The following is a 72,089-nucleotide window of genomic DNA, read 5'->3' on the forward strand; positions in this document are numbered from 1 at the left end:
TTGGCTTCCATAACACTGCTTTCTCTTGGTTCTCCACCTCACTCTCTAGTTAACCTCTCTTGGGTCTAGAGAAGTAGACTAAAGAACAAGAGATGAGCTGAGAACAATAGTTTGGGTCAAATGATTATAGGACATGATTAGTGAAAATTCTGTTCACTGTGAGTTAGAAAATATGAGGACAGAAAATCAGGGGAGAGTGGAATTTCAAAATTAGAAATCTAGGGGTGATGCAACTCCAAGATGAGATATCATCTACTTTTCTGTGTCTGAGGTAAAATAGAGAAGGAGTCCTTTAAATTGGTAAAACTGAAAAACTGTATGATCAAATAGACAAGTAACATTTAGGAAGGAGTCAAAGGTAAAATGTAGTGGACCATTAAAAGGAAAGTACCTGAGACTTTTCTTATTTCTCTATGATCTGGTTCAGTCCAGTATCATCTTACCTTTGTTCATTTACAACAGAAACCCACCAAAAGAGCTGGTCTTACTATTTTCTCTGTTGAATGTGCTCTATAATACCTGTTTGATTATATTTTCATTAAACCCCAGGGAAAAGTGGTCAAAGATTTGATTTCTTATATCAATGTGGGATCTTCCCTTCTAATATTTCTCTCCTTTTTCTATCCTGGAACTAGAGGACATGTTTGCCTCTATAGGTGGATCAATCTTTTCAAACTGAAGCTCTTTATTAGGGTTGAGTCTGATTTTCCAATGACTGGGTAGAAGTTCATCAAAATTGATTATATTTGGTTGGCCCCAGATCATGCTTCAAATACAGCCAATCTAGTTGTCTTGGTATATTTCTTATTGCCTTACTATTGCACCTGCCTATCACACATCCCTAGAAGAGTATCCTCTTCATAACAGATCATACCTCCATTCCTAGCTAGTTGCAGACTAGACTTTGTATCCATCTGTCCCAGACATCAGAGGACATTTTTTCCATCATCACTGCTGGGCTACATATCCTCATCCCCAGAGTCAAAGTTATCCTCTATCATTACCTTTTCCTCTGAATATAGTAATCAAATTAATATTACCACTACTTCTGGGGTGTATGGCTACACTGACCATTCTTATAACTCCCCAGATGAAAACAAAACAAACATCTCTCTTTCTCATCCATCACTCACCTCCAAATCCATAAGTGCTCTCCCAAGTAGAATGGAAGATCCTGTAGAAGAGAGACCATATCCCTTTTGTCTTAGTGTCCTCAACAGTTACTAGCACCTAATAAGTGCTGCGTCATTTTATTGTTGTGATCATTCAGCCATTCAGCCATGTCTGACTCTATATGACTTTGTTTCTTTTGTGAAGATATTGGAATGGTTAGTCATTTTTTTCTCTAAGACAAATAAATATATTTTCATTTACTCAATCAAAAAAAAACCCATATATTAAATTCGTCTCAACTTAGTAGATGCCACTCACCTAAAGAAGAAAAAGAGATTTCAGTTGCATCAAGTAGTTTTACCAGTTGCAAGCGAACAGAAATCCAGAAGAGGAATTTGCCATTTAAGTGTTCCTTAGGGGATTGAACAGGCTAAGCAAAAGTCACTGAACCATTTAGTATATCCTGTGATCCATACCCCAGGAGACTTGAGTTTCAGTCTAGGGTGTCCTAAGGTGACCTGCACTTGTCTGGAGTTGGTTTGGATTTCTCCAGAACTGAATGGAACCTTTCCAACCATATCCACACCAGGAACTACCTTATTTTCCTAATAGCTGGCTGTCTTCAATTGCCTAAGGAATTATTGATGGGCCTCTCCAAAAACTGAATCTTGAAAAAAATCTTTTTTTAATCTCTCAGCTCCTTTGGAAGGCAGCCTTCTGATTTTATTTTGGCTCTCATAAATCTAATTGAAATCATTAACATTCTTATTAAAAATTAGTTTTGTATATCCATGAATGTGTGCTTTCTGCCCTTTCTCAAAATAACAGAGCATATTTAATGAGCTGAAGCAAAAAACAATATTAATTTTCAAAACAGTTTTCTGCCAATGACCTTCACCCAAAGTTTCCCTGAGGAGGAATTGTTTATAGTTATGACTGGGAAAGCCCCAATGAAACCACACTTCACCTTTGATATTTTACAAGGAGAGAGGAATATTTTTAGACCTAGCCACCTACAGTAGCCCACAGATATAGCAAAAAGATTTTCCCTAGCAACCATTTCTTTAAACAAATTAGTGTTAAATCCCCTCCAAAGATCTCCTGGCAGGACCTCATGAGCCTTGTAGTCATATCAGAAGGTCACTGAGATGTAGTCCTGACTCACCAACTTCTTTTTAAGACTTTTTGAACTGGGTGTGCTAGAGTCTTCTCATACTCATATTATCCAAAGTAGAACTCATCATCTTTTCCCCCAAATCCACCAATGCTGAACTTCCTTATCTCTATAATGGAAGCCACTGTTCCTCTAATCACTCGAATTTACAATGTTTAAGTCATCCTTTTGAGTGAATTCCTCATTATATCCCTACCACATGTCAAATCTGTTGTCAAATCTTGCCAATTCTACCTCCCCAACATCCCTCATTATCTATTCCTCTAGCAATGCTCACTTGACCATTAGCCTAGTTCAGGATGCTTTACTTCTCATTCTGATGATTGTCATAGCTTCCTAATTTGTCTCTCTCTAATTTTTCTCCTCTCTAATCCATCACAGTTCATGAGAATATCATTGATCAATGAGCTCTAGCTTTGATTGTCCCTCTCCCCAACAAGATAAGAAAGAAACATTTCTGTTCAGCCTTCAAAACAAACTGGCTCCAACCTACCTTTCTTGGCTTGCTAATGTATTTATCCTCTTCATGCACTTGGTCCAGAAAAAGAAATAGCTTTTTTGCTGATTCACAGGCATGACTTTCCATCTTCCATTTCCATTTATTAACACAGGTTGCTCTTTGTCCCTGAAAGGTGCTCCTTCCTCACTTCGAATCCCTAGTCCCTAGTTTTCTGAAAATCTCAACCCAATCACTATCACTCTTGTGAAGCCTTTCCCTATACACTCCCCATTTCCCCCAAAACCTACATGGTATGTATTTGTGTGCGTATACTCAATATATTATATATGTGTGTATAACATGTATTGATATATGCCTTTCTCTTCAATCTGAATGTAAATTCCTTGGAGATGTTAATAGGTTCATTGGTTTTCCTTTCTATCCCTTAGCATCTAACACAGTGTGATTATATAGCAGGTTCTTAAAAAGTGCTTGTTGATTGATTGATTAATGAGTGAATAAGAGAATTCCAGAACTGGAAGGGCTTCAGAGATCATTTATTCTATCCAATACCTAATGAAAAGTCCTGTCCACAAGAGTCTCAATGTTTCTTAGAGTCAAACACTATATTAATATATTTTAAAGTCCCTTACACTTTAATTCTGTGACAATATGATCTTTAACATAGGGCCTAGCCTTTTTTTACCCATAATTTATATAATAAAATCTATGCACTTTAGAACTATTGCCATCACAAGGATCTTGAGTTCAGCTCCTGCCATCAAGAATGACCATATTCTGTCTTCTTGATTCATTTTTGGATTGAGATCTGATCTATCTTACATAAGTTTTCAATTAAATACATTCATTTCTTTCTGTACCATTTTCTTACTCTTTTAATCCCTTTCTTCTCTCTTTCCTTTTCTTTTCTTTTATCTTTACACTATATCTTTTTGATTTCCCTCCACTCCTCTTTCTTTTCCTTCCTCTCCCCCAATGCCTCTCCTTTTTCTAATATTTCTCTCCTTCCTTTCTCTCCCAACCTGTTGTTTTCCTTCTAATTCATCATAGTCTGTCCAAAAAATGATGAGGAATCTTTGGGAACTATTTCACCAAGTTATCATGTTGTTATTTTCTTAAAGTACTTGGGGGTGGTAGTTATTGCACAATAAAATTTTAAATTTCTTTGCCTACAAAATGTTATTATTTTTCTTTTCTCGGTGTCTGATTGGGTCAAGGCGAGTACAGCTTGTATTAGTGAGGGGTGTCCCTTGTGTTGTTACAATTTGTCTGAATCACTCTCATGATGCTTGCCAATATCCACTGTGAAAAATTTGCTCCCTACTTTGTTTGACAATGACAAGAAGCAGCAGGGGTGAATTTTTAACTGATTGGATCATAAGCAGTGTTGGGAGGTTCCATGGGATATTATGAGACCTGTGTAGAAATAGAGCATCTCCTTAAGGGCCAGAAAACTTATAGTTTACAAGATGAAGAATACATTTGAAGCAACCTGTAACCAAGCAACAGGCTTATTTAGGTAACAAAAGTTGTCTTTCCTTTTTGACATTTTTACCACTTTCTATCCCCTGAGAAGAAAAGAATCCTTTCAATTTATAAAAAAAAGGTAAAGAGAAAAGATTTTATATAAAACTGTTTTACAATTTATTTTTCATTGTTAATTTTTTAAAGTATAAACATGAGTCTCTAGCTAAATGAAGGACTTCAATGGTAAAATTCTGTCCATGTAAACAAATAAATAATTATTTACAGTCTTTGGCAAAACAAAGCAGTTTCATCAATCTGTACGAGGAGGAATTTTTAAAAGAAAAACATCATAAATAATTTACAAAGGAAAATATGGTACAGTCTAAATATTAACATCATTGTCCCACATTGATGTAGCGTTTCAATCAAACAACTTCCAATAACCAAAATCCTACACAGCCATGATAACTGTGACATTTAATGAAGTCTCCCCCACCCTTACTTGGAATTAAGGATACAGTTCCAAAAACCAGAAGCATGAACTGAGAAAGACTGCAAACATTACAAAACCTAAACCACAATAAAAGTAACCATCAGAAACATTTTTTAACATTTGCTAATATGAAAATGCAATAAAATGTGCAACAATGTCAAAAAGAATGGATTATTTCTTATTGTTAACAGGAATAAAAATCTCCATAAGAAAGAAAAAGATAAGGAGAGAGAGATTTTTGCCCAGGGCCAGGCAAGAGAAATTTTTCTAGTCCATATGTGACGTTTGGTCAGAAAGTATTTCTTGTGCAGAAAGTACATGCAACTTAATGCAAAGGAAAAAAAAAGATATTCAACAATTTTACATTAGTGAATAACTGATTAACTGGTGGATCTAGTTAAACTAAATGCTGGTTTCCCTTCAGTATTCAATCAAGAAAACATCCTATGTACAACAGGCAGATGATAGTATAAAATAGTGAATTAAATTTGGGGATAACTATATATATAAAGGCTCCATTTATAAACTCTTTATTATTATTTATTTTATCCTGTGGTAATCAATAGCAAGGTTTATGACAAAATAATATCAAGTTATATATTTTGAGAGGTACATACACTGATTTAGCAGTATGTACACATTGCTATATGATCATACTTTTATTTCTCAAAAATGTACTACAAAGGCAATGAATGACATGCTTAAAATAAGTTATTAGAGAACATGGCTGCATCTGAATAATCATCTAATAAATATTAACAAACATTTATAATTGGAACCTTAATGTGTTACCAAACAAGGTAACAGTAACATTGCCATCATTTGCAAAGCCCGGATCAGATCAGGATTTACATGTCAAAGTGCATTTGTTTGGTTTTTTTTTCTTTTATTTATTTCTTTTTCTTTTTTCAGCAGCAGAGATTGGGAAAATGTATCAAAGGGGAAAAACAACAACCCACATGAAATCAGAGAATGGAAAACCACAGATAAAAAAGAGGAATTTACAACAATGATTGGAGGCATAAGTTGGGATGCTCTGCTTCAATAACTCCCATAGCCGGGTTTTGTTTTGGCCAGGCTGACTTTTCTTCCAAACTCTAGAGCCTAGCTTTTGACTAAATGAGGACCTATAGCTAGGTACCCTATGGAAAGTATTTCCTGGTCTTGATGTAGAAAGCTTTCTTTGAAAGTGTGGGTTGTCTTGGTTCTTTTCCATGGGATTTTCTCCTCCAGAACCCCCCCAGCCAGTTGGAGGACACATTACTCTGACTTCTGTGACCCTTATACCACCTTATCACTCCTTCCTTACTCTTGTTGAAGCACTACAGCCTTGGTTTAATTCCTCCTATTCATTCTTGGTTGATGTATTCTTGGAAGCCAGTCCTGGATTGAGAAGTGGTTTAGCACTCATTTTCTGCTTAATTTAAGACAAGGCTTATACTCAGCATCCTCTTCAGCTACATATACATAAATTCATTAAGTAATTACACTTTACATGTAAACGTCATCCTTTTAAAATAAACAAAAAACAGTGACACACATAGTCTTGCTCATTTTTTTTCCCTCTGCAGAGAGTTTCTAACATATTCTATTTTGCTTCTATGGCACATTGGCCATTAGCCATTGTGTTAATGTCCTTTTGATCTTACTTCTCAGAAGGCACTTGGGCACAGGACTGGCTGAGCCACTCCTGGGAATGGAAAGATGAAAGGCCACTCAGAGGAAAGGGCCAAGGAGCAGGAGGAGGAGGAGGAGGCACAGAGAGAGAAGCTGGAAGTACCGTGATGAATTGAGGTGTCTAAGTTACACACAGCACATACAGTACTTTGCTGGAAAGGCATCATCCCTTGCTCAGACATCTGGAAGGAGAAAAAGTGATAAAGTAAATTAACAGTGACAATTTACAAGTTAACTGACTTTGCCCCTACGAGCCTCATCACCCTATCTATAAGAGGAAGGAAGACTTGATATATATAGACTTGAACATTAGATCATAGATTCGGCAAGCATCTAGTCCAATTGGTTCATTAGATAAGCTCCATAAAAATTAAGTGACTTGTGGTCTTTAAGTCTAAATCCTAGGACATGTTATTCTGTATGTAAAATGCAATGCCTTGCAAGAGTAGGCAAATATAAGCTTATGGGGAAAATTCATGAAGTTTTAGGAGACAGAATGATGTAAAGAAAGAGAATGAGCTCACCAAGAGAAAGAAGTAAGGATTTTGGTTCTTCCTCCATCAATTACTAGCTCTACAACCTTAACCAAATTCTCTGATCCCCAGGCGTCTCATCTCATCTCTGAAAATATCTGACCTACTTGAAGGCAGGGACTTGGACTCTTGAAGTCCATCTAGATATAACATTTGATGCTATCATTTAAATATGATTGGATGTTAAAGGGACATCACCTGTCCATAAGATTCCTCTCTTCAAAGTTTAAATTCTCAATAAGATATTACAATAGAGAAAAGGCATTTCTTTTTTAACTCCTCACCAGTTGATAGATGGTCTTAAGGTTATGTAGTGACTTAATTATAGCTCAAGTTATATAGGACAGTTTCCCACATAGCCATTAGACAACATGGAGGTCTTTATGAATTTTCAATTATCTTTGTACTTTCTACTGTTATTTCATAGGGAATTTTTGTACTTCACCTATTATTTCATTAGCACAGGAAATTCTCAAAGAGAAAACTCCATTTAAATGGAGAGTGGCACTGCTTATAGTCTTTGCAATTTATAACTGAAAGGTTAAATTGCCCAGAATCACACAGTCACTACCTATGCAAGGCAAGATGTGAAGCAAATTCTTCCTGATTCCAAGGCTGGGTGTCTATCACTGTCACTCCATCTCTAAGAAACTTAGATACTCAAAAAATACATAGTGCAATTCCTTATATTTAAAAAATTCTTAGGGCTTCCAATTAAAAAAAATAAAAACTTTTCCCAAGTGATTTGAATTTTTCCCACAGACTCACTTTCTTTAAAATTTTTATTACAATTCTCATGCAAAATGTTCCCATTTTAAATAAATTCTTTTGCCTTTCCGAGCAAGCAGAAAAGTGAGATTTCAGATGAAATAATATAGTCGACTGAATATCCTCCATGCAAGAAAAGACCCTCTTCTAAGTCATTGTTGACAGGTTTTCACACAGACAGCAGGACCTTGCATGATAAATGTGAAAATTTGCGAGGGGACATCTCTTCATTATTGTCCTTTAGTGAGGGCACAGATGTTCCCTAACTAGATTTACTTTTTTCTTCACCATTTATGAGCCCCTCTCCCCTAAAAGATTTATTTAATATGTTCATTTAATTTCATTATAGCCCAAGCAAAAAAAAGGCACATTTTTATAATACACCTCTGGGACAGTCAACTGTTTCCAAAGAAAGTTCACCAAAACTTACCTCGGCATTCGTATTTGAGGTCTGAGAAAAAGACCATTTCTTGGGAGAAGACAAAAAGACCTAACCGACCCCCAGCATAAGTTTGATCATAAATTGGTCCTGAATCTGCCATGACTTGCTTCCCTTCATGTACTAAAACTCTATTGGAAAAGAAACAATAAAAGTTTAATTAGCTTTCTAGAGAACACACAAAAATACGGTAATAATTGCTGGTGTTCGTACTGTGCGTTTCTAGAGTGCTTCATTTATACTATTTCATTTCATCTCAGGATTCCAATTAACATGATCATAACTGGCATGTATATTACTTTTTACATTCTGCAAAGCACTCCCTAATAACTCAGTCAAGTACTTACTATAAGTGATATTTTATTTATTGACAGTATCTATGATTTCATTGCCATAGGAAATGTTTAGTAAGGAAACTCCCTTTATGGGTTCTGAGCAGCACCAGCAATTGATGCGGTCTTACAGAGTTGTCTGGGGCAATGAGCGATTAAGCAGTCAGGTTCATATGCTCAGAATCGGAAGTTGGACATAAATGCTCATCTTTCTGACTCAAATCAGTTCTTTATTGAGTATAGTATACTGCCTCCCAATAGGTAGTATCATCTCAATTTTACAGATGATGAAACAAAAGCTCAGAGAAGTTATGGGCTTTGCCCATGGGTCACACCCTAGTATTGTCAGGAGGAGACTAGCAACCCAACAACTCTTAATTCTGCATCTAGTAGTGGTCTTTTCACTATACTGTGCTACCTCTATAAAAACTCTTAATACATGATAAGCCTATTTCATCTTTAGTCTGGGACTCAGCAATATTAAGCCACCACCTCTGAGAATTATCAGATCATCTGACCTAGACTTTTCAGCCATCTCCATATCATACTGCCTAACATCTGGCCATCTTCTTCATCCCTGTCTCATTGGAACTTTGGACTCCTCCCTCAGGAGCTGATCTCTGACAGCTCATCTTTTGTCCTACCTTGCCTTAAAGCATACCTTCACATCACTTCCCTGCCATTTTCACATCATCTCTCCTAGATCCTCCACCCAGCCCCTAGTCTTTTAGCTCCTGGATTAGAATATAAGTTCCTTGAATTGTAGGATGCTCTTGCTTGCTGGTGTTTGTATCTGATGTTCTTGGGACAGTGTTTATTATAATAAATGCTTTAGTTCTCTACCTATTTGAACCAATGCTGATTATCACTAAACTATTCCCCACTCTTGCTTGGCCATTAGCCATAAGCCATTTATTAGACACACAAATAAAACTCTGTGAAGCATATGGCTGAGACAAAAACATTACTCGATTCCAATGAGTCACCAGAGGAATTTCCCATCTTTTCTAAAAATTTATTTTTACCATAACTAAATATGCTAGAGTAATATATGTGTTCCAGGCAACCTGACTGCAGTGTTAATCTGTCTGGTATTTCAATGCAGAAAATTTTGGCTAATGAGATGAAAAGTTAACTTCTTGGCCTTCTTTTTAAAAAAACAAACTATATTCAAAAGATGTGCATTCATTTAATGCATGAAAAGTATTATCAAGGTAGTGTTTCTTTTCATTTGTTGAGTTTTTAATTATTTTTTTAATTAAAAAATTTTTTTCTGTTTGTTAGGATTAAACAATCAGGGGGAGAAACATGCATATTTATTGGTTATCATTAGTAATAGTTATTAAAATCAAATGTTTTAAATCCTATTTGAATATATATATATATTAATTCTGAACTCTAAATGTCACTTAGCAAAATAATTTACAATCAATGATTTGCCTCCGCTTAACTGAGTGATCCTGGTAAAGTCACTAAACCTCATTCTGACTTGGTTTCCTCATTATAAAATGAGAATAATATTAGTAGCTGTCAGGTAGAGTTATTATAAGAATCAAATGAAATAATACATGTTTGCAATTCTTGAAATATTATATGATGCTAATTATAGTTATTGTTATTTCTGGATGATTATTGACTGATGACTAACTATGCTATTCATTTCACCGTTTGACTTTCTTTGTCTTATCACCCTAACTTTTAGTGGAAATTGATTTAAAAATCTTTTTTACAGCACAGACATTTTGTCATGCCAGAAAGAAAAGTTTCTGTGAAAGAAGCAAATCTTATTTCATAGATAAGGTTGGTGTTACCTTTAAGTTTCTTTTTCTCTAACATATTAACTACAACTTTATGTTATCCACAAACCAGATCTATTTGAATAATTATATTATGTATTGTTTACCTCACACTTTTACCCATTCCATTTACTGCTAATTCTGTCATTCTCCCTTGTTCCCAATCCTTCCCTGTCCCCCCCCCTGCACCCCCTCACACACATACACTCTCCAGTCTGACTTTATTTTTAGACATTTATTTAAACTAAACTGGGCACCATAGGGAGGCTGGGCATTAAAAGAAAGTATATTTTGAATCTCAGATTCCAAGAAATCAGCATATACTATTAATAAGTGAATTTATCCATTAATCTTTAAATTGCTCATCTTTTTTGAGAAAGAGTGAGAGAAAGCTACAAAAAGATAAATTGCACTTTGTAATGGAAAAGAAACCAGAAGAACTGAAGGCCTCCTTACCTCATATAACCTGTCTTGGGTCTGTGAGTCAGATGCCACCTGTAGGCAGTATAATCTTTCCAGCCAACATTCTTGGGATCATGCCATAAGGTACGAACCTAGAAATATAAAAGAAAAAATGTTATTACTGAACAGAGTTGATAGTGAATACAATAACTATTATTTAGGATTTTCTATGAGAAATAGCATATATAAAAAGAAGCAGTATGTTTCATATGCAAGCTGATTCTTATTATTTAGTCTTTGAGTACTGCACTGTTTCCCAAATACCTATACAACTATAAGATAACTGGGATAAAGAGGTTCCAATCGAAGAGGACAGGAACTTTAAAGATTCCATTTCTCATAGAAAATATAACTCCAAGAAGCTGAAGGAGAAAACAGGTATTTATCTCCCTCTACCAATCAATGACTTCACTTTATAGATCTCAATATTCTTACCTGTCCTTCTGTGTTTCCTGTGTGCCATAGAGCATTCCTGAGATGTTCTCCAGTTCCAGTGGTGGAATTTACCACTTTGAGTGATACACCTGAGTAGCCATAAGCTCTGGTGGGTTGGTTTTCCCAATAAGTCTGGGTGACCTGCTTCCACATTACAACATAAAACCGACTGCTTGATTGGTAGCCAAACACAAACCCAGCATAATCATCATCACGGTCAGTATTGACATAAAATGTGCCACTGAAGTCAACAGAACCAAATTCATCAAAACCTGGATTCAAATCAAACACATGTTGTCAGAGAGTAATAATTTCAAAAGACAAATAATCACTTAATTTTGTTGACTTGTCCAACAATTACTCAACCATTACTGTAGAAGGCACTTAGCAAAACAAATAGTTGTTGCCTGATTGATGATGTGTTGGGTGCTGTGAAAGGATTCAATGGCTAACAAGGTGTGGCCCCTGACCTCAATGAGTTTATAGCCTACTGGGGAGATAAGATAAGAATGCAAATAACCAGACATGTGATGAGTCCTGTAATAGAGATATAAATAATGTACTATGAAATTAGAAAGCTAGAGAAGATTCTTTCAAGTTTAAGAAAATTCAGGAAAGGCTACATATGCCCTTGATTTTAATTCTGGTCTTTGGCTTTCTGCTGTTTTATTTGTTTGTTTTTATTTGAATACCATGAGACTGGGAAGCGAAAAATATATACAAAGTCAATTTTGTCTATAATGATAAGAATTCACATTAAAAATACTCCAAAAATTTTAAAGCATTTTCCCAAAAGAACCCTACCCTATGAGATAACAATGTGTGGTGAAAACTCTTTTACAGAGAGAGAAATTACTACTCTGAGATATTAAGCAATTTGCTGATGATTACATGACAAAATAAATATGAAAGTTGGTATCTAGATCCAAGTCCCGTGACTCTATGAACAGCACTCTTTCCACTATACCACAATGATTCCCATATCCATGTCTAAAGACAAGGTGACATCTAAGCCATCATAAAAGGATTATCCTCTGTCTTTTTTTTAAGTGACATGGTCAGGAATTGAAATTTCACATTATCCTCTCTTGTCCATTTGTTAGTATTATACACTATCTGTAAGTTTGTTTTATATAAAGTCTTTCTTTTTATAGTTATAGCCTGGCTTCCCTGACACTGGTCGCCAGGTTTCATGAGATAACCTAAATTTGGTCCTTTAGAGTTTTAGCTACCCATGAAGGCATTAGAATGAAAATGAAAAACAATATGTTACATCCAAGATATATAAATCATCCTTCACTCCTTTCCTTTCTATAAAAGTTTAAAACTTTACTACATTTAATATTCCAATGATTCTCAAAGAATAGTCATCATTGTCCCTTTTTTCTCCTTCATTTTCTCTTAGAAAGAAGAAAAACAAAATTGCACCAATTCTTATGTTATGAAAGTTAGTAAATATCATGCTTTCTCCTCTTTTGCATAAAATATGCTCAATTACTCCAAATACTGTTTCAAAATATAAAACTATATGCTTAATATTAAAAATTAACAGTTCGTTTCTTATTGTAGTGATGAGACTAGTGAGTAAGATTTTAAACAGCACACAATCTACAAGAATATTCAAAATATCACACTTAACCCACCACATACACATAGTTTAGAAAGCAATATGTGTATCTTCTGTGACTTTCATCCACTCAAAGATAATAACTGTGTGATGTTTTGTTTGGAAACTCACCTACAGCTATACCAGGATCAGAATTGGCTGTCTGTACCAGCTCCTTCCCTTGATGACGAATTACCCAGTTGGGATCTATCTGGGTTGTTCCCTTAGGGTCTAAGTGCACCATTTGGAACTTTCTAAAATCAGTTTCACTGATGGCATTGTTTTCTGGACACACATCATCAATATCTGGAACATTATCATTGTCAAAGTCATCTTTACAAATATCACCCCTTCCATCACCTGTATGAAAGGAAAGAAAAGGAACCCTAATTAATCAAAAGAGAGCAATGTTTAACCACTCTTCGTGTAATTGAAGTTAATTAACATGTTCTAAAAATAGAAGTTAAGCTTCTGGAGAGTCTTAAAGTCCATATTCCTGATCTTGGACTTCCACACCAATCAGTATGAATATTTTATTCATCATAGTGTCCCTACCTCCTCTCTACTTCATTCCATCTTTTCACACATGCCCACACATCAAAGATGACAGTGTGCTAAATAAATCAACAGAGATTAATAGCACATTATGGGGTGGGGGAGCAAAATCTCTAATGAACTTTTATCCTAGAATAAATCAAAATAATGTCAGAGATTTTTGCATTCTACTCCTTATTCTGTTGTTAACCTCCTAGGTGATACTGCTTTTTTTTTCAACTTGTAATTTCCTCCCCCTAATTTTCTGTTCTCCCTTGCTCTAGGTCAAATTATTAAACTAGGGAATTGGTATTACTTAGGATTTACTTCCTGGACAAATTCTGGCAAATTTATCAGGGACAGTTTGTGTGAGAAAATAGTTGGGAGCACTGGGATGAACTACTTGAGCTTCATAGAACTCATACCATAATATTAGCAATATTATAGTCTTGGACACAAGAAGGAAACATGTTATTAGTCAAACTCAAGGACCATGTCTGTAAGGAGATTATGCCAAAAATATTGGAGAATCCCTGAATCCTGGAATTGAATCCTGAACAAATAGTCCATCTATGATATATCCCACATTCAATCTTTGTTTGAAGACCTCAGGTGAGAAGAAACACACTATCTTGCAAAGAAGTCCATTCTACTTTTTCTTAAATCCATATGTTTGGAAATTTTTTTTCCTTTCAATTTTCAAGACATCAGTGCAAGAAATCATATTCTACAAATTAAAAAAATATGGAGAAGACTTTTTTAAATGAATTGTCTTTATTTTCTTTTTGTTTTTTTTTTTAAAGAGTTCTAGATAGGGAGCTAGAGGAACAGAGTTTCAATTCAGGCTTTGACATTTATTACCTATGTGACTTTGAAAAAGTCACATTTTAATCTATCTGTTTCAGTTCCCTAATATATATATATATATATATGTATATATATATATATATATATATATATATATATATATTTAAAAAGTGGTTGGACAAGATGAACTCTAAATTACCTTATAATTCTAAATCTATAATCCTATGGGCCTAGGACCCTTATTAAATGCTTTGCAAAGGAGACAATCCAGCTGCTGGGAAAAGGAGACTAGATTCTTCAGAGTTGCATGCAAGCTTCCAAGACCATCCTACTTGGTAATATCCCAAGACAAACTCCAAATCTTGGACAGCTGTGTGTTCATGAACTTATTTGCCTTAATACTTATGATAATACTAGGGTCTACTACTCCAAACTCCTTTTCAATGCTCACAGGATGAATCCTTGTGTACAAAACTAGGATTTGAACAAATCTATCTTCATATGGGGTGCTTTTTTACCATAAATATTGGCTGACAGTATCAGGGATTCTTTGCTATACGTTCTTGGAAGAATGGGTCCTTTGAGTGGCATAGGATTTAAAGAATGTACCCTTGACTTAACCTGGGTCATATATAAGAACTTTTGTGTTCCTCTTTACCTAGATAGTATATAATGAGAGCCATGGTCAGGAGTTCTCCACATAGCTACCAGTGATATTGAGACAACTTTTCTTATCTCCATGTATCTAAAAGAGCCCATAATTTGTTCATGCAAATTACTTTTCCCTCTAAAACTATTTTCCTCAATGAGCATTGTAGCAGTTAAATTTAGTTTCTCTGCTATAAGTATTATATTTTAGAGGTTTATTGAAGATTAAGAATTAGAGAAAATACAAAATAAGAAAAACACATGCCTAGGCCCAGAGAGCCCATTCACCACCACTCACATCTTGCCTGCTAGGTGGAGTGCCAAGGTAGGCTTCACAACCAGTTTAAATAGAAATTTTTGATCTCATCCAGGTGAGGATCTCAGTGAGATTACAAAGCTTTCTGGGAAGTGGCCAAGGACTTCTGGGGATTGGAGTCCGGGGTTCAAATATCCATTTTTACAGCATTAGAATTGTATTATAACATTTGTACATTGTAACATTTTTCTGATTTATATTCTGCCAATTTAAAAAGAAAAGGAAATCTAGCTACCTAGCAATTCCCATCAACTCTGTCTCAGAAAATAGCATCATTCCCCAGGCAACAGTTCATCTCTTTCTTGACTGGTTCCTCAAAGATCACCAAACCCTTTATAAATTATGAAAACACTGACATTACCTATCCCTACTGCCAAATACATACACATTTGAGGTTTAGCATCTGTTTAAGAATGTGAACACAGCAACATGTCGGCAATGTATCAGACAGGTCATGCAGAAACAAATAGCATTTCATGTGTCCAGTTCCATATGATATCTAAAGCAACTGTCTTTTTTCCATTATAATTTTAAAGATGATTTCATCACATTAATATCTATCTGTCTTTTGCCAGTTTTTATAAGCACACTAATAGACAGACTTCCTGGCTTATAAATGATCACACACACACACACACACACACACACACACACACACCAAAAACCAAGTCTTCCCACCAAAATTTAAAAAAAAAATCAACAATCAGAATTGTACTCCTTTTAAGTGCACTCACCATCTGAGTCCTCCTGGTCAGGATTGAAAACAAGTCGGCAATTGTCCCTGTCATCTGGAATGCCATCATTGTCATCATCAGAGTCACAGGCATCCCCCTTGCCATCATTATCATGGTCAGCTTGATTAGCATTTGATATGTAGGGACAATTGTCTTGGTTATTCTGGTGGCCATCTTCATCTATGTCTTCATTGTTATCACACTGGTCACCAACAAGGTCATTATCCACATCAGTCTAACAAAATCAACAGACAAGATGAGTAAGTTATTAATTTCATTTTAGTGAAAGGGTGGGGGAAGCACAAAAGCCATACAAATTATTGATATTAATATTAAGCTGCCTCTTCGCCCCTCACTATGATATTATAAATACCATGAGTCTAAAGACCCTTATTATTTTCAACTGCCACAGAAATTATTTATATGCTCAATATGCTCAAAGGCATCCTCTGGAAACCAAATCCAGAGTTGGTATTTAAAGAATAAATGAATGTAAGACTAGGAAATCCACTATATTTTGTCCATGACTATCAGAGGTCATGCATACTTTGCAACAAGTATATAAAGTTTTGGCCAAGACTATCTCTGCAAAAAAACCCTACCATTTTTTATATAATGAGCAAGTACATAATCTTTGCCATATGGTGGACATGTAATAAAAATCATTCATTTTAGTCTGCTAATTCATTCAATTGCCAAGTATTTATTAGAGTAAGCTATAGTTCATCTTTCCTCTATTCATTCTTATAATCAAATTATTTACCTGATCGGGATTGTGCATCAAGGGACAGTTATCACAGTGATCTCCAACCCCATCACCATCAGTGTCCCTTTGGTCAGTATTGTAAACATAAGGACAATTGTCTCTCTCATTAAAAACATCTGCAGATGACCAAAGACAGATATAGAAGCACATTGAATTTAGAAGAAAAGCTGTTTTTTTTTGTTTCTTATTCCTTAAATTATTTTCAGTAATTTTTGGCTTTAATAAGAAAATGACTTAAAAATATCATATGTGTGCAAGTATTTGGACTATTTAATTAAATTTCTAACTGGATATTGCTTAGAATTTTCATGTTTTAAAAATATAATTCACTTTGATGGCTTTCTGAGTAATAAATCATAATGAATAGTCTTTGAATGAGTGTGTCTACAATGTACACCTTTGGAGAATCAAACTTGTATGACCAATTGATTATATCCATTAAAACTCCATGAGTTCTGTAGGATATTACATTATTTTAGCATTGCTAATGGGACAATACCAATAGCAAAGTTTTGCCAGAATTTCGTTCTAGTCCTTTGTTTTAGGAAATTTAATAAATGATGTTGGATTCCTGGAAAAGAATGTATTGCATAGAAATAAGTCATATGATTTGGCAACTGCCTGGGATAACCAAAGGATAGCAAAGGCATGCAATATAACACTGAGATTTTTTTTTCAGACAAAAAGGAGCATAATTTTGCCAAAAATAGTGAGAACCATGAGAAAATAATTTAAGGGGGAAGATGAGGAACTCTGTTATAACCAAACTGAATATGAGATGGTGTTGATATAACCAGTTGGAAGTATCCTGGGGAAATGTGGAACTGAGTAGTTGAAGAGATATTAGAGCTAGTTTCAAAACTCAGCCAACATTTGAAATCAAAGAGGTGGAAAAAAATCTTTCTAGGCTACCATAAGCATGCTGTGATGGAAATAGTATTAGGATAGTACCCAGAAGACTAAGTTCAAGTGCTATCTTGAATATTTATTCTATGACTTTTTGCAGATTGCTTTCTTCCTCTGGGCCTGTTTCTTCATCTGCTTAAAGACAATAATAATACATCTTCAACCTCCTGATAGACTGAAGAGACAACGGCTGTTGGTCTGAGTGGAAAAGACCTCAAAGTAGATGGTGATTGATTACCCTGAGCTAGAAAAGATCTGCCAGAATGTTCTCCTGGTGCTTGTGATCAAAAGAGTCAGCATGAAGCTGAACTCTGGATTTTGGGGTGGAGTGCATTGAGAGAAATGACTGTGTAGACGATGGAAAATTAGTATTTAGACTTGATTGATTTAGTTGATGCTCCAGGGAATGGTTAGGTTGAGGGTATGAAATAAAATAGTATAATTAGAAGATATTTAGTACAGATCTCTCAACAAATAGAGGTTGTCTTAGGCCCACACCCTCAAATGTGTATAAGCATACAAATACAAAAATCTCTCAATATCTTTGAGAAATCCAAGAATTTGAAAGACAGCAAGGAATAGCATATAGTGATTGGAGTCAGAAAAACCTCTGTTCGTATCCCACATCTGATACTAGCTCTATGACCCTGGGCAAGTCATTTATCTTCTTTATGCCTTCATTTTTTCACCTGTAAAATGAGAGATCTGAACTCTACAACTTCTAAGATCCCTTATAATTCTCAGTCTATGGGCCTGAGATCCTGTGAGTATATGTAGTGCAAATGTTCTCTTTTCTCTAGTTATACAATAATAATTCTATATTCAATTGTTTCCAAATGGAATCACTTGATTAAGCAGAGGAATATTTATAATATCCACAAGAGGTAAGAGAAACCTATTTTCTGCAATAAGTAGATGCCATCAACTCATATAAAATCTCAGAAACTATCTGTAAAATTCAAATAATAAGAGATAGCACTTCCAAGACCATGGAGCCAATAGTCTTTCCATATCCTGTCTGGTTAGGCTAGAACTTGACCATGCTTTGCAATTCTGACCATCGCATCTTAGGAAGGACACTGATACATAAGAGAATGTTTGAGAACTGTAACCAGGAAAGTGAAGGACCTTGAGTATTATGGATAGACCTCAACTGAAGAAACTGGAGATAGTAAGCCTGCAGAAGAGAAGCCAGTGGGGTATAGAGGAGACACATTGCTAACTTTAAGTATCTGAAGGCTGCCATATGGAAGAAATATTAGATTTGTTTTTCTTGGTCCCCTAGGGAAGAACAAAGAATAAAAGGTGAACATTTTACAAAGGTAAATTCAACTTTGACATCAGGGGGAGGGGGGAGAAAGAGAGAAATGGTCCTAATAGTTAAGATCTCTTCAAAAGCAGAATTGGATGACTTCCAGAGATCCTTAAGTTACAACAACAATGCATGATCCCATGTCGGGTATATTGTAAAGGGGATATAAGATAGGAAACAAAGTGGGGGATAACAAGACTATGAGTTTGTGGAAATATGTTAATGACAAAGACCCCAAACATGTCCATTAATATTATTAATGGTGAAGACTTATAGTTCCTGGTAGGCAGTACAGGCAGCCACTTCTATAACATAATGTATATATTCTTGGACACATCCCAGCTATAAGTCATTGTTATCAAGTTATTTCCTTGTCAAAGCAAGATTTGGTTGGGACAAGAAGGTATTAGTCCCTAGAAGCAAATAGAAGGATAAAATGTGGAGAAATTGAGATCTATAGAGGGCAAACAAAAACTTCATCCACTTTGTGCTTCTCTTTCAATAAGGCCAAAGATAATTCACCTCAGAAGAAGACAAGGACATAAGAAACAGAAGTATGTATACATAGAGGAGGATTTCATTAAGGATAATTAGGTTGATCAAATGTAATTGATAAAATGAATGAAGCATCACACCAAACCACCACAAAATAGATCACAGTTTGCAATTACTTCTAATACTTTACCATAAAAATATATGAAATGCAGTGAGAAAGAAAAACAAAGAACTTACCATCTCCATCTATATCTACAGAACAAGCATCACCTTCACCATTATTGTCTGTGTCAATCTGAGCAAGGTTGTGTACATAAGGACAGTTATCACAGCGATCTCCAACCTCATCCTTGTCATAATCAGATTGACGAGGATTAAAGAGAAGAGGACAATTGTCCTAGAAAACCAAAAGAAAGAATTTAAATGAAAACAGCTCAGAGCAAAGTTGGAAATGCTTGTATGAGTTGAAGGAAAAAAGAAGAGAAGGAAATAGCATTTATATAATGTCTATTGTCAGCCACTCACTATGTTAAATGCTTTACAAATATCTCTTTTGATATGTTGCTCAGTTAAGCATTAAAGCTTTTTATTTTATGTATACTTTATTATAATGTATTTATTGTCAGGTGGAAAAGCCTTAGAAATTAAAACAATAAAGCCAAGATGGTTTAGTCAAAGATATGATAGCGATAAGATGAGAAATTTCATAGTTCTTCTAGTTTTAAAGTCTAATGATCAATAGACTTTAAATCAAATTCTTAACTCTTATATTGTGTTATATAATTTATCTTTGCCATAATTTCCCCAATTACATTATATAAAATGAAGTTTAAATTTAGACAAATAGGAACTGGACTTGTGATGTCATTAACACAGAGAACTCCCAGATGGGGAAACTCTTTCTCTATATACCACTCAGGACCTTGTCTGTAATTTATAGTCATAGCTTAGTAAGCACTTAAGGAACTGAGAAGTTAAGTGACTTTCTAGGATCAACAAGCCAGGATGTGTTAAAGGAAAATTTTAAACCCAAGTATTCATAATTCAAAATATTCTTAAATAAGATTAAATCTATTTAAATAAACAAACCTTCCCCTATCCACTATGTATCACTACTTCTCAGCACAGAGTTCTAATAGGAATCATTTAGATGGAAAAACTGAAGTAGTGCCATGATTGTTGTAACAGTTATTTTCTCCCAAGTATTTATATTGCTATAGTTGCAAGGGTTACTATGGCTGAAGAATTTGATACCTACTGACTGGATTATTCCTTGCTAGGAATGGTTGGTTAAGATAGGTTAGTTAATCCCTAAATGGATTCTGCTGGAAAGGACCGTTTTGTTTTGTTTTTTTTGAATGATAAAGATATGAAAGAGATTATGCTCTTCCTTCACAGATCTTTGAGATTCCAGGTTCATCTCTATGTCCCAGTAAAGCAAGAGAGCAGGACTTTGTAAAAGTGATCCTATTTGACTTATTTCTATAACCAGTGATAGAAGGAAGGCCATTTAGGGAAAAAATGACTGGGGAAGGAGGTAGGCTGCATCAAGAAAAAGGAATAACAGCTGGAAAACTCATGCACTAGACACATAAGATGCAAAAAGACCTAGAAGAATTCCTAAAGCACACTGAATAGATACTTTATGGAGGATTGATGAGAAAAAAAGAACAAAAATTACTGAATGTTTGAAAGTGTGAATGACTCACAATCTTCATGGATGGAAGGAATACCCACTTTGGGGGCAAAAAAGCACATATATTATTCTGTGTTATATGCACATATGTATTAAATACAAACATTTACCTATGCCACAAGGGAAAATGTGAACAGAAGAGGCCCAGATAAAATACTATAAAACTGAGAAGAGATATCTTGATTTGATTTAAGGTAGGAAGTTAAAAGACTTAAAGAACTTTGACCGAGTCTTAAAGGAATGAAGGAATTTCAAAAGGTGGGTATGGTGGGGAGAGAATACTTTCTGGGCATGAGGATTGCAACAGGAATATGAACAACAAAGGATAGCAACAGGGCATGGGAGATAGTCCAGTTAGAATGGGAAAGAGGCTAGATAAAATGGCATAAGAAGGAGTAAGGCAGGAAAGGCATTTCAGAATAGAATAATACAAGGACACAAATATCAAGATAATGCTAAAGTCAGATACATGAGTGGTGGTTAGGCAATGAAGAACCAGAAAAGCTTTTTTAACTTGAAAGCTTTACAATCAGAAAAAAATAGTACCTTGAGAAGGTTACACAGGCATCACAATTATTAAAAAGTGTATCAAGATGTAAAAAAGATTAATCAAGATCATATTCAATGGATACATTAGAAAGAATATTCTATTGTGCAGTATTGTGCAGGATGAAACAGAGAGAAGAAATATGAGAAACAAAAAATCCAGTAACTTAGACAATAAAATTCAAGAGCCTGAGGGAGGGTGTTTGCCTTCCCAATGGGAGCAGAAAAAAAGAGGCAGCTATGGCAAACATCTTAGCCCTGGAATCAACTAGGTTGGGCAACTAATTAAATGTGAGGCAGGAGGGCAATGGAAAAGTCGAAGACAACAACATGGTGAGAAGCCTGGGTGATTGGTAGAAAGTTAGTGTCAACAAAACAAAGAGAAAAGTTACAGGGGAAAGACAGGCATGAATTTGGGAATAAGGTGATGAAATCAGTTTTGGCCCTGTTGTTGTGAAATGTCAGTAAGATATTCACATGATGGTATTTTAGCAGAGTTGGACATATAGGATCAGAATATTGTTGGGTATCTGAGAGCAGAAAAAAAATACAGTAATTATCCTAACAACAACAACAAAAACAAAAACAAGGGAAAAATAACAGGGGACAAATGGAGTCCTAAGAATAGATGGGATTACCAAGAGAAAACATGTAGAGATATTTGGAAAATTTTTTTAAATTAACTAAAAAGTCAGAATGTTTAAAACAATTACTGTGATTTTTAAAAGCAATTTTTATATCATAATACCTGGTTAGAAATGCAACTAAAACAATTGACTTACCTTCTCATCATCCACTCCATCATTGTCATCATCAGTATCACAAGCGTCACCAATTCCATCTTTGTCAAAATCTTCCTGGCCAGAATTAGGTAGGTGGGGACAGTTATCCTGAAATTAATTTTCTAAGTTGAATCAATACTGCAGATATGGTTTACAGTCATAATATGTGTTTTAAATCTTTTCTCATTCATATAATATTTGTGTTGCTTGAGACAAGTCATTTAATATTTTAAGACCTCCATTTGCTATGTGAAATGAAAGAGTTTGATTTGATGGTGTCCAAGTTCCCTTCTAAACCTTAGTTCATTGTTGTCATCATTTTCAAAAGAATTCCAGGTTTCAATAAAATGAATTTAATAAAGCAGGACTTTTCAGTGAATAGAGGAGATGCCAGATAGGGCTCCTCAATAGGAAACTTTTATTTAAAAAGCACATGAGAGGGGGCAGCTGAGTAGCTCAGTGGATTGAGAGCCAGGCCTAGAGATGGGAGGTCCTAGGTTCAAATCTGGCCTCAGCCACTTCCTAGCTGTGTGACCCTGGGCAAGTCACTTGACCCCCCATTGCCTAGCCCTTACCACTCTTCTGCCTTGGAGCCAATACACAGTATTGACTCCAAGATGGAAGGTAAGGGTTTAAAAAAAAAAAAGCACATGAGCATAAGCCAACCTTTAAAGTGATGAATGTATTTCTTTTCAAGTTCTGCCCTGAAATTTATACCTTTTAGTGGTGAATGGAGACAAAGGATCATTTTATTTTCTAAGCTGTAAATCTCTACGGGTTTGCCAACCCAACTAATCAAGAAAATAAGGAACTGTTCCTTTGTAAAAATGTAAAAGCATTTAGAAATGACCAATAGATTACAAAATTAGGGACAAAGAACAGGAAACTGGAAACCTCTGTTAGACCACAATTTTCCATAAAAAAGATAGTTTGGATGGAGGAGCATGTATGGATTGGAGTTTGGAATATTGTTCAAAAATGTTATATTTTCCCTTTTTCTCTTAGGGAGTACAATATATATGAGTAACATATATAAATAAAAGGAAGTAAGATCATATTGCTCAAGCAAAATGGGATGTAGATAGGAATCACCTAAGAATATTTACCATTGTCAAAATATGATCATCAGAAACACATTTGTTTCTAAGTCAACATACCCATTAGCAAACCCTCAGAAGGTAAGCCCTTCCAAATGTGTTCAACATGTTTTGTTTGTCTGATCAGAAGCAACTCTTTCTGATATTGCATCTCAAACCAATATGTTTCAGGATGTTGTGATAATAGAATCAGAGGAGAATATATGGATATTAAAGTTGATTCAGATCCAAAGGATCTGTGATCTAGCAGAGTGAAAAAGCTATCAAAGGTGCCCCGGACTACACAGTGAATCTTTCTGGTCACAATGATGGGATATTATCATATTTAGCCTGGAGTCAGTATTGATGACATGGATTAGTTATGTTTATGGTCATTATTCTATGCCGCTTTTGAACACATTGATATTCTCTTTCATTTTTTGTATTCTGAGTTTAAATTCCTTGATCCTTCTTAATTATATCACTTTCCATTGGTTGACTATTTCTAATTTATCCTGCACATATCTGGATTGTTTGCATATCATCTCCCCCAAGGGGACAAGGACAGGACCTGCCTTTTTTCTTTTAGTGCCTAGTACAGTACCTATCACATAGTAGAGATATAATAAATGTTCATTGATTGACTACAGACATGGGGGGAAACAGATAACCTTAAGGTTCTACTGGGCAAAGTTCTACTTAAAGAACAAATTTTACTTCCTGTTCTTTGTGCTATGGAACTATAATCAAATAAAATTATAACTAATGATTTCATGTGAATTGTCAGTCAATCAATAAACATTTATCAAGCATATATTGTGATAATCACTCACCTACCTATCTTTGGAAAAGGATAATGTTCTATTCCAGATAAATAATCAAGAATGTTAGTTCTACTATGTATTGGTGATTTGTTTCTCTAGCACTTAATATAGTGTTTGATACACAGAAAGTTTACAATAACTAGTTTTCATTAATATTTTTTTCATTTATCCATGAACTTTAACCTCAATTAAGTATGAAATTACATAGCTATTTATCCTGATGATTCTTGGATTGCCACTAGATTATCTTTGGCAAACAAAGCCCAATGAGCATGGAGTCTGAGAAGTTAAGAAATGATCTTAGAATGACCAAATTCCTCTTTAGTTTTCTCTTTTATCTTTTCTATATTTCTTGATTTGCATAGATTTATGAGTGTCTGCAAATATGTGTAGATACACACATATATTTATGAAAACCCACAGGGCTGCACAGGCTGGACAGGAGGGGATAAGTTGCAATCTGCATCATTGGATGGAACTTCAAAAGCAATAAAATCCATTTGAGTGTGTATGTATATATACATATTTTAGCATACATGTAAAATATACATGATATATCTATAAACATTTTCCCTATGTACATATGTTCATACATTTTATGTATTAAAAAAAAGGATACATTACCTAAAATCCATTGGGGCTATAAGAGGGAAAAATATGAAAAATCATACCTGCTATGTATTATCATAAACAAATGATTTTTATTTCCCAGAAGTATTGTGATCCCTTTGACTTGAGAAAGAGATGATATAAGAATAACTCAAAGAGCTAGATGGCCCAGGAGATAGAGTATTGGCCTGGGATCCAGAGACTTGAATTTAAATCCAGTTTTAGATACTGAATAGATGTATGACCTGGGGCAAGCTACTGAACCTATCTGCCTAAATTTCCTTAAATGTTTAATGGAGATAATTAATAGCACCTGCTTCCTAGAGTTACTGTGAGGATCGAATAAGTACCTAGCATAGTGCCTGGTACATAGTTGGTGACTATTTGATAAATGATTGCTCCTTCTCTCCTTATATTACAATGATGCAATATAATAAAACTGACTTCTGTAAGTCATATATACACATCTGATTTAATTTCTTAACCACAATTCTTATAATTTCCCACTTACCTTAATGCAGTGATAGGTAGCATTTGTTGCACAGACCAGGTTTTTATTGGGCCAGCCATCTAGATCTGAGTCTTCCCCACAGATAAGCCCATCACCAGCATAACCAGTCTTGCATTCACACTTGTACATTGGATCACTGAAATGGCCCAGGTAGATGCATTCTGAATGCTTATGGCAGTTGTGAGTCTTGTCTTTGCACGGGTTTTCAGGTTCACAAACCTGCAATACCAGACATCTGAATAAATCAGTCCCCAACACCCACTGAAGAACTATTTGGATGAGGCACAGCACAAGACATAGAAAGCATTGCCTTTAGACAAGGCCATGGGTGACTATACAAAGACAGAAGAATTCATGTAACCATATAACCTTGGAAAACTTATGTGTAGGTTTGTTACTGGAATAAAATAAAGAAAACTTAAAAAAAAGAATTCATGTAACCAGAAGTCTTTATCCATCTGATTTGCTATGGCTAATCTGTACTTCCTTTTAAGTGACAAGAAGCCCACAAGTACTGATGCATCTTGGTTTCTCCATCTTTAAATCCCTCTCCACACTCTTCCCCACTTCCCTTCCTCCCCACATTTATATTTCTTGTATATATTCAGGAGTATTCAACAGTCTATATCAGTGGTGTCAAACATATAGAAATGGGGATGACTACAACTCACTTTTAAAATGTAATGTTATCTGTATTTGTATATTATTGTTTATTTTGTTTAATATTATATTATAATTATATTGATTATGCCTAATCAATATAATATGAATCAGTATATAATTATATTAATTATGTCTAATCAATATAATATGAATCATTATATAATGATATAGAAAGATTATAATTATATATTTAATTCTAGTCCAGGCTACACTTATGAATGTTGCTGGCTGCATCCATTATTGATACCTCAAGTCTACATGAACTGCAGTAATTTGCACATACAACCCTCCAACAATTTATCATTTTATCAATTCACGAAATTTTATTAATTTACTAAAGATTTATCCAGCTTATCAAATTATTATACATTAATTTTTCATATTCAAAATGGCTAACAAGTATTTTGAACAGGTTATAGAGCAATAGAGAGACTGTAAGATGGCTAGACTAATAGCTCCAAAGATCAGGGGTCCAGTCTCACCTCTGATATTTCTGCGTATTTTATTTTAATGAGCTTGTGAAACTACATTTTTACAGTTGCATTACATTTCCCCAATTAAGTCTCACTGCTCAACTGTGATATTTTCCTGATCTAATTTTTTTTTTGTTATCCAAGAGGAAAGAAAGCCAAACTCCTCGAAATAATTTTACAAGTGCCGTCCTAAATGAAGCATGCAACCTGTGCCAACCAGCCCACAAACAGAAGGTGCACTTCATTCCTGGTTGATCTGAGACTAGATACTCCCCCACTCTTTTTTTCCTTGTGGCTCTTGGCTGAGTTGCCATTAGAAAGTGTTCCACCCTGAGTTTACACAGCTGATCTTTTGCCCACTGACCTCACAGCTACATTACTTACTTGCTTTTCTGTTCTGGCTGCCTCCAGCCCCACTGCAAAGGGCTGGGTTCCTTTGTAGCGTGGGGGACATGGCAGGCAGTGGAACCCTGGGTTGGTGTTGACACAGCGGTGAACTTTATTGGATATGAAGCAGACATCTGTGACAACTGTGCACTGTAGGGAAACAAGCAAAACAACTGGTTTGTTGAACTCTCTGATCTCCAAGTGATGCCTGGATTTTATCCGGAGGGCAGGGGAATGCTTTGGGATATGACAGACCAGGAAGGGCACCTACTTCATCAAGGTCTTCACAATGAGTGCCATTTCCTAAGTAGCCAACTGGGCAAGAGCCACACGACCAAGAGCCATCAGGGAAACTATTACATTCTGCTCCAGGGAAGCAAGGATTGGATAAGCATCCATCTGTGAAGACAGGAGGCAAAGGAGAATTTGATCTCTTTTTCATTCCAAATACTAATCATGTTAAAGTAAACATAAGACCAAGTCACATCCACTCTATTCCAAAGCTTCATTCTGGGCGATGGACTACTCTATGGCTATAGTTCAGAGCATCCCTGGTAGAATGCCTACAGCAGAGTATCTAGATTATTTATAGCCAAAGACCAAGTCAAAGCTTGGAGCATTGCCAAATCAGAAGAGAAACATTGATTATTTCATATTTACCAATTGGACAGCTCCGTCTGTTGCACATCTGGTGTTCTTTGACATCTCCCACACAATCTTTTCCTCCATACTGTGGCTCAGGATTGTTACAGACCCGGGACCTCTCACGAATCCCTCCTGCACATGTTACTGAGCAGGCAGACCAGGGAGACCATGGACTCCACCGGCCATTAACTGTAATTAAAGGAGGAATTAAGGATAAGTTATATGGACAGTATCTATGATCCAACAAATAAACATAAATTTAAGTGGCTCTGTTAAGTTTTTAGACCATGCTAGGTATTAGGAATATGAAGACAAAATAAAATTTTAAAAATCCCTGCCTCCAAGGCCCTACTGAGGTAGACAGCATTTGTGTATACATAGGTAGAAGGGAAAAATATATGTAAATAGATAGAGTAAAATATCTCTCTCTTATTCTGTGTGACTATGCACATTTTACTTAAACTTTTGAGGCTGTTTCCATATGTGTAAAAGAGTTACAGTACTCATATCACCTGCCTTTCAGAGTTCTCTGTAAGCCTGAGAATATTACATAAATGTGCTATTATTAACTCTCTGGGGAAAATGAATTTAATTCCATTTTTGCTTGATGTCAATTAGCAAAATGTGGATATGATAGCTCTATTCAAGTAATATATAAAATGTTCTATTTTCTTATGGAAAAACTATTAGATTATCTAGAACAAGAAGGGATGGGAGAATTAGAGGGGAAGCTAATTTTGACTCTATCAAGAAAAAATTTCCGAACAGTTATAAGTATCTAATGGTATAATGGGATAGTCAGGATGTAGTAGGTTCCCCTTCCTGAAGATCTTCATATAGATCCTAGATTGTTGCTAGTTGTTTAGTCATTTCAATCATATCCAACTCTTTATGATGTCATATTTTGGATGAATCCTATTTTTTCCAGTGATATTTATTACATAATTATGAATATCTGTCGATATTTAGTAGTGTCCAGCTGTCACCTCTTTTGAGGTTTTCTCAGCAAATGTGGCAGGGTGGTGGGTCATTTCCTTCTCCAGCTCATTTTATAGATGAGGAAACTGAGGCAAAGAGGGATAAATGACTTGCCCAGGGTCACACAGCTAGTAAGGGTCTGAGACCTGCTTTGAACTTAGATCTTAACTCCAGGACCAATACTCTAACCACTGTACCATCTAGCTGCCTGGGATAATCTTTAGTAAGATAATTGGTAGAGGATCAATTTGGAGACCTTGTCAGCTAAAAGATTCCATGACATTGAAGCAAAATGTAAGAAGTTTTCAAGTCAGTAGAATTTCAGAAGATTACTTTTAAATTTATAGAAAAAATAATTTTATAAGGATTTTACCAATTTATTTACTTTTTATTATCAATTTATTAACAATTTAGTTCACATTTTATATATATACTCAAAGGATCTTAAAGGTAGAGCTAGAAGGTCCTTGAGAGATCAAGCAGTCCATTTTACATCTAGCCTATTTTCAAGATAAGAAATCTAAGCCCTCCCTCACAGATCTATGAGGTGATTTGCCCACAGTCAAACAGGTTAGTAACAGAGGCAGGATTTGAACTCAGGTCTTCTAATTTCAGATCTAGTAACTTGTTCAATATACAACACAGGTTCATTTTTCTAAAATGTTACATATGAATCAGACCACTAAGGGAATTGGTCATTTAAAGAAAGACCGCAACAAGACATTTGGTAAAGAAATAATTCCTCTATAATGAAAATAAAAATGTCCTGTTTTAGCTATTTTATTTGAACTTCATATTTTATAATTTTATTGAGGTTGGGCAAATCTATTCAGAGTTACTCTCCCCTTTATAACACTCATCCCTCATAATATAATGGAGGAGGAGGAGAATATTTTTTATAATTTTATAACTAAGCCATCTATTCTTTCAAGATATTAGTACTGTAATTGCCTTTAGAGTTTGAGGGAAATTTTATTGCTTTGTTTTAATTTGATACTAAAGTCTTTGCTAAACATCAGGGAAGTCAAAAATAAAATATACAAGGTCTCTGTTAAGCCCAGGCAATTGGCATCACTCCCAAAGGCCAAGTTCCAAAAACAGACCATGCCAAGATGGTTGTACAACATTCTCTATTTCAATGAAAATGTTTCTGGTGCTTATTTTATTCAAGCTGGGGTAGCAGGATGATGATGTTCATGGATATGTAAGTACAGACTTACTTGGACAAGGGGCCTTTTCGCATTCTTTTGTCTCACGTCCACTTCCTTTACAATTCTTTCCTCCCAGCTGTGGGACAGGAGAATTGCAGAGACGGATACGAGTGATGTTCCCCAATCCACAGGTTACAGAGCAGGAAGACCAAGGGGACCAATGACTCCAGCCACCATCTTGCCGTACTAACAGATGTAGGAACATAGCAAAAGGAGATTACTATCCTATGTTGTTTAAATAAGGAAGAAAATAACTACGGTTCACCCAGAGGACTTAACCCCATACCAGATGTTTGCTTTGTTAACTGAGTGATATTTCAAAGTTGAAACCAAGGAAGGAAGTGAAACATTAACGAAAACTAGAATAAGGAATAGCTTAAATTTCCATTTCTAACATTCTGTGTTAATGTTAAGCTGGAAAAGGTTTCTAAGCAGCATTGAGGGTCCCTACAGTAAGCAATTGGAAACTATGGAATGTCATTTCTATAACAAAAAGAGTCTAAAGCAAAAGAGCAAGTATAAAAAGCAAATAGCTTGAGTTGCTGACATTTAGGGTAACAGTACTAAAGGAAACAGGCACCTTCCAAGAACAGAACCCTCCACCACTTACTTCGGTTGTCACATTTGCCAAGACTGCACATTCTTGTCTGGATAGAGGGTCCCAGGCATGTGTTACTAGTGACATCACACGAGCGTCCTCTCTGTTGTGTTCCTGAACCACATGTGACAGAGCATTCTGTCCATTCAGCCCATGGGGACCAGCCTTCTTCGTTGTCATTGACTGGGAGAGCAAGAAAAATAAAATGTCCTAACGTCCAGACCTCGCTTTCATGGATTGATCGGTCACTCGAGCACAAAAATTATATATTGCCTTACATTTTTAAAAGGTGCTTTTTTAAAATGTTGAGAATTAAACTAAACAAAAATCATTGTTTAGACTCAGAGGTGAGATGATGCCAGCTCATACAAGCTTACAAGAGACACTTGTTAAATTTCAGTGGGATCATTTACTCTTTGGAATTTGACAAGAGTTACAAATCATGACTCACGGGGACAATTCTGATGATAGCATTTTGTGATGAATAGCAATGGCCACATAAATATCTGAGCTGGAATGATTATTAAATTTATTATATATATATATATATATGTATGTATATGGATCAAAAATTATTATTTTTTAACTTTAGAGGTCGTCAAAGCATCTAAATGAAAATAATACTCTATTTCTTTTTTTAAAGCACAAATTCCGTCTCTAGAGACTGATTTTTTTCCTTATTTATTAGCATTCACTATCACTTTTCTTCCCTCAATTACATCCATAAACTAATAAAACTAGTAGTAGTAGTAATAATAATAATAGTAGTAGTAATAGTAGTAATACCTAGAATTTATATAGTGGTTTAAGGTTTTCAAAACACTTTACAAATAATGACAAATAAATATTATCTCATTCTTCACAGCAACCCTGAGAGATAGTAGTATCTCCAATTAAAAATGGAGATAATAAAAGTAACTATTGTAGATTTGTTATGAGAACAAAATAAGAGCATATTCCTAAAGTGCTTAACACAATTCCTGGTGCATAATAGGTAATTAATAAATACTTATTTTATTTCATTTTACAGATTACAAGCTTGAGGGAGAGGTTAAGGGGTTTGTCAAGGGTCACATAGCTAATAAGTATCTGAGATCAAACTGAACTCAAGGCTTCTTGATTCCAAGTCAGATATCAGTCCATTGTACCACTAGGTTTTCTAATTTGCATAAAATCAATTTTTCCCACTTGGAGAAGGAGATACTTACAAGGAGAACAGGAAGGACAGCATTCACCTTCAACAAAGATGGGATTGGCACAAGCCACTGCTGGGCAGGTGATTTGGTGGCAAACAGTTTTAAATTTCTACAAAGGAAGTCATTTCAAAAATTTCTGTTGTTAAACCACTTAATAAACACAAACAAAAGAACCACATCTAGGAAGGAAGAGAGGGAGGGAGGGAAGGAGGGAGGAAAGAAGGAAGGGCTACTAATCATTGATAAAAAGGAAAGATATAAAAGTTAATTAATGCCTGCCCTTCTGACTAAAAATTACAGGCAGCAAGAAGCAAGAGATCTTTTTATGTTGTTGTTGTTCACTTTATCTTCTGACTTTCCTCACTGATCCAAAAAGAAACAGCAGTGAGTTACCACACATTTTGTTAGGAAACGGGGGTTATAAAAAGTGGCATGAATATCCAAAACAGTGAAAAACAAGCAAAGTTGAATGAGAAGGCTAAGGGGCTAAATCATTTATATATGCATTGTTAACAAACCCAGGTCTTGGCTTTCCCAAAAATTTATGCTTAGCTTTAGTGATGAGAAAGAACTTGTAAACAAAGTTGTACAAAATCATGATTCCAATGGACTAGGTTCTTGTCCATTTACTTTTGGAAAGATCATTTAACCCATCTATGTCTGTAAAGTAAGGGTGTTAGATTCTGACCAATTCTTACATTCCTATTATAGGAATTCTTATTCCTATATATTGCAACATGGGATGATTTATTAGACAGTGTATTTTCTTAAGCAATAACTACATTTTAATTTTTCAAGGAATGAGCATGTATCCTACATGTTAGAAAAGGATAGGAAGGTAGTTATGCATCCACATTCTTACCTTGCAAGTACATTTAGTACAGCTGTCCACCACCCAGGTCTCATTATCTTGAAAGAAACGACCATCCTGCCAACATGCTGTCTGGTTCCTCACCTTTAGAGGGACACCAACGAGTTCCCAGAGAACTTGATTGTCATTTGTCTAGAAATTAAAGACACCCCCCCAAAAATGCACAAGTGAAATTCAAGGCTCAATTCCCAGTCAGAATTAAGGAAACTTAATGATAACATTCTGATTTCTGGTTAACTATTTCTTTCTTCAAGTAAGTTCAAATGATATGATAATGTATATGAAGTTAAACTTTATAGAACTTAAATCACTGTAACCTAGCTGTTATTGTTATTAATTAGAAACATAATACATCAAGCCCATTCGACTTTGTGTTAGATAATTCTAGGCTAATAAAGATAAGTAATCAGTTGAAGAAAATCAACAAAGATATGTGGATACTTAAAACTATGACCACTGTAACAATTTTTGCTTCTACTACTACTACCACTATTCCTTCTTGTTTTTCTTGTTCTTGTTCTTCTTCTTCTTCTCTTACTTCTCTTCCTCTGCCTTCTCTTCCCTCTCCTTCTCTTTCTTCTTCTCCTCCTTGTCCTCCTCCTTGTCCTACTTCCTCTCTTTCCTCTCCTCCTCTTAATTCTCCTTCTGAGCACTTCTGAACTTGCTAATTCTAAAGAAATATGGCAAGAAGTATTAATGTTTGTCTCAAAGATAGTCCTGTATAATTCTGATTTAGAATCTGAACATTCACCATCTCTTTAGCCCCAATAGAATCTCCTCCATAGCTACAGAACAATCATAGATGTTTCTCTTCCTTTGTTTTTTCCCCAAATGTGACTGAATAACCTGACTCTGTTCTTGCTCACCATTATTATATTTCTATTAATATCTTGGTCCCCAATACCATGCAGAAGTAAACTTGTTACAGGTATTCATTATGTTTTCATTAAATCTATATCCTTTGAGTTTTAAAGACAATATTTCTTCCCCATATAATTGTTCTTCAATAACACTTTTTTTTCACTTTCTATAGTCCAATCCAGGTCCCTGACAACCAGCCATAAGTCAAGAAAGGTTGACACATCTACAAATACTACATATTCTTTAAAATGGGCAAACTAGACATAAAACAATTAGAAAACTTGCATTCCTTATTCATGTTCCATTCTCTTGTCAATGGACTCATACATCAAAAGGCACTCAAACAAACAAAACTCCAAAGTCTTTAAACAACTATCTGTCAGATATTCCATTTAGAATTTCTAAGGAAAATATTTCTCAATGGATATGACCTTGTGACCAGATTTCCCTGTCCCACAAAAAGAATCAATAGGTATATATTCAGTCATATATGTCATCCTTCAATCAAGCTTAAGGAAATATCCTTCTATTATCAAAGATCATAGGATCTAGAGATTGACATTTACCTCGTAGACCATTGAAATCAAACTCCCTCATTTTACAGAGAAGAAACCTCAGACCCAGGGATAATAAATGTCTTACCCAAAATCTCACAGGAAATAAACAAAAGAGGGAAGATTTGACTCAGATCTTCTGACTCCAGAATCAATGGTCTTTACACTGAACCAAATAGTTCCATGTTTCGTTACTCCAGGTTAATCATAGGTGAACTTACCACTTTAGTTAAGCGTTCTGTAAGGGTATTGACCAGGCTTCGCAGTCCTGATATTTCATTGATCATGCTGCCCAACTCTTCACAGGAGCGCTCACAGACTTCTGCATTTTTCTCTGTATTGGGACCAACATATTCTGTTGAGCTAAGACGGAGGATCTCTGTGCTTTCATTGATGGTGTTCATTTCAGCTGTAGGAGAAAATAACAAGGAAAAGTTGCAACACTGGACCTCTGATTATAGCTTGTTTGGGGAATTATATGCCAGCCACAGAGGTGGAGTTGAGTGGCATCTGTTTTTGGAGTAGTTCAATGCTAAATTACATGCATGGCAACCAGAAGAGTTGAAAATCAACTGTTTCTAATTACAACTTTTCTTTTTTCACAAGAGAGTCCACTTTGATTCCACAAAATTTGACTTAGCACTTAGAAAACAGTCCACTGCAAAGGAAAGTTTTCATTTATGAAGAGAAAATATTCAGTACCCTCAGAAATTTACATTTTCAACTTCATAAAGAAGCATCATGTATAGCACTGACACTGACACTGACACTGACATGGTTTTCTCCTATTCTTTCCCTGATTCTGAATTCCTCTTCTTCCCAATTCCAACTCCAAAATATCACTGCATACACTCCTGTCCAGCTGTTGACTCATCATCTCAACTGCCTGTCTCTCCTATCACCAAATATTCTTCCTTATAACTCCTTCAGCTAATTCATTTCAGGTTTCTCTCACATTCAAGAAACTTTCACTTTACTCCACAGGTCCTTCCTTTTTTGATAACATCTCACATTTCTCAGTAAACCTTTACACACACACACACACACACACACACACACACACACACACACACACACACATTCTACCTCCCCTCATAGAATGTAAGCCCTTTGGGACAGGGACTACATAATGGTGTCTTTATATCCATATTGGTTAGAATAGGTCAAAGTCTGACACAAAAGAGGAATTTAACAAGTCTTTATTAATTGATTGCCTTAGCATCAATTTCTTGAAACAAAGCATATTCACTACTGCCTCCTCCTCCACTTGTTAAAAGCAGAGTTTCTACCTGTGTGATCTTGTGCAAGTCATTTGACCCCCATTGCCTAGACCTTACCACTCTTCTGCCTTGGAGTCAGTACACAGTATTGATTCTAAGATGGAAGGTAAGAGTTAAAAAAAAATAGTTCCTCTCCTTAATTCTTCAAGTGAATTACTTATTCCTAGTAGTTTCCAGGTTTCCATTTTAATTCTAATTATAACTTTCTCTTGCCTTTATCTTTCCCACAGATAAGATTGTCCTCTTTGGGTTCATAGTCCTGGAGTGAAAACTGAATATATGATATTCAGTGAAGGTATCCAGAACCCATAAAATAGTTCTGGCCTTGAATTTGATAAGTTGGCTATTGTTAGAAGCTATATATCTCTAGGAGGGCCCAGATTAGAATCACATATTAAATTTTTTTAAACCCTTACCTTCCATCTTATATTCAATAATACATATTGGTTCCAAGGGAGAAGTATGGTAAGGGCTAGGCAATGGGGGTTAAGTGATTTGTCCAGGGTCACACAGATAGGAAGTGTCTGAGGCCAAATTTGAACTCAGGACCTCCCATCTTTTAGGACTGGTTTTCAATTGACTGAGCCACCCAGCTTCCCCCTCATATATTAATTTTAATGGCTCCCAAAAGGATCAGTTCTTGTTTATAGCCTAAACAACAAAGGCAGACCAACCTTTGAACACTACGTTGTTGCCTCACTGAGATGATTACATCTTCTTTGGTCTAAACCACATGTGATTTCATTCCTCCACTAATAAAGATTAATAACTCATCTGTACTTTAAAGTCTGAATGTTGCCTAAGGCACTTAAATGTTAAGTTGCTTGCCTGAGGTCTCAGATAGTATGTGTCAGGTCTTCCCATTCACAATTCCTCTAAAGTTCTGAACCAAAATGCCCCTTCTGATTGCCATTCTTATGTGTTGCCTCTTCCATTAGAATATAAACTCCTTGAAAGCAGGAATTATATTTGCTTGTATATTCTCAATCCTCAGCAAACTTCACACAGTGCCGAACAAATAGTAAACACTTAATAAATGTTTCTTCATTCACTTTTTCATTCTTGAAACCAACCCTAACCCTCTATTCCAGTACACTAGGTTACTTTTCAAATAATATTTATATGTACTATCTCATCTTTACATGCCTTAATTATACTTAGTATTCAATTCTAAAACTACAACAGTTAATGTTTAACATATGATCCCCATCCATCTCCAGAGCCCTTTTCAGTTTTAATCCATTTCTCTCTATTAAAAAAATCATTCAATTAAACAAATATTTCTCAAGTCTTCTATATGCAAGGTACGGTGCTAGATACTTGACACTGTGCTTTTCTGTTGACTCTGAATTCCTATTATAAACATTTTTATCATCTTCATTTTATTTCAATTTAACTTTATTTGTGGCTTTTTAAAAGGAAACACATATTACTACTGGACTCTGTAGCATAGTATAATATGTAGTATTTGAAATGCATCCTGGCTGACATGGAAATAAGAAAGGTCACAAAACAAAACAAAACAACAACAACTTCATATAGAAGTCGTAGGATTTCTGTTGGGGATTTAGACCTCTCTGTTTTTTCTTTTTCTTTTTAATTCATTTGTATTGTCTCAAGTAAGTGTATTATTTCTGGATCTGTTTCCTCAACTGTCAAATGGAGGTAATAATAGCTACCCTGCTTTCTCCACTTCATATTGGAATGTATACATATATAAATATATGTGTATGTGTAGATACACAGAAAAGCAGACAGACAGACAAGTGGATGGACCAACAGACAGAAGATAGATAGATAGATAGATAGATAGATAGATAGATAGATAGATAGATAGAGGTAGGTAGGTTGGAAGAGGGAGAGAGGGAGAGACAAAGAGACAGAGAGAGTGCTCTGTAACCATAAAGCACCAGATAGACATTAGTAAAGATTAAGATGCTACAGCCATTTATGGTCAATACTTTCTTGGTTTATATTTGTGCTTAGAAATTGAAGTATCTATTTCTATACAGAATAATTATAGAAGTTTCAGTGGTTCCAAATGGATCAATAAAAAATAATTCTCAGATGCAGATATATTCTCAGACTTGGGGTATATTGTTCACCAGAATAAGCATTCTTGTATATTCTAAAGCCTTTGAGTAATTTGAGTAGTATGATGTCCTATTGAAAGTGAGTTTATAAGGGATGCAAGAAAAAAGAATTTGGTCCTTCTACAGGTATAAAATAAACTAATGTAGGAATATAAAGATATAAATAAAAGATCATTGACATTTCTATCATTTTATATGTATATCCCATTTTTGCCTCATAAAAGACTAGGTACTATATATGTTGGTACCATAAGTATTTTTATTCCTATTTAAAAATGAGAAAGCTGATGCTTAGAGAGGTTGAATATCTTGATGGTAATACAACCAGTAAATGTGAGAGTTAGTATTTGAACTCAGGTTTCTTATATTCCAAGGCTCTTCCCACAAAACTATTGAACCCCTCTCTGTTCATTAGTGCTTTTCCATTTAGACTTATCAGGCAGTTTCCATTCCAATATTGTCTCTTATCAGAGCTCTCTCTTTTCCATTTTATAAAGCATTCCATAAATGCCAAGATGACTTAGCCAGACTTTTTGGGCTAACTGCACTTCTTCCTATGAACATTAGGAAAGTGTTCCTTCTTAGCAAAGTAACATGCTTCTCCCTTTCAAATGTGTTTTGTTGAGTGGGCATTTGCATTGGGGCTAATGTCCTCATCTTAATCCCTCTGTCCTCCACATTATAGTCCTACTAGGTCATATATTCAGTGCTAACCTGGAAAATTAGGCAGATACTTGTATTTGAATATATGGTCTGAGACTTGGCTTGTCCTACTGGCACCCCTCAGTGAATCAAATATTGAAAGCTATTTGAATCCACTGTGGTTGGCCAGTAGGCTATGAGAATAAGTATTTTGTTTCTTGAAACATGGCACCTGCTGACAAAATCAACTAGAAACTAGATTGTTGGCTTGGGATAAAGCAATCTGCCTCACATCTGTTTATGGACAGAAATGTAGCAGATCATTCCTTCAAACTCTCCTTCATTCTAATGGAATGGACAAAGAGCTAAAGAAAGTGATATGCTTTCTGGGACTAAAAAAAAGCAGTCTATAGGACAAGGACTTCCTTTGACAAAAGCTAACAACTAAGTTAAGTTTGTCCTTCATCCAACCACTTCATCCACAGTGAGCAAAATCATATGGTGCACCTAAGTACCCAGAACATCATATTCGCATCCATATTACCCTAAGCTTTTTCCTATTTCAAAATAATTTTTCTTTTTCCCCCACTGCCAAAACCTCTCCTACTCCCTCTGGGTTCTGCTCTTTCATCTAGTTTTCAGTCAAAGAGGAATTTAGCTCTTATAAAATGATTCAGACTAAAATATTTCTGATTAATCAATACTTGTGTTGCTCCTCCCAGTTATCTGCATTTAAAATGAGCATGCCTAGAGAGGCAATATCTTCACCCAAAGGAATGAATTGTGAGCTTCAAATAGTCTGAAAAGATTTGGAGCAGATGAACCTTTTCAGTACCCCTTAAATCATAATATTGAGAGAAGCACCTCATCTTCCTAAATATCAATCCAGCTCCTTGTGGGTCACTTGCAACTAAATGATGACTAGGAACTCCAATCTCTGGACTTTTATGTGTTCAACTGGCTTATTTATTTAAAAAAAACAGATTTGTGGGTTTTAAATTATACATTTTGTAATGAATCTCTATCTAATTAAATAAGGTAAGACAATTTCCAGTTAATTTTTTTCAATGTTATGATTTTTATTATTGTTATTATGAGGCAGCCAAGTAGAACAGTGGATGAAATACTAGGGAATCAGGAAGACCTATATTCAAATCCAGTTTCAGACATAATAACAATGATTCCTTAATTATAAAATAGGAATGATAGTACCTATTTCCCAGAGTTGTTGTGAGGAGCAAATTAGATAATATAAAATACTTAGCACAGTGTCTGACATATAGTAAGTGTTGAATAAGTGCTTTTTTCTTCTTAATAATAGCAATAGGGGATACCAAGGTGACTCAGTGGACACTTCATAGCTGTGTGACCCTGGGCAAGTCACTTGTCCCCTCTTGCCTAGACATTACCATTCTTCTGCCATAGAACCAATACTTAGTTATGGTTTTAAGACAGAAGTTGAGTTTAAAAATAAATAATAGTAATAATCATACTGACTAAGCAATTCAGATTCTACAGTGGCATTCTCAGATCCAATGTATCTAATTTTACAGTTAACAATTATTAAATAAAAGAAATCGTGCTGAATTTCTTCCATGTTCTTTCCTCTTGGCCCAAGATAGTGATGTTAAAACTATTCTATTCTCTGTATCTGCTACTGGCTATCTTAAAGTTGCTTCAATAATGTGGAATCATTCACCTTTAACATGCCTTTGCACAGAGCACAATGGAGATGGTTACTTTCATATTTCAACTTTCAAGAGCAAATTTAAGATCTGTTATCACAAGAGGGAATGCCATACTACCTTATGAAATAAGCATTTACTCCCTACTCTCCTTTTAGCCCTTTTCAAAAAGGATCAATAAGATGAATGCCTTTAAAAGCTCATATAGAAAAACTGATCCCATCTTCATAAATATGAAACTTTCCATGCTTTCACAAATCTCTTTCATGAGGAAGAAAGAAAGCATACATTTCATCTTTCAAAATTCAAAGATCTATTTTCTCTAAAATAATTTATAGAAACTCAGGCATTGGGCTTGTCTCAGTTTTTGGATAACTAGGCAGCAGCATGCTAGTAAAAGTTTAATATTGGACTCTCCTCCCAAAAATAATGTATACACCACACACTTTTAAGTCAAATGTGCATTATTCACATTTTTCCTTTCACTTTCTTAAGCCCAGACAATAAATAGGACAAATAATCAAGCTCTGTTTTGGAATATTTGCCAGTTTCCAAAGTATAAGTGGTCATGCTGAAAATTTAGCAATTGCTTCTCCTAAGTCATTTGAGTTGCATAGAGACACACATGGCTGGCTTTTTATACAGGATGAGTAAGTCATTGCCTGGAGGGCATCCTCTTAGGGCAATAAATCATCAGTTGACCTTGAATTTCTCTAAGCTTCTGCAAAGCTATTTGCCATCTTTCACAGGAAGAGATCTGACTCTAAGCTCCAGATTGCGGGTGAGTCACAGAAGTTTGAGATCATGTCAGATATGAGATGAAGAGCTTCAATTACTTGTCAGGGAAATAGTTTTGATATAAATGAGTCACTATCCAATGTTTTAGAAACAGGCACGATCTAGTAAATACATATCCTTCTGATTATATGTTTAAATGTCAGCATTTTTGTTAATTATCAATGTCCTCTTCTGAACCTCAGAGCTACAACTAGCTGGAAAACTAGAAATTGCTAAGGATAGCATGCAAGATGAAGGTGTATATGCCAGAGGGAGCAAATAGACCTCAATAATGCTTGTAGGTGTTTAGGTTGTCTGTCCTAGCCCTGAGGACCACACCTAGTTACAGCTCTGTTTCTTCACATTAAATAATACATTTCCTTAGCATCACCAGCTCCCTGAAATTGTGGTTGTAATAGTTACTCTCCTGATGTCAATCGTGTGTGTGGGTATGCATGCATGTATGTAGACATATATATTACATTATTATAGGATATGTTATTATAGGTATATACATACTATATACATATATTATGGAGGGAGGGATAAATCCAAAGCTAAAATGGAATTTGAGATTACCTAATCTAACCATTTATTTTATAGATCTATTTTATACTGTCGTAGAAAGTAAAATGACTGACATATGATGAAGCCAATGAGTATTTGATAGTTTCTAACTTGAAGACCATTGTTTTTTCCACTACTTTCCAGAGTCCTCATAGATATGGTGTTAGAGTCCCAGGGGACCACATGTTAAAATTTTAGGGACTCTTTTGTTCAAAGCCCAGGGTAATAGAGTGTTCATGTCCCAGAGAATGGCATGTTAGAGTTTTAAAGGAGAGAATTCCAGGTTTTTACCAAATTTTGACATATTTGGAAAGAAATAGCATGGCATAATAGAGAAAAGTATAGCTTTGGAACCAGAAAGATCTGAGTTCAACTTAAGTTCTCAATACTGAAGGCAATACCCCCAGACTATAAGATGAAGATCAGGTATGACCTGCATCATTGGAGACATTTTCTTCTCAGGTTGTGAGTTATGACATCAATTAAATTACAAATATGATTCTATAGATCTACCTATATACACAAATACATATATATATATATATATGTACATACATAAAGAGACAGAGTGAGGGACAGAATCAGATAGAAGGATAGCTACAAATATAAGCAATATATGTATATAACCATATAAGCAATGTATACATATATATATAATGTGTATATATCATATTGTCTTATTAAAGATAATGTATTTGAATCAATGTCATGATATATGTTGTCATTCTGTCATTTCAGTCATCTCAAACTCTTCACGTCCCCATTGAGGTTTTCTTGGAAAAGATACTAAAATGTTTTGCCATTTCCTTCTCCAGCTCAGGTTACAGATAAGGAAACTGAGGCAAAAAGCATTAAGTGACTTGCTCAGAATCAATCAACACCCAGATCTCCCTGACTCCAGGCTCTGTGTTCTATCTACCTATCATCATGATATGTGTATGTGCATTTATGTATGTATAATATATATATATATATATATATATACACATGCACATGCACATAAAATATTCACAGGTCTAGAAATAGTCACCTATAAGAACCTTGGAAGAAACTTTAAAAAAAAAAAACTTCCAGGTCTAAAAAAAATTAGAATTCGCATGAACTTTACATTTATCAATATATAGTCCACCCCATATTTGTTCACCCCACAATCCATCCCAACTCATAGGATCATAGATTTAGAACTGAAAGATAACTTAGAGATGTATTTTACAAATAGAGAAACCAAGATTCAGAAAGCTCAAGTAATATACCACATCCATACAGATACTGAATGGGAGAACCAGGAAATAAAGCTTCCTCCTTTGACTCTCAATTCAACATTGTTTTGTTTTGTTTTTTCGACTGAATCATTCCACTTCTCCAACTGTCTTACTCTGTTCTTTCACTCCAAATACTACAAGCTAAAAGCAACCCTAAGATCTACCTAAACCAAGTATATACAAAGTTTATACATTGACTCCATAGGAAATGTGTGGTTGTTTTTATTTTCACTGAGTTATTAGAGATATGCTTACTTTGCACAAATATTCAAAAACTAGTTTTGGTAACAATTTAATGCTGTTATTTTGGGGACTCATAATTCCAGCTGAGGTTGAAATAGTGGCTTTTTAGGGCATCTTTCAAATCCAGGATTCCATAGTTATGCTATTCTATGACACTTACCTTGGACATTATTTATGAAGAATAATTAATCACAGAACCAAGAAGGAAATGATGTGTTTCATCCACCTAGCTCCAAGAAGAATTGCTCTTAAAACAACCAAGAGAGTTTTATCTTTTTCTTTTAAACCACCTGGTCACAGTCATGAACCAGTTTAGGGACAATCAACCTCAAGCAAGATGATCTTTAATAAAACTAACCCTAATTCTTTATTCTTCAACATGATTGCTAGCCTAGGTGAAAATGAAAAATCTCTATGTGTTCATAATTTCATTATTTAGAAATGCCTAGTCTTATGATTAAGAAAAGAATACTCCTGAGGGTCAGGTAAAATAAATACTATTGGTTTCTTCCCTCTAATCTTATCTCAGTTTCTCAAATGCTCTTTTCAAGATAGTTCTGTTTTTATAACATTTTTAAGAAAGTATGCACTTATGGCAAATTGATAGAAGATGATTTGTGTCAAAATATACTGTCACAGAGCTACATCTAAGAAGAGTACAAGAAAGCCTAGACATTAGTAACTCACAAAACACAGTTGGAGTTATCAAATTAAATTATTATTATTTAGAGCAGCCAGGTAGGTAGAGAGCCAGGCCTGGAAATGGAAGGTTCTGGTTTCAAATTTGGCCTTAGATACATTCTGGCTATGTGATCCCATATAAGTAATTTAACCCCAATTACCTAGCCTTTAGCACTCTTCTGCCTTGGAACCAATAATGGTATTGATTCTAAAATGGAAGGTAAAAGTTTTTTTTTTAATTCTCTCTGTATGACTTGTTTAATCAAACCTCATTGTGGCAAGAAGGTAATCATGGATTCTTGAAGGCTATTCCAGTAAAGAACTTAGAATCTTTAAGATTCTAATATGTTGAAAAGATTTCAAGTATAATCATAGCAATGCACTGAATCTGCTGTCTAGGAAACATCTTAGGGAAGTTCACAAAGACTCATGGTTAATACCCTGGCCCTCTAAGTAATAAAATCTTTGGCCAAGGTAAAGAAAAAGAAAAATTGCTCTCTGTCTTATGAGGAGTTTCTTAAATTGTAGTGGAGGCAAAAAACAGAATAGAAGGTACTAAAAAAGCACACAACCAAATTAAATTACTATTGTTTCTTTAGTACTTTTAGCCTCTAACATCTCAATCCCAAATATTCCATATGAGGAGAAGAGATACTAAATACGATCATGATGATAAGGTCAGCTAGAAAAAAATAAATATGAGATCAGGAATCATGATGGAAGCAATACAATTTTGAGGCAATTGAAAAACTGATTCTTAAGGTAATAGGGGGAAAATGGGAAGATAAATATCACTGATATTGTTATCAAAACCAAAAATTCAAAGGTCATTAGTAGTTATCTTCTAATAACTCAAAAATTGTTATAAAAAAACCCATACATGTGTATCAAGAATTTGGGAGTCAGGCTCTTCTAAATGATTCTCTACCATAGAGCATATCTTCATTGTTATTTAATTAACTCAAAGATACAAAAAAAAGATAGAATTCCTTTGTGCTTATTTTGTTGTTGTTAATTATAATGAATGAGGGAAACATTTTTCCATGGCAAAATAAAAAGTTGATTCCAAGGTATGTCAATTAGATGGATGGATGGATGGATGGGTGGATGGAGAGAGAGAGAGAGAGAGAGAGAGAGAGAGAGAGAGAGAGAGAGAGAGAGAGAGAGAGAGATCCCAATTTAAGCAAGTGTGTTCACATACCCTGGAAATGAAATAGTTTCCTAATGGTTCCTTCAAGTCAGGCTTGAACTATAACTAATACCCCTTAAACCTCTTTTCTTTGGAGTTAAATTAGTTTCACTAGTGGATGGTTAGGTGACTCAGTGGACTGAGAGCAAGGCCCCAAAGACAGAACATCCTGAGTTCAAATCTGGCCTCTGACACTTCCTTCTTCCAAGCTGTGTGACCCAGGACAAGGGACTTAATCCTCAATGCCTAGCCCTTACCACTCTTCTGCCTTGGGACCAATGCACAGTATTGAATTTAAAATAGAAAATAAAGATTTAAAATATTAGCTTCACCTTTATATTTTACAAAATCTAACTAGGATTGGACCCTCTACCACTACAACACCTCAAGCAATGCCTTCTGTTCCTCATACATTATTAAGGACAAATTTGGAGGTCACTACAGTAGAGATCGGCATCTAAAGCCTTTCCCATAGAGCTGTAAGGGGGTATGACATCTAGTACTTTGCTGTGTTGATAGTAAGTCCTCTGATTTTTTTTATTGAATGAGTTGATGAATTTCATTTTGAGCAGCCTCATAGCTGAAGGTCTCTTGGTGGCTGTCATTTTGCAGCATAAAAAAGCCCAATTTGTATATTCCCATGATTTGGTTTCATGAAGCACTGATTTAAATTGTCCTTGACTTGGAGATGATAGTGATGTGGTGTTTTGATTAAGATGAGCATGTTTGAATTTTGACTGGAAGTCCATGCTATCCCTTTCTGCAGATCACATGGATCATCATGATTTGGTTATATTACCACTGGCTAGATATGATAAAAGAAAGATTTTAAATCTGGGAGGAATGCAATTCCTACAAGTTTCTTCTTGAAGATTATATTCATTTAACTTTTTAACAGAACCAGATTCTATAAGTAGCATATGCTCAAAACTATTTTAAATACTAGTGATGTTTGGCTTGAAAAAAAATTTAAGATGGAAAAGATTTTTTGCACCATACAAAACCCATTCAAAATTAGGACTTCTGGTAATTTATCATTGCTATCTGTCAACATTTGCAATTGACTATTACTTTATCTAAGATATATGAAATGTAATGTATTCAGTAGTTTTAAATGAATTCTCCAGAGATACATTTAGCTAAAAATTTGAGAAATATGAACGATGGAATGAAATGAAGTAAAATATCTCTACCTGTTTGGCTTCGCTGACATCCTCTTTTGATGAGAACATCTTCCACAGAAGTTTCAAAAACTAAACGGACATCTTGAAGGAAACCCTATAATAAGAAAGGAAAATAAAAACAAAGGGAAAAACATTTTGAAATGATCAAGGTAAAATGAAAATGATTTTCTTTCATAATTTACAACTGTAAATTTTGTCATTGGATAAGTAATTATCCTCAGGGTGTATCCTCATGAAATCACATTATTGGTCGTACCTTTGGAAATCTACAAAGGGTGAGGTAGCCAGGTTTTTGCTATAGAGACTGGCATGAATAGCACTTTTTCTTGGAGGGAAGGGCTGCTTCTGCCACAGCAGTCCATTTTCCCTCTTCTTTGACCTTCATAGGCATCCTGTGAGAATTAAGAAGATTATAGATCCAAGAAAAGAGATGAAGGGTAAGCTTGAGGGCCAGTAGAGGAGAATAGAGAGTGCATGAGATCCCCATTCTTTCCTATCAACAGTTGGCCCAGTATCCTTTGTGTTTTTGTTGTACCACTTCCAATGAAACTTAGGACCTCCCTACCCTCACTATCAAATGCTTTTTTTTTTTTTTATCTAGTTATAAACCCTTGAAAAACAAGGGCTTGGCATAGAAAAAATTCTAGCTCAGGAAAGGAAAGTCTTCCACAAAAAAAGACCTGGAATGATATTAATTTAAAAATAGGAAAAAATATTTGAAAAAATGACATTCAAGGGAAAAAATGCTATCCTTGTCTTAAAACTCCTTAGTGTGTAAGTTGCCTTGTGTTATGCTAAAAGTTCCAGAGATTACCAATGGTACAATTTGCCATTGAATCATAGCCTACAGGTCTATGAAAGCTGCATCCTAAAGGAATAAAATATGAGGCTCCAATAACAAAATGAACCAGAGGTGAGTCATCCATCCAACTCTGAATCCAACTGATCAAATGTAGCTAGATTGTTTAAAAAAAGAATAATAATGCAACACCAAAATAAAAGAATTGAATGTTTTTAAATCATTAACTAAGCTTTATCATATTCATATTTCCAAGTGTAAAACTACTGGAAGAAAATATTGGCATTGAAATTCGACTGTAAGTTATGAGTACTTCTACTGAAAGGTACTCATCCTGAATTAAATGAGAAAGCATCTGCATTGAAATAAATTCTCACAAATTAGTCTTTTTCTTGACATGGGTAGCTGATCTTTTACTCTAACTCTTAAAAAGCAGGGAAAACAATAACAAAATCAACAAATCAAGTATGCAAATGTGACTATAGAAAATAATGAAAATAACCTTGCATTATCAAACAGAATCTGAAAGGAACTGATTTTTCAGAACTAAAAAATCATAATTCATATGTGGGAATTGAGAGCAGATTGACCTCTAGGAAAGGAGCTTTGTAGGGAATATACACATGCAATTGAAGAGAGTAATATTCAATGGAATGTGGGAATACATATTGTCAGACTTTTCCTATCTGATTCAGGAATGTATCCTCTCCATCTTACCTTGATAACAGTCTAAAGATGTCCTATTGGTGAGGTTAAACAAAACCAATGTTTTAAAAGATTTCCATTTTCCTTTTTCATCCCTATCCAAGTTGACTTCTCACCCTAAGAAATTCCATACATACATACCCTGAAATGATTTTCTCGGATGGAGCCTTTGGCCACATACATCTTGCTATTCTCAGCCTTCAGCTGCTCAAAGAAGGGCTCCTCCAGAATGAAACTGTCAATGAGGTCACAGCCCACATAGAGGCCATAGGTCTCCCCTGTCAGTTGCACAGTGATATTTTTCCAATGGGAATCAGCCAGATCCACATCCTCTAAAGAAATCACATTCTGGCCCTTATCTCCTGAGTAAATCAGGTCAAGAGTGTTGGCCCGGCCATTGGATATAATCTCAAACTGCCGTTGAGAGTTTCCTGGACCTTCCAAAGCCAGGAGTGTACCCCGTGAATGTTTGTCCTGCTTTAGAGTGGCAGTGAGGAAGAAGCCCTCATTTTGCCTCATCATCTTTATCATCTTCTTCAGGATCTCAGCTTTCACTGGGGGAATGTGATCAAATCTAATAAAGCGATATGCTGGACTAGTAGGGTCAGGCCCTCGGAATTGCTTGGCACCAACTGTTCTTCTGTTTATGTTACTGATTTCAAATAGGTCAAAGGAAGTATCATCTTCTGCATCACCATCTACAAAAGTTAATGGTAAATAACAAATGTTTTAACCAATGAAAAAATGGACTTTAGGAAATAAATATATAGAGATACACACTTTCTATTATCACCATATCAGTTACGAAGACTTCATAAACATTTAATGAAATCATTCTCTTGTTTATTCAAAAAGTTAAATTCTAGTTTCTCTATTCTATTCTGTTTCTTTCCATCCCAGATATAAATTTAGATTGTTTTAACAACACTGCTTTAAAACTGATCTATGCAGAAAGAAGATAGTAAATTTATATTCTTTCCTTAATATAGACAATTTTTAAAAAGAGCATTTTGAATTAATTTGCTTAAATGAGTTTATTTAGCAACGGCCAATTGTTTTCTTTATTGTAGCCTATAGTGGGGGCCCTAAGTGTTTGGGGGAAATAATTAAATTTTAGTTTATAGCCAATGAGGATAAACATTTAGTCTTTTTCTTTTAATTAACAACCTAGTCATTGACTAAATTTATTGACAAGAAAGGTTGATATTGTGACATCATATTTTAATCCAGAGTACCTAAAACTACCAGAGAAATTACTACTCCTGCCTTTTTAGCTATACATTTAAGTTGGGTAAGTTATTCTGAAAGACAATACTTCTTTGGGCCAGCTCTCAATTTTTATCTGGGTTAAATATTAAGATTTGCTGTGTTTAGTTAGTACATACCTTGGGCACTGGAGAATACCCAGAGAGCCAAGAGGACCAGCCACCAGAGCATCCTACCTCCCTGTAGCATCACACCTATGGATAAACCAAGAGGAAGAAAAAAAAAACTGACTTTAAGCATACATGGGGATCCTTAGTCACTTAACCATTTAAAAAATTCATATTTAAGTGAAAACAGATATATATTGTCATGTGGGAAATTGAGTGATAGACACTGTGGTAATCTTGAATTTAAGTTGATTGCTGTTAGTTAAAATGATGTTAGCAGTTTCTGTTCACAAAGTTCTTTACCTAAGTGCTTCCTTCACAAATCCTACAACCTATGGGTTAAGAAACACCAGTAATTATTCCATTACATAGATTAGAAAGATAAGGTTCAGAAATATTAAATAATTTTCCTAAGGTCATGGAGTTATCATCAAGAAATAATTCCAGATACTACAGACTCCAAGGCCAAAGTGCTTTCAAACAATGAAATGTCAATTTGGAAAAAGTGATCTAAAGAGAAATGTTGGTGTCTATGTAAGGAAGCTTCCCTTAGGTCAAATATCATTTATGGCAGATTATATACATATTTTGTTTAGCATGATTGAATAGAATGTATTCTCTCTGCATAAAATGCAGGTTCCATTTTTAAACATTTCACATAGACCATTCTTACTCTAGTTATGTTTTCCCTTTGCAAATTTTGTTCTTGGGAATATTGAATTGGTGGAAATAGAAAGAACATAAATAACACCAGATCACTGGATCATAGGTCTAGAGCTTGAAGGTATTATTTAGACTACCTAGTTCAGCCTCTTCATTGTACAAATAAGGAAACTGAGAGGATAAATGACTTGTCCAAAGTCACATAGTCACCAAAGTTATGTACAACTAGATAAAGAAGAGTGGATCTGCCACATATTAAGAGCAATGGATTGCAAATAAATAGCCTAGTCATGGTATTGATATCCATGAGATATTAAAACCCTGGAGAAAGGGGTTTGAGAAACTCTTCTATAAGAGAAAAGGACTATACCTTCTACAGAAGATGGACAAGAATTACATAGGATGGGAAAATATATACAAGCAGTGACATGAACCAATGACCAGAGTGCCCATGCTGATGAGATCTAACCAAGGACTGCAGTATCAAAGAGAAAGTCTACTGACCAACAACAACAGTAATAACAATTGAATTTAAATAATGACTACCTTTTGCCAAGCACAAACATTTGATTTTCACAACAACCCTGGGAGGTAGATGCCATCATTATCCCCATTTTATATTTGGGTAAACTGAGGAAAGCAATGATTAAATGACTTGCCCGCAGTCACACAACTAGTATCTGAGACTGGATTTTAACTTGGGTCTTCCCAAGTCTAATATTAGTGGTTTATTTACTACTACCATGCCTGTTGCTAACTATTACCTTGACTAGAGGTATCTGGAGATTATTCCAGTTCTACTACTAATGTGCATGACCTAGGACAAGACCTTCAATATCTCTAAATGTCATTACATTTTAAATGAAGGTGGCAACATAAAATCCATTCTATCACAATACTGATAATATTGAAAGGACTTAGTTTCAACAGATTTAGGGAGATTCTCAAGAGACATAAACCAAAAGGTCGATGACTTTAAGAAATAACTTACTTGAAATCCCATAAGATGACAAGGAATGTATTTTATGATTTAAAGGACTTTTTTCTAACCTAAATGCCTAAAGCTATTTCTATACACTGTTATAAGTCCAGAATTAGATTATAAAATTCATTCATGTAGCCAACTCTTTTCAAATGCTGATTAGGTGGCACAGACCAAACATCTGGAATTTCTTTACTACATTTTTTGTTGCTCAGCCAGATGTTCACTGTCATGTATGTGCCGCCTCAATGTTCTTCATTTTCTCCCTTATTTAAAACCACAACCTCCATTTCAGGATAGAATTCCTGATTCTGGCAAGGATGTCTCGGTGAACTATCCCTGAGATTATAATTCCAGAGTTGAAAGGGACCTCAAAGACCCAATCCTATCCAACCTATTCCTTTTATAGATGTAGAAACTTAGCCTTTAGACATTAAATATTTTACCCAAATTTTAGCATCAGACATGGGATATGAACCCAGATCTTGTCACTGCAGAGTTAGTGCTTTCTCCCAGTGCCATGGGAGACAACCACTGAACAAGAGGAAGGGAAATCCTATGACTACCAGGTCAAAAGTCCTAGCTCTTCCACTAACTTATGGCAGTACCTTTACTCAATGGAATTAAAATTATTTGATTATGATTATATAATCATTAAAATGGTGTTAATAATGAAATTATACCTCATATCAAAAGGAAAGTAGGACATAGGGGGAGTAAATAAATATTTTCTTTCAAATGACCAAAAAACATTTAGTAGAGGTATGAGAGTTATTGAGTTGTGAAATATCTATCCATTAGTCTTAAAAGTTAGTTCTCTCACCCTAAAGTAATTCAAATTGTATGCCTATGTTTATATTTTGCAAATTAATCTCAATATCAAAGATACTAAACCATGATTTTTAAAAATTCCTAAAATAAAAATAAAATTTCCCCCATTTTGGAAGTACTTTAATAGTCAATGCAGGCAAAAATAATGGCTAAGATGCATTTATATACCCCCTACACAAAGTCATTTGAATATACCTCAAAAAAAAATGATTCCATGTCTACTTGGCAGCCAAATACAACTTTCTATTTGTTGTACTGCATAAACACATGAACAGAAACTTCCCCTAATCTTTTTGGGAAATGACTATATCTATATACAATGTAATCTATGAGAGGAAGTGTATGTTTTCATAGAGTTTTAATGAGGTTACTCATTTGGGAAAAAATAATATTGAAAACCCTTTTCTCATTAGTTAAGTATGTTCCAAGTTAGCAGCAGTGTCACCTCTCCAAGGTTTTGCAAAAGTTTCAATGAAATTTGAAGTTGTCAAAATGCAGTAAATATTTCTAACTGCATCTTAATGGTCCCCCTCCTTCATAAATAAACTTAGCAAGTAAAATTTGTCATAAATATAAACTATGGAATCTTCAAGAATGCACACAGTTCACAGGAAGGTATAAGAAAAGAAAGGAAGGGAGAAAATGATTCAAAAACTTAAGAAATATGCCAGCTCATAAAATAACATTATAGTAAAACTTTAAAAATAAATATCTTGTAATATGGTAGAAAAGCATTTTTTTGATCCAGAGAAATAACAACTACTTACACAGGGCTAGGTATACACAGCAAAGATTACCTGTCTATACAATACAATGTTCTCTCATTTTCCTTTAAGCAATTTATAATAATTCTCATCAAAATAACTGTACAAGGAAATTGGGAATTTAAAATTTTCACTTACCTGATCTTTAAGAAAAAGAACTCCAATGAGAAATGATGCTCCAATTTGAACCAAGAAAGAATGAAAGCTGAAATCCTTTTGAAAAGCCTACTCCAAAACTTCTCAAGTGTTCAGTATGCACTCTGCTGAGGTTAGAATTTCTCTTACTGGCTTTTAGGCAGCAGCTCCCTCCTTTATATATACCCCTTTTTCTGTCAATCAGTCACAGGAGGAAGCACTTTTTAATTCATTCCTTTGGAAGAATGACATAATTTCTCCTTCTGATCTGACAATTTGCTCTGGGGTACCTGGAAGGAGATTCCAAATCCAGCCCCTTTAGGGCTCTGTACCAGCCCCCCTCTTCCTTTTTCCACCAAAGGCAATCCCAGATTGCTGACGGAGGAGGAGCCAGACAAAAGAAAGGGAAAGTCAGTGACTTAGTTTTCCTGTCTTTCCTCAGGAAACAAAATGCTATAAATAAAACTACTAGGATTGCAGGATTGTCTGGAACTCTGTTCTTTTCCTTAGGAATGCAGTGCTTAAAGCAATAGGCATTTAGGCTAAGATCCGTGAACATTTTCAAATTAAAAGGAGATAGTATTTCAGATCTCCAGTTAGTGAAAATTAAATAAGATCTTATTGAATACATGTATGTAAATATTGAAATGTATGTGAGAGTATTTGAAATGTTGATTATTTTCCTTAGCAATATATATGTGGACATATGTGCATCCATGCACATATATGTGTATGTACCTTGAAGGAGGAATATACTGCAGAATGGCTTTTACTTCAGAAAGATCTGATTATGAAGAAACACTGTGGCTTTAATGGCTTAGTCTTGGCTTCACTAAATGCATCCTCCATCTCGATAGCAACTCTTATTCTGTGTGCCTGTCCCTTTTGAGCAGGTTTGTATAATAGTAGGTGGCAACTCAAATTCCATGTTTCCATTAAAATGGCAGCTGAAAGTGTTCTCCAAAAAGAGGATTAGAAGAAAGGGGGGAATGTGATTCTCACCTGACCCCCTACCCCATCTGCACAAATCCTGGGTCCTCCATGGCATACCTGTGACACACCCTGCTGGCCCCCCTTGATATCAAGGCAGACTTTCTTTGGGTGGGTTGAGGCACAGATGTTTATCTGGAGTTAGTGGAAAGAGAGGAGTTAATGGAAGGTTGTACTTTTTGAAGAACTGCACACAGTGGCTTCATGTGCTTTGCTGAGAAGGGACAAGTGATCTCCCAGACAGACTTCTCCAAACTCCATTGTTTCTTTGGCAGTGGGACCAAATGGAGGAAACCTGGCACTGATTAGCAGGTCTGTGGAGAGCTAGAAGCCAGACAGGAGCAGCATTGGTAGCCACTGCTGCCACAAACGATCCGATTTCCATGTCTCAAGCAGGAGATGGAAAGGGCGGAGAGTGAGAGAGTGTGGAATGTTCTGCTCCAGGAGGAGGTCTGTATATTTAAGGGAGCCAAAAAGGAAGGAAGGGGGAGGAAAAGGATGAAGGAAATGAAAGAGATAAAATCATAACTAACTCCAAGGTTAGAGATGATTTCATTCTCTAAAGATGTCTCAACATCATTTCAATTTTTTATTCTTTACCTTTTGACAAAATCATTATTGATTGAACATGAGGAAAGAAGCACACAGAAGTAATAATAAAAACAATAGCTAATAGTGAGCATTTACACAGTTTTTAAGATATGCAAAAACACTTTGCAAATATTATTATTTCATTTCATCCTCACAACAACCCAAGGAGTTAGTTACTATTATCCCTATTTTGCAAATGATGGAACTAAGACAGACAGCCTGGAAGACTGACCCAGATCTGGCACTTATTAAGATTCTGAGGCTGGATTAAAATTCAGGTCTCTCTGACTCCAGGCTTGGCATTATATCCACTGTACCACCTAAAGACAATCATCCTTTTATTACTTTCCTCAAAGGACAGTGTTGCATAGTAGAGAGCTCCTCTTAGAATCTAGACAACCTCCATTCATTCAAGTCTAGCTTCTAAAGTATATTGTGTAACTCCAACCTAGTCACTCTGTGGAACTGTTTCCTCATCTGGAGAATTAAGGAGTTGGACTAGATGACCAAAGTTTCTTCCAGTTCATGATCTTTGATCTTTTGGAAGACTTATCCATGAAGAGATTATCCACACTGATGAAATAACAGGTTTTTTTCCTATAAAATGATATTCATACTGTAATTATAGAGAAAGTCAAAGTTTGGAAATCAAATTCCTAAAAAGTGAGGATTGCAGTCATTTTGGTCTTTAGAGCTCCAAGGGCTAAAATGGTGCTTTGAACATACCTCATACTCATTAAATGTTTTTTCCAATTGCATTTGAAGAACTAAGCACTTGGGTTATGTCTGGTCCAAAATTAACCGAATATCTAATTTTTAATAGCCCATTTAATTATATCTAGACAACCACTGCCAGTTTATTGATCTTTGTTCATGAGGTCATCTTTGTTAGTTTAAATAAAAGATGGAAGTTGGATCTCCTCTCTCTACATTCAGAACAATAAGTAGAAAGTTTTGCTTTGGAGGCAAGTCCTACAATGCATACCAGTTCAACAGAGATTCAAATGAGGTAGAAGGAGAAAATGAAGATTCAGATGGATAGATATAGCAGGTTGGTAGTTTCCTATTTTAATTTACTATCCATACCAAATTGCTGCTAAACTCTGGGGGGAGGAGTCCTTCTCTGTTGAATAAATACTAATGTTGTTATCTCCCTCTAAACTGCTAATGCAGCTCTTTTAGGTAGAGCGCCATTTGCCATATTCTGGGTATGGCCCTGACCAAGTAAGAGTATTCTTGTCAATTGTCATTTTTACCCAGTCAAGAAAGTTATGCTGAACCTGAAATCAAGTCCTGAGTTTAAATAGGATCACAGAAACCTTTCTTTAATCCTTACCTTTTGTCTTAGAATTTGTACGAAGCATCAGTTCCAAGGCAGAAGATCACTAAAGGCTAGGAAATTGGGATTAAGCAACCTGCCCAAGGTCACACAGCTAGGAGTTGTCTGAGACCATATTTGAACACAGCACCTCTCATCTCCCAAACTGGCTCTCTAGAAACTTACTCACCTTGATCTCATAAAATTAAAAGATCTGTGACTATGGGCAGATCTAACTTATCTCAGACATAGTTTCTTCAACTGTAAAATGGAGATAACAGGACTATACACCTCCCAGGGTTGTTGTGAGACTAAAAGGAGCTATATAATTCCTAGATATTATTATTTCCTGGATTCAATAATAGGGTTATAAGATATATGTGAAATTGTTATATTTGTGAACATCCTGGAAAATGTGGGATGCCAGAGTGTCCTGTTTTAGAATATAAAAACAGAATTGGAGCTAAATTCATGATATATAGATAGATATAGATATAGATATAGATATATACAGATAAAAACAGCCTTACACTCAAACTTTTCCTAGTGTTTCTAATTAGTAGCTACCTCCCTGAAAACCTTGTACTTTAACTTTATGATGTTTGTTTTGTAGATAGATAGATAGATGTGTGTATATAAATATATGTAGAAATATATATTTATGTGTGTATATTTCTCTCCAATGCAATGCAAACACAGTCATGACAAGAAATGTTATGCCTTGTTCCTTATATCCCTATTGCCTAACAGTGCATTACACATAGTAGGCACTTCCTTCATAAACTGATCAATTGATTGGTTACAGAAAAATCTATTATAAATATTTCTAAATCTGTTTGCTCAGGGACCAAAAATTTTACATAAGGAAATGATGCTAATTGAGAGAATTAATATGAGAGTAAGCCTTTGACAAGAATGTATTTGGGAACTACAGAGTGTACTTGAAAAAACACTACCCATGGGTGTTGTTCTTGGCTTTGGGAAGAAGGAAGACTGGATCTCCAGTCAGAGGCCATGAATTTCAATCCAGTCTCTGATAACACTATTAGAGTAGCCTTGGGAAGGTCACTTGCCTTCTATATCTCAGTTTCTTTTTCTGGAAAGTGAAGGGGTTAGAATAGATAGGCTTTGTGGTCATTTATCCTCTATTATATCTATGAACTATTGACCAGTCCTGGGTGTTTTCCTGCAAATTCCTAGAAATTTAGAAGTGGAAGAGACTTCAGCAACTAGTCCAACTCAAACCTATATAATGTCTTCTCTAGAACACATGGTCCTCCAGTCTTTCTTTGACAGCCTCTAGTGAAGAGAAACCCAATACCTCTTGAAAAAACTCATCTCACTTTTGGAAAATATTAATTATTAGGTAAATTTTCTTTACAGCAAGCCTAATTTTGTCTCTTTGTACCTTCCACCCAGTGCTCTTAGCCTGTCCTAATGGGGTTAACTAGAACAAAAGAGTTCAGTTCTTCATGTGACAGCCCTTCAAATACTTCATTACAATTACTATGTCTCCATTTTATCAGATGAAAGCTAAAGATGCCTAGTTCCTTCCACCAATCCTCATATGAAATTTGGATTCATCTCTTACTTACCATTATTGTTTTAGGTTGGCTCAGAATGAAGAGGAAAACTAGAGGGAATGCCCAGTTTGCCATGGCACACAAAGACTAGTGAGGTCTTAGTGACACCCTAGTGTATCCTGACACATCGACTAGTTGGGAAACATTTAGCTCAAGAGCTATTTGGAATCAAGACGTCACAGCTACAACCATCTGTTTTCTTTTAGTCTATCATTAAGATGAACAAATACAGCAAGTCAGTGAGTAAGCGATGGTCCCTTCTCACCTCCCTTGTCTAGGAGAGTTATGGGAGTTTGCCCTATCATCACTAACAACAGAAGGGAAACAACAATTTGAAATTTCTTTGTTAACACGCCCAGGATTGGTAGCAAGAGGGAAACTATTCCAGAGCAAAGCCCATGCTGGGAGAGGGTGAAGTGGATGAGCTAATTGGCCTTTTCCACTGCTAAATGATTTGTGTGTACTCACATACACAGGGCAACTAAAGCCTGGTTTAGAATTGGAGAACTTGAGGTTGTACTATTAAAAAATTGTTTATACATAAGGAATAATCTAGAGTACTACCAGTCCTTATAATATCCCTGAGAAGTAATAAATGAGAAAGAAGATGGTATTGTTATCCACATTGTTATAGTCAAGGAAAAAAAGCAGAGGTGACAGGGGGTGACTTATTAAAACCACACAGAATTTTTGGCCAAGAACAGAACCAGGCTGCCTGTCTGCTAGATCAATGCTCTTTCTTCTAGATCATACTGTTCCCAGTTATGAAACTCAGTAGCACCAAAGCCTTGACCAAATGAACTCATTTGGTTCACTTTTTAGTTAGTTGTTTTTTTTTTGAGGACTCACACAAGGGTTGGGGCTGTCAAGGTCTGTGTCTACTCTGCTGTCTGGCTCTCTGGCACAGAGAGTTGGTTTAATGAACCTTAGGAACAGGGTTAAATTCAGAAAAGAGTTTAGAAGCCACCTTGAGAAAACAGAGCAACTTGCCCACGCTTATAAGGCCTTCTCAGAAAAAGATGAGATTTTTCTCTAGCTTACAAGTAAGGTCAATATATATATGCTGAGAGCCAACTGTATATAGCCTTGAGTTAGTTCCCAACTTGTATAATGAGAGAATATGGGATGTATGAACTAACATCTCAAAAAAAGTCATGGCCTCTGCTATAAATGGGTTTAATTTTTACTTTGGGAAATAAAACAAAAATTCACAAAGCGATAAAATCAGAACTGAAAAGGACATTGGTAACCGAAATCCTCATTTAAAATTTTTAGAAACTGAGGCACCAAGAGATTAGGCAATTTGCCCAGCATCATACAGCTAGTGAGTATCTGAGCCAGGATTTAAACCCAGGTCTTCCTGACTCCAAGTTCAGTGTCCTATGCCCTCACTAAACTATGTTGCCTCTTCTAAGTACAGAGATTTAGGAGAATTGATGAACATAGATATATTTAAATGATACAAAAGAGACAGAGAAACGGTGTCCCTGGACTTGCAGGCTCTTTCAGGAGCAGTCTAAATATGCCTTTGAGTGAATACAATTAGAACACTTCCATCTTACTTGAATAGCTCAGATTCATTTGTTCTTGGAGGCAAGCATTGACTGGATCAGTTCCATAAGACCTTTCCAGACATATTGTCCTCCTAGTGATGGAGGAGAAAAATCTCCCTTTGAGAGAATAGCAGATGAAAGAGAAATCATTATTGTAAACACATGTTTGGTCAAGGAACAAAATGTTTCACATACTTGGGGACAGCACAGACTCTTATCTTTTTGCTTTTGTTTCTACCTTTTTCACAGCATTTAGAAAGAAGTTTTTTCCTGATTAAAAGTCATGTCTTGATAACTTTAAACCAGATATGATTGACTGTCAAGCAGATTCATTTGCCACCCTACTTAAAAGAGTTTTATATTTCCATATTATATATATATATATATATATATATATATACATGGAAAATCCAAAAAGGTTTGTGAAAAGTCAATTGTACATGTACTTTTGTTAGAGCTGTGAATTGATTCAATTATTCCCAAAAGGCATATTCTCCAAGGAGGTCAATGATGAAAATAAACTTTTCATCTGATCCAAAATATTTATACCAGTACTTTTTATAATAGAAAAGAACTGGAAACCAAATATTTGACCATTGACTGGTAAATGACTGAACAAGTTGTGGCACATAAATGTAATAGTATTCTAGTGTACCTAGAAAAATTAATATGATAAATACAGAAAAGCACAAGAAAACTTACTTGAACTGATACAAAGTTAGCAGAACCATAAAAATACAATTATTATAATAATACGAAAAATATAAATATTACATGACTACATGTGACATTATAAACATCAAAGTGGACTCTAAAGAAGAGGTAAAAAATACTTTCTCCATTGAAGAGATGAGGAATTATAGAGTTCTACATATAATGTGATGTATTGATCTATTTTAAGTTTCCAATAATTTTAGTCATTTTTTTCTCTAGTCCTTTATTCAAATTAATTTTCATAGTATTATTATAAAAAATAGCATTAATAGTTCTGCTCTCCTGCATTTGGTTGTGAGATTTTTATATCCTATTTTATAATCAGTTTTTGTGAAGGTGCCAATATGTGGCTAAGGAAAAGATTATATTCCTTTATACTCTCATTCAGTTTTTTCTAGAGGTCTATCAAGTCTAACATTTCTAAAATTCTATTCTCTTCTTTAATTTATTTCTTGGCCTTTTTTTGGTTTGTTTTATTTATCTAATTCTGAGAGGGGAGAGTTATTATCCCCTATTAATACAGTCTTATTGTCTATTTCCTCTTGTAACACATGTAATTTCTCCTTTAGGAATTTGTATGTTCTGTCATTTGGTGATATTCCTATGATTCCTTTCATCAAAATGGAATTTCTTACATTATCTATTTTAAGTAGATTGATTTTCATTTTTGCTTTATCTGGGATCATAAATGCTACTCTTCTTTTTTAACCATAGCTCACCTAATAGATTTTGCTCCAGCCTTTTACATTTACTTTTGGTCTGTCTCCCTGCTTTAAATGAGTTTCTTATGAACACCATAATGTGGTATTTTAGCTTTTAATACACTATGTCATCCTCTTCCATTTTATAGTTGAGTTCATCTCATTCATATTCAGATTTATGATTGATTATTTACTGTTTGTTTCTATCAATCTTATTTTCATCTGTTATCCTCTTTATCTTCTTTTAGCCTTTTCTGTTTGTGTTTTTGCTTCTGTTTACCTACCTCCCTGAGTGCCTCCTCCTTTTTATCTGCCCCACTGCTTTTTTTCTTCCCCCTGCACTTTTTACTTTCCTTTGGATAAGATATGTTTATATACCTAACTGTGTGAATGCTATTCCCACTTTGTGCCATTTCTGATGAAAGTAAGTTTCAAGTATTGCCCATCACCACTACATCTATCTGCCCTTCAACTGTATTGATTCTTATATGTCTCCTCATATGAATCAATTTACCTCCAACTTTCTCTCCTTTTCTCTTTTCCCGGTGTATTCCCCTTTCTTATTGCTTGATTTTTATATCATCCTATCAAATGCAATTTACTCCCTGCTCTCTTTCTCTATATATATAGAGAGAGGTTTTATACATATAAAACCAATAGGAATATATATATGACTCTGTGAGAGTGAAAGGAAGAGATTCGTGGGCATATTAATAAATTTTAACAATAGATTTTCTGAAAAAAACACGATAGCATGACAGCAAAATAGAAACACATTTCCCCTATAAGTATCTTCTCTAAACTTTCCTTACTGTTGAAGGCATTATAATAAACCTAGTTACCTTTGAATTTCCTCTATCAATCATCTCTGCATATATAATCAGTTTTGTAGCATGATAAAGATATAGATGTATACATGTGTACATATGTGTGTTTTAATCTGAAATAATTTTTATGCTTTTTTCATAATAAAACACACAAAATGAAGCTTAGAATTAGATCACTTGACCCTATCTCTTCTTGTCTTTTCTCAGTTCAAATCATTTATATCTCTTAATGATAAGCATACTTTTAGAATTATCTTCAATTAGAATACTATACTTCAGCCTCAACATAATCCTTCTTTTCTTTTGGAAAGTTAACTTTCTTTAGCCAACATGCATATACTACTTATGATCATAACACTTTATTTCCCTTAAGCACATAACAACTTTATTCTTCTTATGCTGTATCATGGGGCTGGTGCCATGCTTCTTTCAAACATAATAGAGCTTACACTTCCCAGAATTATGATGATGAAATATGATCATTTAAAGTTATTTGCAAGATATAATATGCCAAATAAGGACTAAGTTACTATCAGAACCTGCTCTTTTGAGAAATGGGGTGCTCATCTATGACAGTGAAATAGAGAAGCAAGCAACTCTGGTAGGTAACTGCATGTTCTTTTGTTTTTTTTTTCCTAATATATCATTTTCTAGGTTCTATTTTCAGATATAATTACATACTCTCTCTCTTTACACACACACACACACACACACACACACACACACACACACACACACACACACACACCCAGAACCATGAAATAGAGAAATAGAGGGCAGAAATTTCCACTTAGTCTTCAATGCTAACAGGACATATGGATCATGAAACTTTCCTAATCAGTGACTTAGATTAAGCTGTATAAACTTTACCCATATATAAACATGAGTAAAGACTGTTTACTTCTACTTACATACCCCACAGTAACCAGGACAGAGTTTAATATACAGTAGTCAAGAAATGTTTGTTGATTGAATAAATGCAAAGGCCATAAATGGTACTCCAAGACATTTATTGCTGGTATTTCCCTATGTAGTTACATACCCATGAATTGTATCAGAAATAATACTATGGAATCGATGGTATAGTTTTATAGAAAAAAATTTACAAAAAAAGACATTCATTTTTGCTGATTATGAAATTCAAAGATCTGTCAGAGAAAAAGAATCTAATCTTTGTAGTATTCATGCTTATGTCCTAATAATCATCTCTATAGAAATCTTCTAGCCTATCAGAGACTCCTCTCACAAAACTTTTGGCCCATTTGGCATGTTAAAAGGTAGTAATTTAATTGTTCACATCAAATAAAACCAAAGATATAAAAAAAAAATCAAAGAAAGTTGGGAACAGGGAAACCAAGGAGTTCCAGTTTACTTCCTGAAAGGAGGGATAGTTCACCTGTCCAAGAAGGAAAATCCAGCAAACAAATATCAGGGGTCATCATTCACTAGGCTTCAGTACATGGTCATTTCTAGGCTTTATAAATTCATAGGGTACATCCCACCCTCCTCTAATTCTCTGGGCCTCAACTTCCTAGATTTAGTTGTTCTTCAATACTTAATTAAAAAGGACTCTTAAAACCCTCATATCAGGAAGGATAGACATGGTCAAATGTGAGTAAATTTCCTAATCAGAAAAAAAATGAAAAATGATATTATATAGTATTAGTAAAAGTACATTCTCCTCCAGAAGAAAAGAATAAACTCATTCACATTCTGTCTGCTTCTTATATGCAGAAGAACACCATAAATAGTGTGTATTATTCATTTCACACAGATTGTTAGGCCATCCAGTAAAGAAATCTTTGTAAAGATGACATATTCATCCTGTGCTTCACATGACAAAGTGCTTAAAAAGTTATTTCTGAGCAGGCTCATGTGGTCAAAGTTGTTACTGAAAGTGCAGAAAAATGTCCATTGACAAAGAAGGACATTATGAAAATGAAATTTATGCTTTGCTAATTTCACTAAGAAGACTAATATAAGCTGTCTTTATCTTTCCATTATTTTACCATTCACTACAACATATAAACTTCCTCTTTTCCCAGTATTTCTAGTTTTGTGTGAAAGGTAGTAAGCCCCAGAGGGAAAGGATAGGACTTGGAGTCAGGGACTCCAGCAAGAATTACATCTGTGATCCTCGACATGTCATTAACCCTTCTGAGTGTCATCCTCCATCTCCTAAATAGGATAATAATAAGGTACCAGCTTATCTCACAGAGCTACCATGAGGAAATCATTTTGTATACCATAAAGTACTACAAAAGGGTGTTAATTATGATAAACTCCTATAATGGAAAAATCAGGTACCTGAAAAATTTGTGGTCACAGAAGATGGATGAGAACTGTATAGATGATATCAAATCTTGTTAGTCCTTTTCATAATCATGTACTTCAGTCACTTATCTGTTTACATCTTCCTAGAATCAGGGACTATTTTTTTTTTAATCTCTGTATACTCAGTGCCCAGAGTAGTCCCTGATATATAATAGGCATTTAGTTAAAGTTTTTTGAATTGGTTTGACTTGCTTACCTCAAATAGAATGTAAGCTTTTTGAGTTAGGAACTATTTTTTGGGAGGGAGGAGATTGTATTCTTAGCACAGAGCCTTATATGTAGAAGGTATCTAATGAAGGTTTAATTGAAGTCAAATGAATCATAAATGAATAATTAAAGAAGGATTGGTATAAATATTGGACTGTGACTCGGCTTCTTGCTTCATTACTTTATTTTGTTGATTTACTCAATATGCTTCTTCTAGAGGAAAATATCCCAAAGATGATTCACCCACTTTATAAGACTATCCTAGGAGAATAGACACATGTCAGTGAGGTTGCAACAAAGTCTCATGTGATTGACATTTAAATAATATTTTTGTAATTAGGAAGGAATTCGAACACAGAAACAGAATGGGAGAATGTTTGGACCAGACAGTTTTGTACTAAGAGGTCGCTCGGGTGTGTGTATGTGTGTGTGTGTTCTGCACGTGTATGTACTTGTGTCTGGTGGAATTCCCCAGCACATGTGACTATATATGCTATGTGTGTGTGCATATATATGTGCATTTTATGGTTATGGAATTTATTATTTATTCAGAAGTACCACTGATGGTATGACAAATAGCAAATATGACTCTCCATGTTGAGCAAGGTTAACCCTCTGAAAAGTACATTCATTGAAATGAAATTAAAAGCATCACATGTTAACAAGGATGCCAAGTACTGTGGGCTGTCCTAATATGATCCTAGTTTTTTAAAGATAAAGAGGACTCTTCCTCCCCACATGAACTCATGAGAGACCATGTACAAAATTTTCATAGGATGGGTAGGTAAATACGTTGTAGACTGCATTACTAGAGAGAGTAATCACATCAATGATATCACAAATGCATTTACATTTTTAAGAATTTGATCAATATGGCAACAATAAAACAACAACAACAAAATCCCTAACTCTTCAAATGGAAATTTATAGCTCAATCAGTGACACTGGTGATGATCATTGGGATGATTTATTTTTTACCCATACCTTCTGACTTGGAGTCAATACTGTGTATTGACTCCAAAGCAGAAGAGTGGTAAGGGCTAGGCAATGGGGATCAAGTGACTTGCCCAGGGTCACACAATTAGGAAGTGGCTGAGGTCAGATTTGAACCTAGGACCTCCCGTCTCTATGCTTGGCTCTTAATTCACTGAGCTGCCCCTAATCACTGGGATGATTTTAATAGGAAATCTGGCAAATATTCTTTTATCAATAATTTAATGATCAGTAGCTTCATCTGGAAGGACATTAATTAAGTTCCTACCAATGTTACCAGAGATGACTGAATCTACTAACAAATTACAAATTTACAAATGGGCTTTGTCAGCTTTTACAGTCATGAAGTAAAATTTTCAGTAATGGATATCTCTATTTGTCTAGGGGGGATCCTAATTGCTCAAACAAATACACACACACACTTACATGCTAATACTGTGCCCATGTTCAGTCATTCCAACTTGGTAGGACTTTTCAGAATTTTTATGGTGTTGTCATGGCCTTGGTCTTTAAGAATAAGCAGTCAGGCCCCCGCCCTCCGAAGGATATCAAAACAATTATTCAGTTGAAGTGATAAAAATTATGTCAATGCTTCAGAGATTCAAAATTTTATTACTGTGAATGCTCCATTAATTAAATATTATTAATTATTGATTGCTAAACTAATAAATATTGCAAGACATTTAACTGGCTTAATGCATCTCTATAGTTAAACCAATTAACCATTGTATGGCCCATCCTCCAGTGAAAACGCTCTCTCATAGGCTGGTTCTCAGAAGCCAAGATTATGTTACTCAGTTCTACTTATTAAGTTTTATTAACTTGTTATATCCTCCAAACGGAGCTTGCTCTCCACTGGTTTAAACAGTGAGGATTATAAATGTAGAACTGATGTGGATCTTAGAAGTCATTAAGTCCATTTTAGAGATAAATAAACTGAGGCTTTGTTGTTAAATGTCTTCCCTAAGGTTACAAAGCTGGTCAATGTCTGAGGCAGAATTATAGGGATGCATCAGAATAGGGCATTAGTATATTGGTAAAAACACCAGTGTGAAGACTGAAAATGAAAATAAGGGGAAATAATTCAATCTTGATGTTAATGGGAATGGCCCCAGAATGAATAGACTCTATCTAATTTTTGCTTTGTTTAAAGGGTTCATGAATTAGGGGGGGGGGAATAAGGCAAATGGTTAGGAAATTAATCTCAAAATTGAATAGGCATGTTAGATTGCCTCTAAGGAACTGCAAAGTTTTTTTTTTTTTTTTAATAATGCCAAGTTTCTCCCTAAAACAGAGCCCCATATTTTTACCTCTAATATATTTATATTATTGTTTTCTGGTTGCAATTCATGGAATACTTCTATAGTGTCTTCTATAGTGCCTATAGGTCTTCTATAGTGTCAATCCAGGACATGCAGGTTAATTCTGGTGAGTCCATGAGATGATCTTTGCTTGTTTTTTAGTTTGTTTGTTTTTCTCAGAAGAGTAGAATGATCTGGACCAATACCAAGAATTCTGGGATTAGAGTTGGATCAGGGAAGGGCATTGCTCATCCACCTGGCCTTAGAAATCTCCCTCTTAGATAGGCCAGGGTTTTTTGTTTTGTTTTATTATGTTTTTGTTTTTGGAAAAGGTTTAGGGCAGCTTTGAACTGAGGAAGACTCAGTGGCTACAGTGACACCTACTGGTTGTGCACTGAATAGTTGAAATTGATGATAACTCAAATAATGGAGTTTACTATAGTGTGAGAAGACTGCAACATCACATTGATGAAATCACAAATGCATTGCATGTTTGTTAATGTGTCTAATATAGTAACAAAGAAGAACTGCTAAACATTCAAATGGTAACATTCAATTTTTAAACCATTAAAATCAGTTAAACCTCAATTGACCAGAATGAGCTATAAAATTGATCTTGCCCTTCCAGCTCTCTGACCCTACAGTTGAGCTATTTATTTTGGTTAACTGAGTTAAGCCAAATACTCACTTTATTTCAATTATTATTATTGGAAGTATTTCCAAAATACTTAGATTCAATTATATATAAAATACTGTTTGAAAGGAAATGAATTTTTTCTCTAAATATTAGGAATATTGCTTTAATGCTAATCATTTTGATTATCACTAATAAATGGACATCACTACACCTATAACTGTATAGCTAGATGATACAGGAAATTGGGCTAATGGTGCACAGACCTTTGAAAACAACCATGAGATATCATCTCACATCTATCAGATTTGCTAAAATGATAAAAAACCAACATGACAGATGTTGGAGGGGATATTGAAGAATGGGGTCACTAATACATTGTTGGTGGAACTGTGAACTGATGCAACCATTTTAGAGAGCAATTTGGAATTATCCCCAAAGGGTTATAAAACTGTGAGTACTGTGTGAACCAACAACACCACTATTAGATTTATTTCCTAAAGTGAGCAAGGAAAAAGGAAAAGAAACTATATATTCTAAAATATTTATACTAGCTCTTTTTGTGGCAGCAAAGAACTAGAACCTGAACTAGAAGAAATGTCCATCAATTGGACAACGGATAAACAAGTTGTAGTATATGAATATAATGGAATACTATTATGCCATAAGAAATTACAAACCAGATGATCACAGAAACACCTGGAAAAACATATGAAGTGATTAAAAATGAAGTAAATAGAACCAAGAGAGCACTGTACACAGTAACAATAATATGTGATGATAAACTATGAATGACTTAACTACTATTGACAAGGCAAGGATCTAGGATGTTTCTAAGGGTATGATGATGAAACAGGATATCCACTGCCATAGGAAAAGATGGAGTCCAAATGAAAATTAAAGCATACAATTCTTGATTTACTCCATGAGTTTTTCTCTAGCATAAGCAATATATGTCATTTCAAAATATGACAGAGAAATGTGTATTATATGATCATATATATACAACTGTATCACTTTACCTGATCTCTTGGGGAGGGGTGAAAGGAGGAGTAAGAATAAGGGAAAAAAGGAATTGCAAAATGTTAGAAAAAGAATATTAAAAATTGTATGAACATGTAATGTTGGAAAAATCAAATTTTAAAATAATATTAAAAAATAAAACAGTCTAGTTATTGTTTCCTATTCTTTTGTTAAAAATACTTTTTACCAACATGTTTTTAAATAATCAAATTTTTGTCCTAAAGAAATATGCAGCAATAAAGAAAAAAAGAAAAATGTTACTCAATTGTGTTTTTGTTTATGAATTTCTAGTTAATTGAGATTTTAATGTACTAAGAAAACAAGTGAGAGTGGGTGTACATTCTTTGGTTGCTACTGGCAGCTAAGAAACCAACTACCATAAAAAAAAAAAAGATATTTTTTAAAAATCTTGGGTAATATGTTAGGGCTCCTAAGAGACTTCTAAGTATGTGAATAAAAGAGCTAAATTTTGAAATATTCTCCCTTATATTATGGAATTTACTTTGAGATTACATATAATGTAGCCACTTTAGTATAAAAATAACTAAAATGATAATTTGTTTTCTTACGTTCTCTACCCTTCTGAAATGCTTTCCTACTTTGTAATCTTAACTGCTTATAATTGTTTCCAATGGCCATATTGCCTGTTATCAAGCTATTATACATATTATACATATTATACATATGTTCATATGTATATATAATTTTTAATGTGTAAAATGAATGTAGACCAACAACTACAGCAGCAAACTATATTTTAGTAGATTTTTGTACCTAAATAGGGATTTTTTGCTGTTGGGATTTTGAGGGGAAAGTGGTAGGTGCCTCCTGAAGGAAATAGCCAAGATTTAATCTTCCACTTTTTCCATTCTCAGTATTAAGTAGTTCACAGTTTATGGCTAGTGAAAACAGGTTGAGTCTTGTGCCTTTCTTCAACAAACTAGTAGGTTCAAGATCAAATGTCAGTTTGGCATATGGAAAAGCAAACATTTCCCCTTTTTTAAAGCAAATCAACTATTTTCCATGTAGAACTGAGTGGAATTTTTGTATAAATCTGAACTCCATAAACATCTTTAGGCATTTAGGCATGTGCCCTTTCCATATTGTTTCAGTATATTTCAGAGGGAAGTTCAGTTGCTGTTAGGAATGTTTCTAATATTGCACTTCATGTTTTCATTACTAGCTATTATATTTGACCTTTGTCACATAGCTACTTATTCTTCTAGCTTGATGTTATTATATTATATGTTCAAACATATTTATGTCAATGTCATCACAAATAGATTTATAAACATTTGCATGTGATGACAAAATCTGTCCATGATTCTTAGTGCCTAACAATAAGACATGCTTTACGTATAAGACTGTGAAATATGGAAGTTCTCCTCACATAAAGCTTAACTTGGTTCTACATTAGAACAAAGTATCCCTTGAATTATAGGAATGTAACACAGATTTTCAAACTTTGAAAGTAAAAACAATTTTTACTTGCTTGTGAGCCATCTTGTATCCACTGCCATCCTTGTTCTCCTGACTAATCCAAACCAATTTCTACTGTGGACTTTATCTAGGAAAAAAAAAAATATTTGACTTAGAACAAAAATATTTGACAAGTTAAATGTTAAGAATGAGCTAATTATTTAGGGGTAATTTTTTTCTTGAAAAACCTATTTATAAAGCTAAAATAAAAGAGTAATAGTCATTGATGATAATGTAAATATTAAAAAAAAACAAGAAAAAGCAAAGAAAGTGAAATAGATTAAAAGATATAGACAAGCAGACAGATAGATAGATAGATAGATAGATAGATAGATAGATAGATAGATAGATAGATAGATAGATAGATAGACAGACAGACAGACAGATAGATAGATAGATAGATAGATAGATAGATAGATAGGTGGATGGATGGATGGATGGACGGACAGACAGAAGGACGGACGGACGGATGGACGGACAGACAGACAGACAGACAGACAGACAGACAGACAGACAGACAGATAGATAGATAGATAGATAGATAGATAGATAGATAGATAGATAGATAGATATTGGATTTATCCTAACTGTGGAAAGTGCTAGAGTTACAGTCATCATCAAGAAAGCTAGCTCTTACCTTCAAAAGACCTGATATTTTCATGTGAGAATATTCATATATAGAAAGGCTAGAAATAGGAAATGGGTATATGCCTCAGTAGCATGGTCTGGAGATGGCTCAGAAGGGATGAGAAAATCTATATATAGGCAAGATAAAATGATAGCCTTAGGGAGTTCCAGGGTAAAGTACAAGTTTCCCTTGATAATGAGGTGGGGATGAAGGTTAAAATGGAAGTTACATGTTTTGAATATGGCCAAGTTATTTCTGAAAAGGTGTGAGACTATGCCTCTCTTAATTTGCAAAGATGTGGGGAATGTAAGAGCACTGGTATAGCAAAAAGCATATAATGTTAATCTTTGTTGATGGTTTGGTTCTCTTTTTTCCCCTTTATTTTAATGGATGATTCTCTGGATGGAAGTAAGGAGAAATACAATAAAACCTTGGTATCTGATAGTTTTGAAACTCATCAAATTTTGTATTCAATGCATTTTTGTGAGAAAAAAATTGTCACAGTATTCAGTTTGGTTGACATTTAACTTGTTGACTATCCCCTTGGGCCATGAACTTCTCTCAGTACAGGTAAATTTAAGATACTTATTAAAGCTATTTATTTAATCTAATTATTGTTTTTTTAATTATATCTACATATTATTAGTGTTTATTTAGTAAAATACCACTCCACTGATGCATATAATACTTTATAAAATCTTGGTTTTTATATCTGGAACAGATTAATTCAATTCACATTATTCCTTATAGGAAAAATTCATTTGGCAATCCACTTTTCTGGTACTTGAAATGCCTTTAGGAACCAGTACCAAGGTACCACTGTGTTGGGAAATCAAGGTGATTTGTAAACAAAAGATATTTGAAGGTAAGAAGACCTGGAGTCAAATACTTCCTCAGATATTTACTAACTTTGTGACTGGGCAAATCATTCCACTTGGAAGAGCTTCAGTTTACCCATCTAGAAAATGAAAACATTGGTTTATAAGGTTTCATTCTAACTCCAAATCTATGATCTGATATCCCCATAATATCAACTTAAATTTTTAAATAAAAGTAAAAAAAATCTACATAAATTGATTTAATAGATTTTAAAGTGATTTCATTCTTAATAATAAAGTGCCTTTAGCAAATTTTTCAATTCTTCATCCCATCCTACCCTATGCCAAAAAAAAAAATTAAGGAAATGCCCTCACAACCAGAAATAACTCTATAAAATGAACACTAAACACCCCCAAAACAGATGAGAGTCTAAAGTAAAGCTGTATATGTAAGTATAATCAGGAGGAAAGGTTGCTAACTGAAGTAGACCATAGGGACAGGAACAGAACAAGCACAAAGAATCCACAAAGTAACCTTAGGTGGGTAGGATTAGCAACCTCACCTTGTTTGCTGAGATATGGAGCTTGAATTCCTGAGGATACCACTGGAATTTGAATCCACAGACAGAGAACCCTGGTAACATCTGTTCCTACTCCTGCCTAAATTCTGGAGACTGGTGTTGACCCACAGCTAAGGTCTGAAGGAGTGGTCATCCAGGTGTTGGCAGATATCAGGTGCTAAGGGCAGGAACTCAAGCCTCATTGCTAACAAATGAGGAATTAAAAAAAAAAAACCCAAAACAGAGTTTGGATACCTGCTCTGTCCAGGGCTCCTAGTATAAGTCAGGAGCAGTAAAGAAGGAACTTACACTAATGAATGTGATTGCTGAGGGATTGGGGCCCCATCAGCTGTGGTCACTCCCAGGAGAGTGGAGTCCCTGGTTGTTGCCACAGCAGGAAATGTACTGGTGGCTTCCATTTGCAGTAGCAGAACTGTTCACAGGCTCTGAGTGAAGTATGTAAGGTCAATCATAGACTGGAGGTTGAGAGGGCAACTTAGAGTACCACCAACTCTGGACTTTAAGATATGAATAAATAGGACCCAAATAAATAAATAGAACCCCCCAAAAACAGACACATGCAAAAAATTTTGAAATATGAGATAATATACACAAACACAATAGGAACTCTGGGACTTTGGAGAAAAAGGCCAATAATTAAGTCTATTGGCCTGGCTGCTAAAATTTAAATAAATAAATAAAAATGAAAAAGCAAAGGAGAAAGACCCCAACTATTGACAGCTACTATTGGGTCAGAGAAGATCAAGGCTCAAACACAAATGACAGTGAAATAAAAAACAAAGCTACTTCAAAAACAGCAAAGAAATACAATAAGTGGCCATAAACTCAAAAAGGACTTTTGGAAGAGATTTAAAAATACCTCAAAAACTAAATGAAAGAGATTGAGTAAAACTTAGAAGAAAAACATAAGAGCAATACAAGAAAATCAAGAAAATTATGAAGGAAAAATTATCCAAATGTAAAAGAAATTTATAAACTTAAAGAAGAAATTAATGTATTAAGAACTAGAATTAGACAAGGGGAAGCTGATGACTTCCTAAGACAATAAGAAATAATAAAACAAAATCAAAAGAGTAAAATAATAGAAGTGAATATGAAGCATCTTATCACAAAAGCAACAGACCTGGAAAATAAATCAAAGAAGGACAATATAAGAATAGTTGGACTCCCAGAAAGTCGTGATCAGAAAAAGAATTTAGATAACATAATCCATGAAATCATCAAGGAAACCTGACCAGAAATTCTAGAAACAGAGGATAAAATGGAAATTGAAAGAATCAACCAATTACCACCTCAAAGAAACCAAAAGGAAAAATGCACAAGAACATCATTGCTAAATTCTAAGGGTAAGGAAAAGATACTATAAGCAACAAGGAAAAAAGTTAAATACTGTGGCACTACAGCCAGAATAACAGAAGACTTAGGAGCTCCAACATTAAAAGAATTCAAGATTGAACACAGCATTTTGTAGAGCAAAAGACCTGGGCTTACAACCAAAAATAACACATGTGGCAAAGATGAACATAATTACAAAAGAAAAAATTAATATTTAATGAACTAAAGAGTTTCAACCATTTCTGGAGGAAAACCCAGAACTCAACAAAAAATTTGGTGTATAACCAATATAAAAAGGTAATGAAAGACTTATCTTAAATAACCCAAAAGTCAAATTGTTTGATTCTTGTATGGAAAAACTTCATCCATGGCTCCTAGGAATGGCATCATTGCCCGAGTGTTTTGAAGGGGAAGGTATGGAGGGAAGACTCAAGGACAATGGAATGAGCTGAAATGGTAGTAGAATAAACCAGGAAGAAGTAGCTTGGAATGACTATCTCATATGGAGGAACTACCAGAGAAACAAAAGATAAGAGGATGAAGGTCTGAGAATACTAAAACCCAATTCTCTACAGATCTAATGATAGATAGAGATAAAGAGAGAACAACTTGAAGGGTAAACATTTTCTGAATGTATAGAGAAACAGGAAGAAAGGGGGAAGGGATAAGAGAGGGACTGGGAATCCCTTGAGGGAATAAGAGAAAGAAGGATGAATTAAGAAAAAGGAGAAAAGGGGGTAAGAAAAGGGAGGGAAGGGAGAGATACCAGGAGGGGAGTACATATCAAAAGATAGGGGAGTAAGGTGAAGGAATAAGGGAATTAATAAGTAGGAGGGCACAGCTGGGAGAGGAAGCAATTTTGGAAAGGGT

The 72,089-nt window shown here is 34.9% G+C and overlaps 1 protein-coding gene across 1 annotated transcript; it reads right to left on the reverse strand.

The window, feature by feature from the left end:
* Nucleotides 1-4,367: 4,367 nt before the first annotated feature.
* On the reverse strand, nucleotides 4,368-51,896 carry THBS2 (thrombospondin 2). Its single transcript, XM_007484919.3, has 22 exons — nucleotides 51,613-51,896; nucleotides 48,247-48,321; nucleotides 47,003-47,559; nucleotides 45,367-45,451; nucleotides 33,976-34,163; nucleotides 32,331-32,471; nucleotides 31,481-31,577; nucleotides 30,285-30,455; nucleotides 29,684-29,860; nucleotides 27,501-27,674; nucleotides 27,112-27,239; nucleotides 26,838-26,990; nucleotides 25,318-25,536; nucleotides 22,298-22,405; nucleotides 19,511-19,670; nucleotides 16,558-16,676; nucleotides 15,795-16,029; nucleotides 12,888-13,115; nucleotides 11,150-11,421; nucleotides 10,709-10,806; nucleotides 8,116-8,255; nucleotides 4,368-6,566 (listed from the first exon to the last, which is right to left on the reverse strand). Exons 2-22 carry the CDS (start codon nucleotides 48,314-48,316, stop codon nucleotides 6,559-6,561), a joined length of 3,528 nt encoding a protein of 1,175 aa, XP_007484981.1. The 5' UTR covers nucleotides 48,317-48,321; nucleotides 51,613-51,896; the 3' UTR covers nucleotides 4,368-6,558.
* Nucleotides 51,897-72,089: the final 20,193 nt, after the last annotated feature.

The sequence above is a fragment of the Monodelphis domestica genome, chromosome 2, assembly GCF_027887165.1.
Source record: "Monodelphis domestica isolate mMonDom1 chromosome 2, mMonDom1.pri, whole genome shotgun sequence".
NCBI lineage: Eukaryota > Metazoa > Chordata > Mammalia > Didelphimorphia > Didelphidae > Monodelphis > Monodelphis domestica.

Bases quoted from the DNA above. Each gene is read 5' to 3' on its own strand.
- THBS2 (XM_007484919.3), bottom strand. From the start codon at position 48,316: ATGCTACAGGGAGGTAGGATGCTCTGGTGGCTGGTCCTCTTGGCTCTC. The intron at 47,560-48,246 runs GTATGTACTAAC...TAACTTTTGTAG, and splicing joins GGTATTCTCCAGTGCCCAAG to ATGGTGATGCAGAAGATGAT. The intron at 29,861-30,284 runs GTAAGTGGTGGA...TACATCTGTTAG, and splicing joins TGGCAAATGTGACAACCGAA to TACGGCAAGATGGTGGCTGG.